The sequence below is a fragment of the Chiroxiphia lanceolata genome, unplaced genomic scaffold (genome assembly GCF_009829145.1).
Source record: "Chiroxiphia lanceolata isolate bChiLan1 unplaced genomic scaffold, bChiLan1.pri scaffold_52_arrow_ctg1, whole genome shotgun sequence".
NCBI lineage: Eukaryota > Metazoa > Chordata > Aves > Passeriformes > Pipridae > Chiroxiphia > Chiroxiphia lanceolata.
In genome coordinates, this window is record NW_022476525.1 from 1,326 (window position 1) to 53,087 (window position 51,762).

General features: G+C 52.0%; 4 protein-coding genes and 3 long non-coding RNA genes across 18 annotated transcripts; 4 read left to right on the plus strand and 3 right to left on the minus strand.

Moving 5' to 3' along the window:
- Nucleotides 1–356: 356 nt before the first annotated feature.
- Nucleotides 357–4,816, minus strand: LOC116781667 (class I histocompatibility antigen, F10 alpha chain-like). Of its 12 annotated transcripts, none has more exons than XM_032677351.1 (8): nt 4,694–4,816; nt 2,913–3,176; nt 2,408–2,683; nt 1,953–2,225; nt 1,724–1,837; nt 1,590–1,618; nt 1,423–1,476; nt 357–587 (listed from the first exon to the last, which is right to left on the minus strand). In XM_032677351.1, exons 1-8 carry the CDS (start codon nt 4,767–4,769, stop codon nt 393–395), a joined length of 1,281 nt encoding a protein of 426 aa, XP_032533242.1. In that variant the 5' UTR covers nt 4,770–4,816; the 3' UTR covers nt 357–392. The 12 variants fall into 12 exon arrangements, with proteins under 12 accessions (XP_032533242.1, XP_032533241.1, XP_032533244.1 ...); XM_032677350.1 differs by having other exon boundaries at nt 1,590–1,625; nt 1,724–1,872; XM_032677353.1 differs by having other exon boundaries at nt 487–587; nt 1,590–1,625.
- A 9,493-nt stretch (nt 4,817–14,309) lies between these two features.
- Nucleotides 14,310–15,397, minus strand: LOC116781678. The gene is made up of 2 exons (XR_004354934.1): nt 14,727–15,397; nt 14,310–14,624 (listed from the first exon to the last, which is right to left on the minus strand). It is a non-coding gene; the product is annotated as an uncharacterized LOC116781678 (long non-coding RNA).
- A 66-nt stretch (nt 15,398–15,463) lies between these two features.
- Nucleotides 15,464–16,569, minus strand: LOC116781674 (zinc finger protein 436-like; the record flags this gene model as incomplete). The annotated part of the gene is made up of 1 exon (XM_032677387.1): nt 15,464–16,569. A coding segment is annotated over one exon (816 nt), but the record flags the coding sequence as incomplete, so codon positions are not given.
- Nucleotides 16,570–17,956: 1,387 nt separating this feature from the next.
- Nucleotides 17,957–30,879, plus strand: LOC116781680. The gene is made up of 3 exons (XR_004354936.1): nt 17,957–18,072; nt 23,545–23,552; nt 30,869–30,879. It is a non-coding gene; the product is annotated as an uncharacterized LOC116781680 (long non-coding RNA).
- On the plus strand, nt 22,427–23,322 carry LOC116781673 (zinc finger protein 3-like). The gene has a single exon (XM_032677385.1). It carries the CDS (start codon nt 22,743–22,745, stop codon nt 23,079–23,081), a length of 339 nt encoding a protein of 112 aa, XP_032533276.1. The 5' UTR covers nt 22,427–22,742; the 3' UTR covers nt 23,082–23,322.
- LOC116781676 lies at nt 28,730–29,877 on the plus strand. Its single transcript, XR_004354932.1, has 2 exons — nt 28,730–28,962; nt 29,595–29,877. It is a non-coding gene; the product is annotated as an uncharacterized LOC116781676 (long non-coding RNA).
- Nucleotides 30,880–31,458: 579 nt separating the features above from the next.
- LOC116781672 (zinc finger protein 2-like) lies at nt 31,459–47,710 on the plus strand. Its single transcript, XM_032677384.1, has 2 exons — nt 31,459–32,823; nt 46,776–47,710. The coding sequence occupies exon 1, from the start codon at nt 31,581–31,583 to the stop codon at nt 32,367–32,369; it is 789 nt and encodes a 262-aa protein (XP_032533275.1). The 5' UTR covers nt 31,459–31,580; the 3' UTR covers nt 32,370–32,823; nt 46,776–47,710.
- Nucleotides 47,711–51,762: the final 4,052 nt, after the last annotated feature.

The window sequence follows — 51,762 nt, forward strand, 5'->3', positions numbered from 1 at the left end:
TACGAAGTTTACCATAGAGGTATAAGAGGCCAAGCAAGCGATGTGCTGGGTCATTGCAAGCTTTGGTAGTTTACAGTGTAAACAACTGATTGCACTGTTGTTTTTGCAGTTTTTGTGACCTTCTTATACAATTGAGAAGGGGGTGATGTAGGAGGCGTGTCCAAGGTACGGGGGATGTACTGGGCAGGAATGCCCAGGGGAGCGTGCGCCGAAATGGACAACCCAATTGGTTAAGGAGGTCACGTGGTTCTAGAGTATAAAGGAAAGTGCCGAATTCAAATAAGTCTCTTTGTTCTCCATCTCAGAAGAGCGTGCATCCTTCTTTGTCATATAAAGGTACCCCACGCCATACAGCCCAACACTAAAAGCAGCCCCTTGGCACCAGTGGGAGCTCAACACAGCCAGCTTGGGTTGTTTGGGTTCTCTGACCGGATTTTAGGCTCTATGCAGGCAGAGTGTCCTGCCAGACCCCCCAACCTCCGTGTCCCCCCCATTCTCCACTCCCGGCGCTTCCCGCTCGTGGCTCTGTCCGAGCCCGTGTCACGACACGTGGAGGCACCACAACAGGTTCTTTTCCTGAGGGATCCCTTGGGGGGGATTGTCGCTGGGTATCTGTCGAAGGCCTTGGTCCTGTGGGGGAAGAAAGACATGCGACGCACACGCACTAGGATGAAGAGACACACTAGGATGAAGAGCCAGAGAGATGTCTGCCCGCTACGCTGAGCAGGCAGCTTTTTAGTTGGTGCTAAGTTCCACTTTCCCGCACACATACACTACAAACATTTTCTTACAACAACATCCAGGAACGCGGCACCTGCACTCAGCCACACAGCTCAAGGCTGTGTCCATGGGAACTATCTAATTAGCTCTACTGCTCCATGGAAAACGGCCCAACACTTTATAATGTTCCAAACCCCTCAAACTTCAGTTGTGGGGCTGTGACTTCACCCCACAGGGGATGAAAGAGAAACACTGCTGGAGAACCGGAGTGACAACAGGAACAGCTCTTATTTTTGGCACCTCTGGAACCGTAACCATGGATCACTCAGGCGGTGATTCCTGCCGGGACAAGAGTAGGGGACAGAGTCACCATGTCCCTGTGCCCATCCCACAGGATGGGTCCAGCTGCGGAGCCCACAGAGAGGAGGAACTGCACCAGAATCCTACCCCATCCTGCTCCACCCATCCCATCTGACTCCACTCCATTCATCCCATCCCAATCCTGCTCTGAAATCCCACCCCAATCCCACTCCATCCATCCCACCCAATCCCACTCCATCCATCTCAGCTGATCCTGCTTCAGAATTCAGCCCTGATCCCACCCCAGAATTCCACCTGATCCCACTCTGGAATCCTGCCCTGATCTGGAATCCTGTCCCAATCCTGCTCCATCTATCCTGCCCCAATTTCCCTCTGGAATACCACATGGATCCTGCTCCATACCTGTGAGGGAGCAGTCAGTTCCCATGTCTGTTCCTGTGGAAAGAGAAGATTGATGAGATTCTGGCCTGGATCACACACCTGGACCCATTCCAGGATCCATCACGGGATCCACATGGAGAGGTTCTGGATATGCTGCTGGTACTCACCATTGGCCGCAACGCATCTCTTCCTCTCCCTCTTCCCTATGGAAATAAAGTGGGATCAGCACCTGTGGCACAAGATCCCCGGAATGCCACCAGATGGATCCGTGCCCCTTCCCAATCCCCATCCCATGAGTTACCAGATCGGAGCTTCCAGATGCCAAATCCCATGAGGATGAGACCGATGATGATGATGGCAGCGATGACGGACACTGTGACCACCAATGGGATGAGATTCCAGCCAGATTCCGGCTCTGGAAAGCGCGAGATGGTGAGAAGGGGGAGGGGAACCCCCACCCCACTGCTCCACATTCCCAAACTCCTCGTTCCCAAATTCCCAATTCCCACATTGCCCGTTCCCAGCCTCACCCCAGGCGAAGATCCCGGGCTCCGGCATTCCGGCGTGCTCCACCCGGCACCGGTACTGCTCCCGCTCCCCCGGCAGCGCCTCAATCCTGGCCCAGCTGTGGAAGGTGCCGTCGCTGTTGGGAACGATCCCGCCCCACCACGTCTCCTGATCCCAGATTTCATCCCCCTTCAGCCAGTTGATCTCGATGACCCCGGGGTAGAACCCGTACGCGCGGCAGGACAACGTCAGGATCCCGTGTTCCTCTTTCCCGGACACTTGGACGTCAGGAGGCTCTGCAATAGGATAATGGTGGGATCTATCCATGGAATTCCCAAGGAAATGGGACAGCAGTAAGATCCATCCACAGAATTCCCATGGGAACAGGATGAGGGCGAGATGTGTAAACAGAATTCCACGGGAATTCCTGTGTTCTCAAATCTCATATCCCCCGTTCCCATGAGAATTCTGCCCCCACCTTTTTTCTTCAGCACCTCCTGCCCATACTGGACATGTTTCTGGAGCACTTCCAGGCAGGTCTGCTCCAGGAAATTTGTCAACCTCTCCACTGTGATCCCATCAGAGTCCCAGTGCCTCTTGATGATCTGGGCAGCGCCGTCGGCCGCCACGAAGCTCCTGGATCCCAACTGGAAGGAGAGAAAATCCTGTCCGTCGTAGCCTTCCCGATAGGATCCACGGACGCTCCCGTCGGACAGGAGCTCACAGCCACAATCCCGCTGCAGCGTGTGGAGACCTGGAGGGGGAGGAATCGGATCCACAGAGACCCATGGAAGTGTGTCCCAGCCCCACAGGGCCCCATTCCAGCCCTATGGACTCCCATAGTCTGACGGAAGATCCACACATCCCGTCCCAGTCCCTTGGAGTCCCACAGATCCCCCCCAGCCCCACAGATCCACATCCCAGCCCCACAGATCCACATCCCAGCCCCACAGATCCCCCCTTCCCTGGCTCCCCCCACTCACCCCCGCTCTGGTTGTGCCGGATCTGCAGCATGTCCAGGTGGGCGGGGTCCTTTCGCTGGTACCTCCCGTTGATCCGGGACTCGGTGTCCCAATATCCCGGCTCGGCTCCGGCCGCCATCCACAGAGTCTGCGGCTCCAGCCGGCCCCGCTCGCTGTCGTAGCGCACGAAGGGGGTCCCGTCCACGGACGCCACGGCCACGTACCGGGGCAGCCCCGGGCCCGGCTCCGACACCGCCACGCGCAGGTAACGCAGGGAGTGCACAACTGGGGGGACACGGAGAGCTGGGGGGGCTGGGGGGGCTCACGGGTAAAGGAAATGGGCAACGGGGAGAGCCGGGAGAGCCAGAAAGGGGCTTGGGGGTCCCAGGGTCGAGGAAAGAGGGATGCAGGGATGGGGAGAGGTGGGACAGGGGGTTCCAGGGGGTCCCTGTGCCCACAAAAGGGGGGTCCAAGGGATGGGGAAAGGGGGGTCATGGGGTGGGGAAACCTGGGATGGCCAAGAATGGGGGGTCACAGGGATCCTCAGTGTTGAGGAAAAGGGGGCCTGGGGGCTGGGAAAGGCAGGAATGGAGCTCCAGGGGTTCCCAGAGTCAAGGAAAGGAGCTGTTTGGAGTCTGGGAGAGGTTGGATGGTCAGGAAGGGGATGGAGGGGGGTACTGGTAAAGGATAAGGGGGAGTAGGTGGTCCCAGTGCACAGGAATAGAGATTCAGGGGGGTCTTGCTGCCACACAAGGGGGTGTAGGGGGGTCCCTGCACCCGGGGAAGGGGGTGTAGGGGGGTCCCAGTACCCAATAAGGGCAGGGAGAGGGTCCCAGTCCAAGATAAGGGGTTCGGGGAGATCTGGGTGCTGAATAATGAGGTGTAGGAGAGTCCCCTGCCCAGGAATGGAGGTTTGGAGGGTCCCAGTGTCAAGGAAAGGGGGTGAGGGGACCGGGAGAGGCAGGATGCAGGTTCAGGGGGTCCTGTGCCCAGGAAAGGGGGGTACAGTGGTCCCCAGTGTTGAGGAAAGTGGGGTCTGAGAGCTGGGAAAGGCAGGAATGGGGGTCCAGGGGGTCCCAGTATCGAGGAAAGGGGGGTCATGGGATGGGGAGACCCAGGAGGGCCAGAATGGGGGTCCCAGGGTTTCTCAGTGTAGAAGAAATGGGGGGTTGGGGGCTGGGGAAGGCAGGAATGGGGTCAGGGGGTCTTAGGGTCAAGGAAAAGGGAGGTCTGGGAGAGGTGGGATGGTTGGGAAAAGGGGTGCAGGGGGATATTGGTGCAGGATAAGGGGGTCCAGGGGGCCACTGGTGCTGGGCAAGGAGGATTTCAAGAGGTCTCAGAGTTAAGGAAAGAGGGGGCAGGGGCTCGGAGAGGTGGGATGGGTGGTCCAGGGGGTCCCTCTGCCAAGGAAAGGGGGGTCACGGGGTGGGAAGACCCAGAATGGCCAGGAATGGGGGGCCCGCAGGTCCTCGGTGTTGCAGAAAAGAAGGGTTGGGGAAAGGAGGGAATGAAGATCCAGGGGGTCTCAAGGTCAGCGAAAAGGGGTATCTGGCACAGGTGGGATGGCCGGGAAAAGGGGTGCAGGGGGGTCCCGGTGCCGGATGAGGGGGTGCAGGGGGGTCCCTGTGCACAGGAACGGGGGTTTCAGGTGGTCCCGATGCTGGATAAGGGGATTCAAGGGGGACCCAATGCCCAGGAATGGGGGTTCAGGGGCGTCCCGATGCCAGGAATGGGGGTTCAGGGGGGCTCTCGTGCCCGGAAGGGGCGGTCCAGGAGTTCCCGGTTCCGAGGGCCCCACTTACCCTCCGCCGCCCCCGCCGGGGTCCTCAGGAGCCCCAGGACTCCCAGGAGCGCCCCCAGCCCCAGCGCCGGAGCCATGGCGCTGCTCCGCTGGCCCCGCCCACAGCCTGGCCCCGCCCACAGAGCCGCCTCCGGCCCCGCGATTGGCGCCGTTATTTCCTGACCGCCAATGGCAGCTCGATCTGCTCTGAACGTCACCGGTCGCCGAGCAGATCCCGGTGGCGGAGGTTGTGAGGCGGAAGTGACCGAGGGAGCGCGGGGGGCGGGAACGGGGGAATTCTTGGGAATTCACCTGGATCCCCTTTGGGACCCCTCCGGGCACCCCCTGGGCCTCCCTGTGACCCTCCTCGGCCACGTATTGCGGGACCCCCGGGCCAGGCTGAGCTGAACTCCCGGGCCCTGCGGTTAAACTCGGCCTTAAAGGCGCCGCTTTGGGGCCAAAGCGGGGGAAGCGCCGGGATCTGCGGACCCCGCGGGGGGGATCTCCCTGTGCCAGTGCCCTCCCCGGGCAGCCCCCACCGCCCCCCGCAGACCCTCCTCATCCCTCCTGGATACTGCCTTCCAGAGCTTCCCAGGGAAGCTTTTATCTCCCTTTCCTCGGGGTGATCCTAAATGCCAGAGGGGCTGGAGAACCCCTTTCCCAGTCACGGGTTTCCCAGGGAAGTGGGTGCAGGGGTATCCCAGTGTCCAGGAATGGGGGTTCAGAGGGGTGCCAGGGTCAAGGAACGGGGAGGCTGGGAGAGGTGGGATGGCCGGGAAAGGTGTTATAAATTTAGACCACAACGGATCAAATTATCAATTGGAATTTATTAATACAGCAAGCAGAATATGAGCAAATGCAGCGCTGGGCGACAGGGGAGTCTCCGCTCCACCAACTGCCGCACTAACATGTTAAGCAAGTAGTTATTTATATCCTTCCAGTTCCGTCTTCTGTGATGTGGTTATAGTACTCTGCGCATGCCTGGGCTGTTGCTAGGGGGTCGTTTCTGCCTCCAGGTGGTCGTTCAGGATGAAGTAAGACGTCTTCCTCAGGTGTCCTCTTTTTGCCCTCTAGCTCTGGCAGCAGCTGTCTTCCTTATATGGGTTGCCCTTTAAATTCTTGGAACATGGTAAACTTAAGATATACCTTGCATAGGCGTTTGTACAACTTTTTGTGGTTTAGCCTTTGCCTTAGCTTAGCGGTTTTAAGCAGAACATCCTGTTTGATAAACAATGCCACTTACCATAGTCTATTACAATCCCCCCTTTTTATTTTTCACAATCAAAATTTGTTTATCAAACTTTACTTTCTCGCTTACAACAATTATCACGTACATAATCAAAATCATTATCAGCTTCATCGGTGGTTACAACACTGTATCTCGAAGTAATCATTAACAATTTTGCAATCTCAAAGCGTTCTTTAATAAAGCGCAAGATATACTTTAAAATGCATGGTCCAAACACTAGTTCTAATATGATCATGAATATTGGGCCTGCTAAGGTTGAAAGCAGGGTGGTTAGCCATGGTGAAACATTAAACCAGTTTTCATACCATGATTGATTACTTTCTCTATCTTTCTTCCTTTATTCTAACCGCTTCCTTAATTCTGCCATAGCATCTTGTACTACCCCTGTATGGTCAGCATAGGAGCAGCATTCCTCTCTAAGGGCTACACATAACCCTCCTTCTTTTAGAAATAATAAATCTAGCCCTCTTCTATTTCGTAAAACGACTTCCGATAGTGACTTAACAGATGTAGCTAAGTTTTGTATAGATTGCTCTATTCTTGCTAAATCTTCATCAACAGCTAATTGTAAATTTTGTATCTCTTTTCCCTTTACCAAAGAAGTTCTATAGTTACCGCAGTAAAAGGCTCTCTGACTTGTCTGGATAGTCCTCTTTCAAAGTGCCGAAATACATCTTCTGAGGTGTGATACATGATCCTGGGTATGATAATTACTTGGATACAAAATACACTTTCATTAAAGACATTGAGAGATAGGCATGGAGTTACTCTTATGTCTGAGCATCCTTGTACCCCTCCTGAATAGCTATGTTTTGGTTTAATACAACCGGGAGGTCCCCAGGTCACATCTATATATCTGTCTCCTCCGGTAGACCAATCGGAGGCAATGGTTTCACAACCCCAATACCCACAAAAATAATGCCCTGGATAATTACAATAGCTCTTTCCTGGATTAGAGGCTGGACAAATATAAAATGCTTTACACTGCACTTGCTTCTTGCTCAATGTCGGGCATGTTTGTCCAACACATCCTCCAGCTTCAATAGGTATTAGGGAATATAAGTCCAAGTCATTAGTTCATGGGGGTTACCCGCATGTATTGGTGTTGATAACAGTGCAATGGGGACTACAATTATGTAAATAGTGCCTAGAGAAAAACTTTGACTTTTATTAATTCCAATTCTTTTATTAATTTGGGTATTACCAGCCCTCTTACCTTCACCAGTCGTGGGGGAATTCGGCCATTGCAGCTTGTGTGTCCCATGGCTTAGGCTTTTTCCTCCTTCTCCGGGATTTTCTCCTCTGCCTCGCCTGTCGGCTCGGTTGCCTCGAGTCACAGGGTGTTCCATCTTCTCGGCAGCAGGAGTCCCAGGTAGGAATATGCCTTTTATTTTTAGTGAGTCGTAATGTATACGCGGACCACGAGGCGGCTTTTACCATGTACCCGACACACGGCAAGGCACTAATTTCCCGTCGGCACTGGATTTTCACTATATCTACCACAAAAAGGCGCTGGTTCATTTAGGTGGAAACAGAAATATTGAGGATTAATTCTAAATGCAAAATAACTCCACCATCTGGGGGATTTCTACGGGATCCCCGTTGTTTTCAATGCCCAAATAGTAAAATTTTGTTCTGTTCGGTAGCACTGCTCGCAGATTCTTCTAGGAGGAAATCCTCCTCTACAGTGCGTCCACCACTTCTCTTGGCACTTTTTACACTTGACACAAATGAATGGATAGCATTCACAACCCGGTATGTTGCACCGAACTCTTATATTGTGGCAATAAAGGTATTCCAGGTCTGCTCGTCCCCCGAATCTTATAGTAAGCCCTGGCCCCACTTCGCAATTTTCCATAGATAATATACAAACATCAATAAAAAAAATCCCACTATACCATAAATACTAGTAAATACTTAGTTCTAAATTAAAATTAGCAGCAAAAATTTAAATTAGTAGCAAAGAAATTACTCAATGTCTCTATCATAGCCTATCTTCTCAGGACCAGTTTGGTGTCTCTAGAAATGCTGATTATTTTCCAGTGTGAGGGATTCACTGATCCGTTGACGTGACTGGCATGTGTCCATTCACATTCTGCAGCTCTAATTGCTGTTTCTATAGTAAACAAAACAAAATGAAGTCCTTTCCATCTAGGTTTTAATGTCTCTTTGTTTTTCCAGGTTTTTTACTATTACCCAGTCTCTTGGCTTGATGTTATGGATTTTTAGATCTAAAGGTGGTTGAAAGTTGAAAAACATATTCGTTAATACTATTATCACTTATTACCACATGATTTTAGGGTTCTTCGATTCAGTAGGGCATTCCATACATCATTTCAAAGGTTGATACGCTTAAGTCTGCCCAGACCTTGTCCGAATGATTAGCAAGGCCATAAGTAAAAGAATTGTTTTTAGTTCCCCATTCATTCTTTACTTTTGTAACTTGGTTGGCTGTAACCCTTGAGGTAGGGAATGCCTCTACATAATGTGTTAAGTAGTACCAATATCGAATTTATCATTTTTGTCTTTGGAAACTGCAGGTTTATAATACCTTTAATTCGTTTAGGATTTATTCATTTAATCTCGTCCCAACAGATTATATTCCGCTTTCGAGACGAGCAAGAGTTCACCTATATTAAATTTATTTTTAAATACCACAATTTTAATTTTACTTATTTTAAATAGTTTTCTTTGCTCCAATTACTTGCACTCTTTCAGATGATGCTCTACAGGAATTAGGGATTTGTTTAACTGTTGGCTTTTCAGTTTCTGTATCGACTAAAAAGGTGAACTCCTGTTTACAGGGACTTAATTTTAATTTCATCAAGGGCTCAGGATGACTACAGTCCCTTAAAATATAGAGCTCTTGACTGTCTTATTTCTCCTTCAAGCCTTTTTCATCTCGAATCTGTTGTTTACAATTCTTCACATAGCCCTTTTTTCCCACAATGGAAACAACTTCTTTGTTCTCGCCTTGTCACTTCTTTCTCCCTGCTCATTCCCAGAAATTTATGGTCTTTGAGCATCCTTCTATGGTCTTCTCTTACTGCTGCCTCCATCATCTTTACTTGTCGTTTATTACCCTCTCCCTTTCTTCTTACATATACCTTTTGGGCTTCTCTCAACAACTCATCCAGACCTCTATCTTGCCAATTTTCTAACTTTTCAATTTTCTTTCTAATGTCTTCCCATGACTTTGCCACAAACTGTAGCTTAAGCCATATTTGTCCTGATGGGTTGTCAGGGTTGACACCTGAATACAGCTGGAGAGCTTTTCTTAATCTCTCTAGCCATTCAGTAGGACTCTCATCTTTCTTTTGCATCTCATTAAATACTTTATTAATATTTTGACCATGAGACACAGCTTCCCTAATACCCTGAATCACTATTGTTCTTAAATCTTGCATATTGGTTCGGTGGGCCGGGTCTTGATCATCCCAATTAGGTCTCCAGAGTGGCCACTTGGTTTCTGCCTGTGGTCCCTGGGCGTGCTGCGAGTCCCAGATTCTCATCTCAGCCCACCTAATCATGTCTCGTTCTTCAGTAGTAAATAATTGGCTTAGAATTGATTGCATTTCATCCCAGGTGTAAAGATTGGGCCCTAGGAACTGATCAAATCTTTTGGAGACTCCAATAGGATCTGCTAATAGATTTCCCATTTCTCTTTTAAATGCCCGGACATCTCCGGAATTTAACAGTTCGGACACAAACTCTATTTCATCTTGTCTGCCTGGTAATGTTGTCTCCCAGAGGGGGGGGGGGTATAATTGGGAGACCCCCACTCTAACTCCGCCGGGGCACCTGGCATGGTCACACTCTCTCCATTGCAAGGGGGTATATAAGGTGGAGGAGAGTTCCAAGACACTAAATTCTTAAATGAGTCCCCCTGCTTATTTTCCCTTAAGGGGAATAAATAATTCTTTTCACTGGCCTCCAACCAGATGACAGCATAAAAACTTTCTTCTGGACAAAAGGGTCTTTTATCACTGACATACCAATTTAAAAGTTCACAGACCCAGTCCTCAAAAGTGCCGTATGTTGGCCAGTAAGTGGTATTTCCAATTTTTCTACCTCCCCATTCTTCAATGCAATAATAGACCATCTTTTCTTTCGATCTTCTAAAAGTGCAGGAGTAGTAGCTCCAATTTTTAAGGAACTTACCAAGGGGGCTTTCAGGTGGAATCCCCTGCAACTTAACTTCAAAACCTCTTTTTATTAATCTCTTTTCCTCCAGAGAACTATTTCCAATCTCTCTCTGGGGTTCCTCTTTCTCATTATTTTTAACCTCACCCAGAGGTTCCTCTTTTTCTGCGATAGACAAGTCCCTAACAAGATTCCTTCTGCTCTGAGAGCCGCAGCTGCCTAGTGCAGACTGTCTATCTCCCAGAGGGTTCCGCTTCAAGTTAAGTGGTTTTTTATTATTAAACCAAAGTTTTAACTGTTGCCTTACCCAGTCTTCTCCAGACCCATAAACTGGCCAGAAGACATTTTTTACAATTTTCTTCCCTCCCCATATCTTAGTACAATATATAACCATTTTCTGCTTGTTCTTCCCTATTGTTCCCGGGAAGTATTTCCAATTAGCTAAGATATAAGCAAGAGGGGTATTCCTAGGTACAGAGGTACCCTTCCCATGGGTGACAGAAGGCTTGCTGTCTTCTGCCCCCATCTTCTGGAATATCTACAACCACACACACACTCGTTCCCCTTATTCCTGGCCCAGTCCCTCGCGGGAGATGGGAACCGCAGTACTAAAGGGTCCGCTCTCACTTGGCTCAGTGTGTCGAGCCTCTCATTCGTTATATTCCAGGAATCCCAATCCCGCCCGAACGGTAATCCCCGCGAACCAAAATCGCGATACACTTACGCCTCCTGCGTCTTCGTCCGGACTTTTGTGCACAAAATATTACGGGATTTGACCGGTTCTTCCTTTGCTCAATATTCCAAATTTAGGTTCGTCGGTCAGGGTGCAGTGAGCCGTCGGTCTCCTACGGGGCCGCGGACAAGCGCGGGGCGCCTCCCCGAAGAGCCGTAGCCCACCGTTCCTGATCCGAGTCACGGCACCAAATTGTTATAAATTTAGACCACAACGGATCAAATTATCAATTGGAATTTATTAATACAGCAAGCAGAATATGAGCAAATGCAGCGCTGGGCGACAGGGGAGTCTCCGCTCCACCAACTGCCGCACTAACATGTTAAGCAAGTAGTTATTTATATCCTTCCAGTTCCGTCTTCTGTGATGTGGTTATAGTACTCTGCGCATGCCTGGGCTGTTGCTAGGGGGTCGTTTCTGCCTCCAGGTGGTCGTTCAGGATGAAGTAAGACGTCTTCCTCAGGTGTCCTCTTTTTGCCCTCTAGCTCTGGCAGCAGCTGTCTTCCTTATATGGGTTGCCCTTTAAATTCTTGGAACATGGTAAACTTAAGATATACCTTGCATAGGCGTTTGTACAACTTTTTGTGGTTTAGCCTTTGCCTTAGCTTAGCGGTTTTAAGCAGAACATCCTGTTTGATAAACAATGCCACTTACCATAGTCTATTACAAAGGGATTGCAGGAGGTCCCAGAGCCAGATAAGGGGATGCAGGGGGGTCCTGGATCTGAGGAAGGAGATGCAGGGGCCTCTCAGTGCCCAGGAATGGGGATTCAAGGGGGTCCCAGGGGCCAGGAAATGGGGTGCTCCCAAAAGCCCTCCCTGGGAGGAGCAGGAGCTGGGTCAGGAGCTCTGTGGGGAGAGCAAAGAGGGTGACACCGGGATGGGGGGGCGGTATCCGGCAGCAGCTCTGGGTCGGGGGGGGGGGCAGGATCTGACAAACAACGGCGGCTGCCGGGAAGGAACCGGGATGGATTGGGACAGGATGGGATGGACTGGGGTGGACTGGGACACCGGGATGCACTGGGACCAGGACTAGGACCCAGCAGGACCAGAACTGAGGCAACAGAGATCATACTGGGAGCAACTGGGACTAGACTGAAGGTGACTGGGCTCATACTGGCAGTGCCTAGGAGCATGCTGCAGGTAACTGGGATCATGTTGGGGCAACTAAGACATACTGGGAGCAAGTGGGATCATGCCAGAGGTGACTGGGAGCAACTAGGACCACTCTGGAGGTGATGGGGGGTGGCTGTGAGCAACTGGGATCATGCTGAAAGCTTCTGGGAATGACTGGGAGAGACTGGGATCGTACTGGGAGTCACTGGGAGCATTCTGGGGATGCCTGGGATATACTGGGAGAATGCTGGGGATGCCTGGGATATACTGGGAGAGACTGGGAGTGACACGGTTCATATTGGAAGTGACTGGGACCATATATGGAGTGTTTGGCATCATACTGGAATCATTCTGGGAGGGACTGGAAGTGACTGAAGCCATACTGGGGGTGACTGGGGATGACTGGGAGTAACTGGGACCATGCTGGCAGTCACTGGGTTCTTACTGGGATTATACTGGAGGTGACTAAAACCATACTACGAGTGGGAGGAACCATACTGGGGGTGAATGGAAGCAACTGGCACCATGCTGGGATCCTACTGGTATCTTCCTGGGAGTGCCTGAAAGTGACTGATATCAGACTGGGCCCATACTGGGGGTGACTGGGAGCCCCGGGCCCAGCTGGCAGTGACTGGGCCCATACTGGGGGTGACTGGGAGCCCCCGGGCCCAGCTGGCAGTGACTGGGCCCATACTGGGGGTGACTGGGAGCCCCCGGGCCCAGCTGGCAGTGACACGGGCCCATACTGGGGGTGACTGGGAGCCCCCGGGCCCAGCTGGCAGTGACTGGGCCCATATTGGGGGTGACTGGGAGCCCCCGGGCCCAGCTGGCAGTGACACGGGCCCGCACTGGGCGGAACTGGGCAGCTCTGGCCCAGCTGGCCAGACATCGCCATGACGTCATTGGGGGCAGTGTGCCGGGTGCAAAAACCCAGCGCCTCCCTCCGATTGGCTGTTTCCTACGTCACTCCTCGTCCTCGCGCACTGATTGGTCAGCGCGGGGGTGGAGGGGGGACCTGGTGCCGATCCACCTCAGACGGGGCCGAGCGGGACCCGCGGCGGGGCCTGGAGCGCGCTGGGCTCGGACCCGGGACCGGGCGGGGGGAGGCGGAGGGGGCGGGAGGCGCCGCGGGGAACGGGGTCTGGCGGGCTCGGCCTGCCCCGGGCGGGGCGGTGTCGGCGGCCCTGGGGAGCGGGGTCTGGCGGGCTCGGCCCGCCGTGTCCCCCCTGTCCCCTCCCCAGGGGCCGCTGAGGGAGCGGCTGCCCGCGCGCTCCTCCTTCCCGCTGAGCCCCGGCGGGTTCGGAACGGGTTTGTGCCTCCGCCTTGGCCGCAAACATCACATTCGGTCCCCGGCCTGCGACAAGCCGATAACGACACAGTCGAGACACACATTGAGTCGTTATTGTTTCAGAGTTGGCTGCCCGGGGCTGTTTCACAAGTCAAGCACAACTCACAAAGCTTTTTACTATTTCTGCATGTTAGCAAACAAAGCAAAATAAGCTTGCAAGCAGCCACGAGACATTAAAGCTCGACAGAACACTTGCTGGTTTAGACTCAGCTGCTTTCCCTCCTGCAGGTTCTTGGAGAGACAGGGGGTGGCCTCAGGTGGGTCTGAAGGGCCGTCCAGCACCTTGTGGGGTGACCGGGGGGTCTGGAACTGAAAACACCTCCCGGCTGTGCAAGTCCTTGGGACGACACCTTTCCAGGTGTGGTGGTGCATCCCCACCCCCCCAGGCCTCCCTGTGATCTGAGAAATGCTCCTTAGGCCTCAGCCTTGATGAACAGCCCTGGGCTGAGCTGCTCTTGAGCTGCTCAGAAACACTCTCTGCTGCCAGGAACTGGTGCTGTCTAACCAGCTCCTGCAGTTTAACCAACAGCCTGGGAAACTTCTTATTTTTCTTGCCTGAAGAACAACCAAGTGGAATCCTCTTTTTGTTCTCCAACTTTCAGAGAAAGTCACGGACCTGACTTGGGGCCAGGATGGACAATTCCTGTGCCTCAAGCCCCTTCTGAGGGTGCTGAGTGAGACCCTTTGAGGTCTCTGGGGCCGCAGCAGCTGCAGGGACTCTGCTCCAGCACAGGCCTCCCACGGGCTCACATCCTTCTTTTTGGGCATCCCCCTGCTCTGTGGGCTCCTCCTTGGGCTGCAGGGGAATCTCAGCCCCAGAGCCTGGAGCACCTCCTGCCCCTCTTCTGCACTGCCCTGGGGGTCTGCAGAGCTGTTCCTCTCCCCTGTTCCCACTCTGCTCTTCTCTGCACCCGATTTCATCTGCACAAAGACTTTTTCCTCCTTCAATACTGTGGGGGTTCGACCTCCACATAAATCCAATCTTCAAGCTCCCCTCACAATTTGCCTCAACACCGAAGAGAAAGTTTCAGACAGGCACACCTCAGTATGTGGGAAGGGAATTACATACAATTTATTATTACCCAATAAATACTATACAAACTAAAAATATATAATATTAACACAGCTCCCCTTGAACACTCCTACATCAGTTCTGAAGTTGTCTTCAGGGCGATAGTGAAAAAGTCTCTCTCTCATTGGGGTATCAGGGAAATGGGTTCTCTTGCACCCCCACCAGCCCTCAGCTCCTGCTGAGGTCTCATCCTGGGCTGCCAGGGAAACACTCACTTCACCAGGTCTTCATCACAAAAAGGTCCAGGGAGTCAGCTCTGAGTCCTTCCTCCTTGGTTTCATGAAGCTTTCCTCCTAAGCAGTAAGATGTTCCATTTCTCACTCTCCAGGTTGCAGGCTCTGGGTCTCTGCTCAGTCCTGTTTTACCCCAAATAGTTTTCATCAAAAAGTCCTTACTCAGAAAAACCTGCTGGTTTGGCTCTCTTGCTCTTCCTTAGCTGCTGCAGTTTTCAGTTTCAGTAGCCCAGGTCCAAACCCAACATATGGCACCTCCCAGCCCCTCTGGCCCGTCTCCAATTCCTTCAGCCTGGAGTTCTTCCAGCTTTTCCATATATCCCAGCCACTTCTCCAGGCTCCAGACCCCTCTGGCCCATCTCTTGGCTTGGCTCCAATGCCAAGCATGCCCTGAATCCACACGACCGCCTTCCCAGGCGGGGGGGCGAAGAAAAAGAAAGCTCCCTCGCCTTGGTCACAGGGTTCTCAGTTCAGTTCAAACTGTCCCAAGCCCTGCAGTCTAGCTGGGGGGGGAAAGAGGGAGTCTCCCTCACAACTCACACATACTCCTACACGCTGCCTCCAGCCCTGGCCGAGCCAGGGCCGTGGGGGCACAGGGGCCCCCCCTGGGTTATGGGGGGCCCCCATAACCCCTCCAGCTTCTCTCTCACACACACACGCTCTCACACACAACTAAAACTGCCAATGACTGCCGGCTGTTGTGAATATCTAATTTCAAAGGAGTGAAAAAGAACAGCTGCGATTGGTCTCTCAGCGGGAAACTCTCCTGGGACCAACCACCCCAGCTCCCAGCCCTGGGGAGCAGCTCAAACTAAGACAAATACATTCTCCCCGAGGTGAGAATGGGCTCTGATGGGCTCCAACATGGTCCCAGTTGCCCCCAGCAATAGGCTCTGATGGGCTCGGCCTTGGCCAGCGGCGGGTCCCTCCTGGAGCCAGCTGGAATTGGCTCTGCTGGACATGGGGGAAGTTTCTGGCAGCTGCTCTCAGAACCCAGCCCTGGAGTCCCCCTGCTACCAAAACCTGGCAAACCCAATGCACTGCCCAGTATGGATCATCTGGAACATGAGTCAACAGATCTGTGCCCAATGTGGGTCACTGTGGAACCAATGTGGGTCCTCCGATGACTGATGGAGTTGGAGCAGCAGATGAAGCTCTTCCCGCAGTTGAGGTGCTCACAGGGCTCTCCTTACCGGTGGGTCCGTTGGTGTGTGGTCAAGCCAGAGCTGTGGGTGAAGCTCTTCCCACACTCATCACACTTGTAGGGCCTCTCTCCAGTGTGGATGCGCCTGTGCAGGACAAGGTGGGAGTTGCGGTTGAAGCTCTTCCCGCAGTCGGTGCAGAGGAAGGGCCTCTCATCTGTGTGCGTCCGCTGGTGCAGGAGGAGATGTGAGCTGGTCTTAAACCTCTTCCCACACTCAGGACACTTGTAGGGCCGTTCCCCACTGTGGATCTTCTGGTGGCGGACCAGGTCAGATCTCAGGCTGAAGCTCTTCCCACATTCCAAGCACTTGTAGGGCCGTTTCCTGGAGTGCAGGCGCTGGTGGGTGATGAGGTTGGAGCGGTCATTGAAGCTCTTCCCACATTCCCCACACTGGTAGGGTTGTTCTCCGGTGTGGATGATCTGGTGGCGGATCAGGCAGAAGCGCCGGCTGAAGCTGCTCCCACACTCCAAGCACTTGTAGGGCCTTTCCCCAGTGTGGGTGCGCTGGTGGCGGATCAGGTGGTATCTCTTGCTAAACCTCTTCCCACATTCCAAGCACTTGAACGGCCTTTTCCCAGCATGGAGCTGCTCATGGACCTCCAGGTCGGAGCTCTCGCTCAAGCTCTCGTCGCCTTCCTGGCACAGGGTGGGTCTTTCCTCCTCAGAGCACCCTGGGCTGGCTTTGGAGCCCCGTCTCCTGGGGGACCTTCGTGGCTTTCCCTCCCCACTGCCTTCCTGCACCGTGGAGCCCTTCAAAACGGCCTCTCCCACCAGGCTCTGCCGGGGGGATTTGTCCTCCGGGCTCTCCGTCCTCAGCTCGGGGCCTGGGGCAGGAAGGAAGAAGGACAGGGAGGGGATTTGCCTCCGGCCCAGAGCGAAGGCCGAGGACATCCCCCCAACTCCGGCCCCGGCAGGACAGCGGCGGCAGCGGGGTTGTCCTGCAGCCGGGGGCCATGCTCAGCTGGGAGATACAGGACAAGACAGGGCAAAGGGGCATTGACTTCCTCCTCACCTGCCTGGGGGTCCCGGGGCATCTTCCTCTTCCTCGCAGCCTCCTCCTCCATTCAGCCAAGGTTTGGGAAGGAGAAATCCTGGTGTGGGGGGAAAAACAAAGTGTGAGTGCATTGGCTTGGGGGTTCCTCCTGCCCAAGTCCATCTCTACATGTTACTGGGCGGCTTCTGGCCAAGAAAACCTCCAAAACACTATGATTCAGCCCAAAAAGCCCTCCCAGTAGTCCCCCCTCTCTGGTCTCTGTACTTTGGGGTTCTGGGGGTTCCCTGGTCAAGGCTGCCAGAAGTCCCACATGTATTGGGAGTACCCCCTCTCAGGACTCCCCCTTCTCCAGGCTCCCCTTTCTCCAGGGTCCCCCCTGTCTGCACTGCTGGGGGTCCAAGGGCTCCCCCCTCTCTGGGCTCCCACTTCAGTGTCCCAAGGGTACCCCCTCTCAAGGCCCCTGTTTCAGGGTTTGGGGGTCCCCCAGTTCTAGCATCACTCCTCTTTGCTCTCCCCACTCTGAAGGTCCTCTTCCTTCCCCTCCTCCTCCTCCATCCCTTCTCCTCTCCCCAGGACCAGTACCCACCCTTGGCCCCCGTTCCCCCCAAACCCATCACATCCCCCGGGAGAAGCAGGGATGGAGCTGGGGCAGGTCGGGATGGGGCAGCGCTGGGCTCTTGGCTGCTCCCACCCCCTGGGGGGATCCCAGGAAGGGCAAAAGAACAGCAAAAGAGGGAAAAGGGGTGGCTGGAGATAAAAATTCAGGGCTTGTGGCACTTCCAGCCCTTTGGGTTCATCTCAGGAGCCTGCAGATCTTGGAGGGGGGAATGCAGAGACGGATGATGGGGAATCCTGAGGGATTCTGGGGGCAGCGTGAGGGGTTGTGGGAGCCCCTTGCTGGGGGTCGGGCTGGAGACCCCCCGGTGCTCCCGGGACCCCGGGCTGGAGAGTTGTCACCACCTTCTCCTGCCTGGGGGGCTCTGGGGGGACCTCGGCTCCTGGGGGCTCTTCTGCAGCCACAGAACCTGGAGGGACCCTTCCTCTGGGTGGGTCCTCCAGGTGTTCCAGGAGCTTTGGGCTCACCCAGGGAGAGACTGGGCTACACTGGGATCATCCTGAGATCATACTGGGAGAGACTGGGTTACACTGGGATCATCCTGAGATCATCCTGAGATCGTACTGGGAGAGATCGTACTGGGAGAGACTGGGCTACACTGGGATCATCCTGAGATCGTACTGGGAGAGACTGGGCTACACTGGGATCATCCTGAGATCATACTGGGAGCAACTGGGCTACACTGGGATCATCAGTATCTGAGAGTGACTGGCATCATGCTGGGGGTGAGTGGGAGCAACTGGGACCATGTAAATGGCATCATACTGGAAGTGACTGGTGTCACAAGGGGAGCAAGTGGAACCACACTGGAGGGAACTGGGATCATACTGGGAATGACAGGAAGGAACTGGCATGATACTGGGTTCATATTGGCAGTGACAGGAAGCTACTGGGATCATACTGGAGGTGACTGGGACCATATTAGGAGCAACTGGGATTACAGTGGGTGTGAATGGAACCTTACTGGGGGTTACTGGGAGCTCCTTGGCCCATGCTGGCAGCAAGTGGGATCAACTAGAAGATACTGGAACCATGCTGGGGGGACTGGAACCACAGCTGGGGCAGCTGGAATCATACTGGGAGAAATTGGGCCCACACTGGGATCGTACTGGGAGTGACTGGCACTATGCTGGGGCCAATTGGGACCATGTTGTGGGCAAGTGGGATATAGTGGGAGCAACTGGGCTCATACTGGGAGTGACTGAGCTCTGGAAAGGGCAGGAGGGAGAGGGTAAACCCTTTCCTGCTGCTCTGCATTCCCAAAATCCTTGTTCCCAGTTCCCACTCTGGCCCTGACCAGCAGATCCACTCCGGGATCCCTTTCCCTGGGGGCACTTCCCTGCCCTCTCCCTGCCTTCCTGCCCCTGGAAATCGGCACTTGGGAGCCTCATCCCATTGTTTCCTCCTTCTCTTCCCTATTATTATTGGGATCCCCCAGCACCCCCTTTTCCTGGGCACTGGGACCCCCTGCCCAGCCATTCCCAGTTTTCCAGCCCCCAGACCCCCCTTTCTTTGATTCCAGGACCCCTCTGCCCCCCTTTTTTTGGTCATCCCACCTCTCCCAGCCCTTGGATCCCCCTTTTCCTTAGCCCCAATTCCCAGCCACCCCAGGTCACCTCACTCCCAGCCCCCCTTTCCTTCACCCCAGCACCCCCTGCAGCCCCTTCCTGGCTCTCTCAGTTCCCCCCTTTCCTTGACCTTGGGATAACCGCAACACCCAAATCTCCGTGTCTCCCCAGTTCCCCACTCCCAGTGCTTCCTGCAGGGGGGTCCTGGGGTGTCCCAGGGGGTCCCTGAACCCCCCATTTCTGTGCACTGAGACCCCCCGTGCAGCCCCTTATCTAGGACCGGGACCCCCTGCACCCACTTCCTGGCTACCTCACCTCTCCCAGACTCCACACTCCCTTTTCCTGGACCCCCACTGCTGTGAATCAGGGCCCCCTGCACCCTCCTTCCTGACCATCCCACCTCACCAAGACCTCAGACTTTCCCTTTTCCTTGACCATGGCACCCCCTGGACCCCCATTCCCGCCTCTTCCAGACCATAACCCTCCCTTTCCTCAACACCCAGGACCCTCTGAACCCCCTTCCAGAACATCCCAGGTCTCCCCACCCAATGAACAACCTTTCCCTCACACTGGAGGCCCCTGGAGCCCCCTTTCCTGGGCACAGGGACCCTCTAGACCCAGTCTGGTGCCGATCCCTACATCACCCCTTTCTCCTTGATTCTGGGACCCCCCCTTGAGCCCCCATTTCTGGGCACAAGAACCCCCCTGCACCCCCTTATCCTGCACCAATACCCCCCTGCACCCTCTTTCTCTGCCATCCAGCCTCTCCCAGCCCCCAGGTCTCCCTTTTCCTTGACACTGGGACCTCCTGGACTCCCGTTCCTGCTTTTCTGAAACCCCAGACCCCCGCATTTTGAACACTGAGGAACCCCCTGAACCCACTTTCCTGTCATTGTGTGTCCCCCTACCCTGTAACCTGGACCCCCACTTGACACCCCATCCCACCTCTCCAAGTCCCTGCACCCCCTTTTCCTTAGACCTGGGACCCCCGGGAACCCCCTTCCCCAGCACTGTGTCCCCCCTGCACCCCCAAGACTCAGCCCAAAATGACCCTCCCAGCACTACCCCCTCTCTGCTCTCTCCACTTTGGAGGCCCGAGGGTCCCCCCTCTCCTGGATCCCCCTCTCGGGCTCCCAGGGCTCCCCCCTCTCCGTGCTCCGGGCTGGCAACCAAGGGCCTGACCCAGCAACACCGACCCCACCGCGGGGGGGACCCGCATCCCCCCGCCCACCGCCGGGAACCCACCCCGGGACCCCCAAAAACACCTCCCGGGGACCCCCGATAGCCCCCCGAGGCGCATTTGCGGCTCAGCTTTGGGGTCCTGCAACACCCAAACATCCTCTCCCTCAAAACCCCACAAACCCAGAGCCCCCCCAGACATTCGGGGCTCGGCTCTCGAGTCCCGCAGCACTTTCTCTCTCCTCTCTTGCCCGGCCCTGTTTCCCAGCTCCGGCCCAGCCCCGCGGCAGCACCGACGCGGCATCCAAGCCCCGGGGCCATTCCCGCTTCCCTTCCCGGCCCTTCCCCGGGCCCAGCCCGGCTCTCCTGTTCTATCCCACCCCCGCACCGAGCTCTGGGGGGCACGGCAGGGATTGGGGGGCTCTGCTGGGCCTGGCGAGCCAGCGCCCGGCAGGACTTTGGGAATGCGGGGGGAGCTCCTGCAAGTGTTGGGGACAAGAAAACACAAGAGCTCCCGACACGGGAGCGGGTCTTTGTTCAGCCTGACGGGAATTCAGAACGAGCAGCGCGGCCCCGACCGCTCGCTCGGGACAGGGGGCTCGGGGGTCCCCTCTCTCCAGGGCCCAAGGGATGGGGACACGAAGGGACCCCAAGGGAAGCCCTTTCCCGCCGTCCCACCTCCCCTCATCCCCCCTCTCCCACCCCTTTCCCCCCGTCCCCCCAAACCCCGGCTCCTTCCCAGCTCCCTTTGGGGGTGACCCACCGCCCCTCGCGCTCAGTTTGCGGGTCCCATCCCCTCTTTTCCCCCTCTCCTTCCCCCTTTCCCACCGTGTCCCCCCGCTCACCCGAGAGCTCCGCGGCCGCAGGGACGGAACAGGAAAAGGCGGAGCGGGAGGAACGGGAGGGGATAAAGCAGGAAAAGGAAACGAGAGAGGATCGCCCCGCCCCGTCCCGCAGGTTCCTGGGAACAAGGAGCTCGTCCCAAAAATCTTGGTTGGTTGGTTCGTTGTTTTTTGTTCATGGCGGGTAGGGGGGTGAATGTTTGGATCTTGCAGGACCCCAAAGCTGAGCCCCAAATGCCCCTCGGGGGGCTATCGGGGGTCCCCGGGAGGTGTTTTTGGGGGTCCCGGGGTGGGTTCCCGGCGGTGGGCGGGGGGATGCGGGTCCCCCCCGCAGTGGGGGTCGGTGATCCCGGGTCAGGCCCCGCCGCCTCCGCTGTCCCGCGGTACCGGCGGGGGGGCTGGGCCGGGGGGGACGGACGGACACGACCCAGCGGGTTTGGGGACCCCTCGGGAGAGCCGGGGGTGCGGGAGGAACCCCGGAGTGGGGAGAGCGGAGCGGGGCGAGAGCGGAGCTGGGGGACCCCCGGCAGCCTGGAGGGGGAGCACGTGGGGGGGACCCCGGGAGCCTGAAAGTGGAGCCCGAGGAAGGTGGGACCCAGGAGAGGGGGGACCTTGGGAACCCGGTACCTCCGAGCAGAGAGAGAGGGGAGAAGGGACCCCTGGGACCTCCAAATTTCCCCGTATCCCTGAGCAGCACCGTGGAGAGCGGGGAAAGTTCAGGAACCCAAAGTGGGGAGACTGGAGAGGGGGCGATTCTGGGATTCCTGGGACCCCCAGAAGCCCGGAGAGGGTGACGACTCTGGACAGGAGGAACCCTCAATGTGCGCGGGACCATCAGGAGCCTGGACGGGGGGAACCCCAGAATGCCAAAGTTGAGACACTGGAGAAGGGAAACTCCTGGGAGGGTTTTTTAAGGCAGAGTCTTCATGGGTTTGTGTTTTTCTGGGATGAATCTTGGTGTTTTGGAGGTTTTTACAGACACAAGATGCTCGGTGCTTCTAGAGATGGACTTTAGTAGGAGAAACCCCCAACCCAACACACTCACACCTTGGTTTACCCCCCACACCAGCATTTCTCCTTCCCAAACCTTGGCTGAATGGAGGAGAAGGCTACAAGGAAGAGGAAGATGCCCCGGGACCCCCAGGCAGGTGAGGAGGAAGTCAATGCTCCTTTGCCTTGTCTTGTCCTGTATCTCCCAGCTGAGCATGGCCCCCGGCTGCAGGACAACCCCGCTGCCGCCGCTGTCCTGCCGGGGCCGGAGTTGGGGGGATGTCGTTGGCCTTCCCTCTGGGCTGGAGGCAAATCCCCTCCCTGTCCTTCTTCCCTCCTACCCCAGGCCCCGAGCTGAGGACGGAGAGCCCGGAGGACAAATCCCCCCGGCAGAGCCTGGTGGGAGAGGCCGTTTTGAAGGGCTCCACGGTGCAGGAAGGCAGCGGGGAGGGAAAGCCACGAAGATCTCCCAGGAGGAGGGGCTCCAAAGCCAGCCCAGGGTGCTCTGAGGAGGAAAGACCCACCCTGCGCCAGGAAGGTGGCCAGACCTTCATCCAGGGCCCTGACCTGATGGTCCACATTCAGTTTCAACCCAGGGAAAAGCCCTACAGGTGCTTGGAGTGTCGGAAGAGCTTCGCCCAGATCTCCCACCTCTTCTACCACCAACAGGTACACACTGAGGAGGGGCCCGTGTGATTGAAATTGTGAAAGAGCTTCATCCAGAGCTCCAGGCTTAGCACTCAGCAATCCCTGCACACTGGGGAACACCCCTACAAGTGCTTGGAATGTGGAAGAGCTTCAGTTGGAACTCCTGCCTCATCACCCACCAGCGTCTGCACAGTGGGGAGAAGCCCTACAAGTGTCAGAAATGTGGGAAGAGCTTCAGCTTGGGCTCCTACCTGATCCACCACCAGATGATCCACATGGGGGAACGGCCCTACACGTGTGGGGAATGTGGGAAGAGCTTCAGTGACTGCTCCTACCTCATCACCCACCAGTGCCGACCCTATAAGTGCCTGGAGTGTGAGAAGAGCTTCAGCATCAGGTCCAACCTGATCCACCACCAGAAGATCCACACCGGGGAACGGCCCTACGAGTGTCCCAAGTGTGGGAAGAGGTTCTAGACCAGCTCCCATCTCCTCATCCATCAGCAGACGCACACAGGGGAACGGCCCTGCAAGTGTCCTGAGTGTGGAAGAGGTTTTGGAGCAGTTCATGACTTTTCCTGCATAAGCAAGGGCACGAGGGGAACAGTGCTGATCCTGTTGGGATCTGGTCACCAGTGGTGTCCCACAGAGATCAGTGCTGGGCCCAGTTCTATTTAATATCTTTATCGATGATTTAGATGAGGGGATTGAGTCCACCATCAGCAAATTTGCAGATGACACCAAGTTGGGGGGGAGTGTTGATCTGTGGGAAGGCAGGAGGGCTCTGCAGAGGGACCTGGACAAGCTGGAGACATGGGCTGATTCCAACGGGATGAGGTTCAACCAGGCCAAGTGCCGGGTCCTGCCCTTTGGCCACAACAAGCCCCGGCAGCTCCAGGTTGGGACAGAGTGGTTGGAGAGCAGCCAGGCAGGAAGGGAGCTGGGAGTGTGGATTGACAGGAAGCTGAACAGGAGCCAGAGTGTGCCCAGGTGGCCAAGAGGGTCAATGGATCCTGGCCTGGCTCAGGAACAGTGTGGCCAACAGGTCCAAGGAAGCGATTCTTCCCCTGGACTCAGCGCTGGTGAGGTCACCCCTGGAGTGCTGTGTCCAGTTCTGGGCCCTCAGCTCAGGAAGGACATTGAGGGGCTGGAGCAGGTCCAGAGAAGAGCAGTGTGGCTGAGGAAGGGACTGGAGCACAAGTGGTATGAAGAGAGGCTGAGGGAGCTGGAGAAGAGGATGCTCAGGGGAGATCTCCTCAGTCTCTACAACTCCCTGACAGCAGGGGGGAGCCAGGTGGGCGTCCGTGACATCTCGGGCACAGACCCCATGAGGTGTAATGGAATCCTTTATTACAGTTCTTTCACTGTCTGTATACCCCGTTACATCAGCAGTAAATTCCTGTTAGTAACTCTTCTCTAGATCTACTTTTTAGTTAAGCATTCACTGCCCATGAGAAAAATACTCCCAAGCACTTTCCCTCACACAAAGACACATCTCACCACATCCACTTTTATCTTGCCAAGTTCCCCTTAAGTTTCTCCCAGGGTCCTGTAATCTCAGTTCCCTACATCTCCCTCTTCTTTATTTTCTAAGGCACTTAAAGGTAAAGCTGTATGGACTTGTACAACCACCAAGGCTTGAAATCTTTTTCACCCATGGCCCTAATCCCAAAGTCCAATCCCATCCTTCAAAGGGGTTCCATCTGTTGTTCACCATCAGCTTCTTTGTTAGGTCCTGTAACTGTTGTAAAGCTTTTGTGAATGGAGGTTGATTAGTCACTCAAGTTCATGCAACACATCCCATCAAATCCTTCCCATCCATGTCCCTGTGCTAAAAGCAAAAAGTCAATAGCAGCTCTATTTTGCAAAGTAGCATGTCTCACTAACTATCTGTCAATAAATCTGCAATAGCCTGACTAGTAGCATTTGTCTGTTTTGCTAACCAACATGTAATTTATCCAAAACTAAGGGCCATGTTTATATAAACAAAGTGCTCTTGGCAGTTTTCCCGGTAATGTTCCCAAACATTCCCAGACACTGTACCAAAACAAACCGAGATAACCCAAAGTTTCCCAGCCAATGTCCCCGAACTAACAGCAAACGTTTTCCCTCCCCCCCATTGGGTAAAGGAGAGAGAAGGGAAAAGGGAAAAAAACCCCAAAGGACCTGAAATAAACTGAACTAAAGCAATATTTATATATTTACACTGAATTGCAGTTACAGAAAACTATATACATATAAGAAAAGAGAACCTCAATCCCGAAAAAACTGAAAAACAGATATACCCAAATATACACGGCTAATAGAGAGCCAGCAAACAAAAAGAATCTTAATACTTCCCTTGAGAAAGCAGAACTGTGCCAACAGACTTCTCCTACGAGTCGGGACGAAGCAACCACCTCCCGAGGCCTGTGAGGCCCCACAGCCCCTCACAGGAGCTCAGCGAGGCCGCCCCTTCTCTCCAACCCGGCCAGAAGAGGCCTGAGCAGCCAATTTCCTCCCCCTTGTATTAATACCTCTGCTTACGTAAGGAATAGAATGGAATTCTGGGAACATAGAGCACTTCCCTGGTTTCGAGCTTGTTGCCAGGAAGGGATCAGACCCAGCCAGCATGGGTTTAGGAGGGGTAGGTCCTGTCTGATCAACCTGATCTCCTTTTATGACGAAGTGACCCGCTTGGTGGATGAGGGGAAGGCTGTGGATGTGTCTGCGTGGACTGCAGCACAGCCTTGGACACCGTTTCCCATGGCACATTCCTGGAAAAGCTGCAGCCACGGCTTGGACAGGGGCACTTTGTGCTGGGTTAAGGGCCCAGGGAGTGGTGGGGATGGTGCTGCATCCAGTTGGGATCCGGTCACGGTGGTGTCCCCAGGGATCAGTGCTGGGCCCAGTTCTATTTAATATCTTTATCGATGATTTAGATGAGGGGATTGAGTCCACCATCAGCAAATTTGGAGATGACACCAAGTTGGGGGGGAGTGTTGGTCTGCGGGAAGGCAGGAGGGCTCTGCAGAGGGACCTGGACAGACTGGAGACATGGGCTGATTCCGATGGGATGAGGTTCAACAAGGCCAAGGGCCGGGTCCTGCCCTTGGGCCACAACAAGCCCCGGCAGCTCCAGGCTGGGACAGAGTGGCTGGAGAGCAGCCAGGCAGGAAGGGAGCTGGGAGTGTGGATTGACAGAAGCTGAACAGGAGCCAGAGTGTGCCCAGATGGCCAAGAGGGTCAATGGATCCTGGCCTGGCTCAGGAAGAGTGTGGCAGCAGGAGCAGGGAAGTGATTGTTGGCCTGAACTCAGCGCTGCTGAGGCCACCCCTGGAGTGCTGTGTCCAGTTCTGGGCCCTCAGCTCAGGAAGGACATTGAGGGGCTGGAGCAGGTGCAGAGAAGAGCAACGAGGCTGAGGAAGGGACTGGAGCACAAGTCCTATGAGGAGAGGCTGAGGGAGCTGGGGATGTTCAGCCTGGAGAAGAGGAGGCTCAGGGAAGACCTCATCACTCTCTACAACTCCCTGACAGGAGGTTGTAGCCAGCTGGGGGTTGGTCTCTTCTCCCAGGTAGCTATCAGTAAGATAAGAGGGCATGGTCTTAAGCTGTGCCAGGGGAGGTTTAGGTTGGATATTAGGAAGAAATTCTTTCCAGAGAGGGCACTCAGCCATTGGAATGGGCTGCCCAGGGAAGTGGTGGATTCTCTGTCCCTGGAGGTTTTTAAGAAGAGACTGGATGTGGCATCAGTGCCATGGTCTGGGAACCACGGAGGGGTTGGATCAAGGGTTGGACTTGATGATCTCGGAGGCCCCTTCCAACCCAGCTGATTCTGTGATTCCATGATTCTATACTAAAACTGCTACACCCACACACAGGGACACATCTCACCACGTCCACATTTATCCTGCCAAGTTCCCCTTCTAAGTTTCTCCCAGGATCATAATCTCAGTTCCCTACACCCACCATGTGGGCATAGGTTCACCTCAGCCCCTGAAAATGAGGAGGGGGAACCCCAAAAGATGTTTATAGCCCCCAAAATTGGCGGGAAGCAGCAGGATCATCTCCAAAACAGGCTCCTTGTGTCCCTCCTTATGGTGCCCAACTCCAAGTTCTGGAGCCACGTGTTCCCACTCAAATCTCCCAGTACCCCTCTCAGGAGTGGGGGCACTCCAAAAACTCCCTCAGTACTAGAGGGTACCCCAAAACTTCCTCAGGAAGGAGTGATACCCCAAAATCCCTTCAGGAAAGAGGTCCCTCCTGGCCTCATCATCCCCAACATTCAGCTTGTTTTGCCACTGGGGACGAGGATCAGCACAAGAAACACAGACACCAACTTTAAAGAATAAGTTTGTAAATGTACTATAGTGCAAACCAGCAAGGAAATACAAAAGAAGCCAAGAATTATAAAAGGATAAGCTTAGCAATGCACCTAATCATTGCTACAAAGAGTGTCTATAGTGATTAAGAAAGATACATCAGCAGTTAACCCATTTAATGCATTACCGTCAGCTGGGGAGCCCCGGTCGCAGTGAAGGGCCAGAGAACCAGCCTGGGAACTGGGGAATCCTACCCAGTGCATCCACTCCCAGGTGAGGCCTTTGTCCTCGCTGTGAGAGGGTCCAGCTTTTATATTGTCAAACAAACAAGCTTACATCATGGCTTAGTATGGAAAATGTCTGGCTTTCTTCTCTCCTTAGTTTTCACCCAAAGCCTGGCCAGGACTCAGAGGAAAATCAAGGGAGTCAGTTTGGACCAACTACTGTCCAATAAGGCCAGTTATCTACTTCCATGGCCTTGACCAGTCTCTAAATACAGAAAGATAGATACATTAATAAAAAATACAAATATTCACTAATTAAGTAGATACCAATATATCTTACTATCACGTTTAGTATTACGTATTTTACTAAGGATTACATAGGATTTTGGCTAATAAGCAGATACATGACTATATATAACAGTAGGTTGGAAGGTTCATCTAGAGATCAGCTCTGGCTCAAGGCCCGTTGTTCAGGCCTCAGAACTTCAGAGGGATACCTTGAAACCCCCTCAGGAACGGGGTCCCCCCCGGCCTCTTCATCCCCAACCTTTAGCTGTCTCCTACCAGACCGCATCCCAGCTTTCCCAATCCCCATCTCACACCTCCCAGTTGCCTCCCACCCTCCCAGGGGTTTAGAGGCAGCTGTGGGACCAAGTACTTTTAGGGTGGGATTCAGTCATTTTGAGGTGGGGGTCAAGATATTCTGAGGTGGGATTGAGGCAATTTCAATGGCATTGAGTCATTTTGTGGCAACAGATCGATCCCTCTCAACTTCTGGGAGCAAAGGGATGGAGAAAACTCCCCCAAACCCTCTCAGAACCACAAAATCCTCCTGAATATTCCCCCAAACCCCAAATCCCAGTAAAGTGGTGGGGGTTTACATGTCTTTATTCAATTTCTTTATGTTTATCCCAATTCCAGGTGTTTCCAACTCACCTTTTTTCCTCTCTCCTCACCCTTTTCCATCATCCCCTTAATCCCCAGCTTCCCCCCAGCTTGGTTTAGGGGTATTTCCCCTCCTCCTGCTTTGCTCAGTTGCAGGGTTTCAGCCCCCTTCCCACTCAGTTTAGGAATCCCATCACCCCTTCCCCCCCCCCATCCCTTTTCCATCATTCCCCCAGCCCAGCCTACGCCTGATTTGCAGGTCCCAGATTCTCCCACAAACTCTCCTGTTTTGTTTGGGGGTCCCAGCTGCCCCTATTTCCCCCCCTCCCACTGTTTTTCTCATTGTCCCCCAACCCTCAGCTCCCCCCACATTAAGCTTGGGGGTCCCGCTCCCCTTTTACCCCCCCCCCCCCGACTCCTTCTCCTTTCTCATCGCCCCCCAATCTTCAGCACCCTCCATGCTTGGTTTCGGGGGTCCCAGTCCCCATTCCCACTCACTTTAGGGGTCCCACCCCTGTTTTTTTCCCCTCTCTCCTCCTTTCCAACTGCCCCCCCCCCCTGCTTCCAGCACACGCTCTCCCCCACACTCCCCTCTCCACTTCACGGGGAATGGAGAGCTCGTAGTTGTGCCCAAAAGGACCAGGGCTGGAGATTGGAATGGATGTGCCTCACGTTGCTGTGAGCCATGATTTGAGGTGTGACGGGAATCGCTGTCACAGGAACCACCCGAACCAGCGCAGGAGGAGCCTCACAAGCAGCAGTTTCAGGGCAGCGGGGGCCCGACCTGAGCTGCCTTTGCTGCCCAAAACTGCCCACACAGCCCCTCTCCTGCCCCGAGGGACTGTGTCCCGTGCCAAGTACCCCACGCTGGACGGAGCAGACACGGACTCCACTCTACCCCACAGGACGGAGCAGACACGGACTCCTCTCCCTGAGCGGGAAGCAGCGGTGGGACCCCCATCCCCCTGTGCCGCGGAGCGGAGGGAGGGAATAGGGGATAAAGTGAAGTCTGTGAAGGAGGGAGGGGTGGGGGAAGGTATTTTATTAGGATTCTTTTGACTTCTCATCCTCCTGCTCGGATCTGAGCCGTTCCCAATCCCATCAATGTCCCCCAGTCGGGTCTTTGTGCCCGCCGCGGCGATCGGACACTACCCCGTTCCTGCCCCCCGGCCCGGGCCGCGCCACAAAATGGCGGCGGCAGAGGTCAAGTCCCGCCATGATTGGCTGCTTCCCCCGTCACTCCTCGCCCTCGCGCGCTGATTGGTCGGATCGGGCGGGCACTGCCCGCCCCCTCCCTCTGCCGGGCTGGGGCAGCGGCGGCAGCGCCCGGACGGCGCTGAGGCGGCGGCGGAGCTCGGGGGGCGGCCCCGGCGCAGGTGGGACCCGCACTCGGTCCTGCCGGGGCTCGGGGCTCGCTGCGGGCGGAGGGGGCGGAGGGGGCGGGAGGCGCCGCGGGGAACGGGGTCTGGCGGGCTCGACCTTCCCCTGGCGGGGCGGTGTCGGCGGCCCTGGGGAGCGGGGTCTGGCGGGCTCGGCCCGCCGTGTCCCCCCTGTCCCCTCCCCAGGGGCCGCTGAGGGAGCGGCTGCCCGCGGGCTCCTCCTTCCCGCTGAGCCCCGGCGGGTTCGGAACGGGTTTGTGCCTCCGCCTTGGCCGCAAACATCACATTCGGTCCCCGGCCTGCGACAAGCCGATAATGACACACTCGAGAGACGCATTGAGTCGTTATTGTTTCAGAGTTGGCTGCCCGGGGCTGTTTCACAAGTCAAGCACAGCTCACAAAGCTTTTTACTATTTCTGCATGTTAGCAAACAAAGCAAAACAAGCTTGCAAGCAGCCACGAGACATTAAAGCTCGACAGAACACTTGCTGGTTTAGACTCAGCTGCTTTCCCTCCTGCAGGTTCTTGGAGAGACAGGGGGTGGCCTCAGGTGGGTCTGAAGGGCCGTCCAGCACCTTGTGGGGTGACCGGGGGGGGGTCTGGAACTGAAAACACCTCCCGGCTGTGCAAGTCCTTGGGACGACACCTTTCCAGGTGTGGTGGTGCATCCCCACCCCCCCAGGCCTCCCTGTGATCTGAGAAATGCTCCTTAGGCCTCAGCCTTGATGAACAGCCCTGGGCTGAGCTGCTCTTGAGCTGCTCAGAAACACTCTCTGCTGCCAGGAACTGGTGCTGTCTAACCAGCTCCTGCAGTTTAACCAACAGCCTGGGAAACTTCTTATTTTTCTTGCCTGAAGAACAACCCAAGTGGAATCCTCTTTTTGTTCTCCAACTTTCAGAGAAAGTCATGGACCTGACTTGGGGCCAGGATGGACAATTCCTGTGCCTCAAGCCCCTTCTGTGGGGGCCCCATAACCAGCAGTGCTGAGTGAGACCCTTTGAGGTCTCTGGGGCTGCAGCAGCTGCAGGGACTCTGCTCCAGCACAGGCTTCCCACGGGCTCACATCCTTCTTTTTGGGCATCCCCCTGCTCTGTGGGCTCCTCCTTGGGCTGCAGGGGAATCTCAGCCCCAGAGCCTGGAGCACCTCCTGTCCCTCCTTCTGCACTGCCCTGGGGGTCTGCAGAGCTGTTCCTCTCACCTGTTCTCACTGAGCTCTTCTCTGCACCTGATTCCATCTGCACAAGGAATTTTCCTCCTTCGATACATTTTCCCTGAGGTGTCACTGCCATCTCTGATGGGCTCGGCCTTGGCCAGCGGCGGGTCCATCCTGGAACCAGCTGGAATTGGCTCTGCTGGACGTGGGGGAAGTTTCTGGCAGCTGCTCACAGAACCCAGCCCTGGAGCCCCCCTGCTACCAAAACCTGGCAAACCCAAGGCACTGCCAGCATGGATCACTTGGAATGTAGGTCAGCAGGTCTGTACCCAACATGGTTTGCAGTTAGGTCACTTGTAGGGGTTATTATGGACACAGGACACCTAGTGACTTCTAGAGATGGACTTGGGCAGGAGGAACCCCCAACTCAATGCACTCACACTTTGTTTTTCCCCCCACACCAGCATTTCTCCTTCCCAAACCTTGGCCAGATGGAGGAGGAGGCTGTGAGGAAGAGGAAGATGCCCCAGGACCCCCAGGCAGGTGAGGAGGAAGTCAATGCCCCTTTGCCCTGTCTTGTCCTGTATCTCCCAGCTGAGCATGGCCCCCGGCTGCAGGACAGCCCCGCTGCCGCCGCTGTCCTGCCGGGGCCGGAGTTGGGGGGATGTCCTCGGCCTTCCCTCTGGGCCGGAGGCAAATCCCCTCCCTGTCCTTCTTCCTTCCTGCCCCAGGCCCCGAGCTGAGGACGGAGAGCACAGAGGACAAATCCCCCCGGCAGAGCCTGGTGGGAGAGGCCGTTTTGAAGGGCTCCACGGTGCAGGAAGGCAGTGGGGAGGGAAAGCCACGAAGATCTCCCAGGAGGAGGGTCTCTAAAGCCAGCCCAGGGTGCTCTGAGGAGGAAAGACCCACCTTGTGCCGGGAAGGCGGCCAGAACTTGAGCCAGAGCTGCGACCAGGAGGTCCATGATCAACCTCCCACCAGGAAGAAGCTCTACAAATGCTTGGAATGTGGGAAGACCTACAGCCGGAGCTCCATGCTCCTCACCCACTGGCACACCCACACGGGGGAACAGCCCTACATGTGTGGGGAATGTGGGAAGAGCTTCAGTCACAGGTCCAGCCTGATGCGCCACCGGAACATCCACACCCGAGAGCATCTCTACACATGCTTGGAATGTGGGCAGATCTTCAGCCGGAGATCCCACCTGATTGGGCACCAGATCATCCACACCGGTGAACGGCCCCACAAGTGCTTGGAATGTGGGAAGAGCTTCAGGCGGAGCTCTCACCTGATTGGCCACCAGCGCAGCCACACGGGGGAACGGCCCCACAAGTGCTTGGAATGTGGGAAGAGCTTCAGCGACAGCTCCACCCTCCACAACCACCAGCGCATCCACACCGGGGAACGGCCCCACAAGTGCTTGGAATGTGGGAAGAGCTTCAGCTGCAACTCCCACTTAAACTTGCACCAGAAGACTCACACTGGGGAACGGCCCTACAAGTGCTTGGAATGTGGGAAGAGGTTTCTGACCAGCTCACATCTCCTCAGGCATCAGCAAATGCACAGGGAGGAGAGGCCCTTCCACTGCACTGACTGTGGGAAGAGCTTCAAGGACAACTCCATGCTCGTCACCCACCAACGCATCCACACTGGGGAGAGACCCTACCAGTGTGAGGAGTGTGGGAAGAGTTTCACCCGCAGCTCCCACCTTGTCAGGCACCGGCGCATCCACAGCGGGGAGAGACCCTACAAGTGTGATGAGTGTGGGAAGAGCTTCACTCAGAGCTCTAACTTGACCACACATCAACGGACCCACCAGTAAGAGAAGCCCTGTGAGCACCTCGACTGCGGGAAGAGCTTCATCTGCTGCTCCAACTCCATCACCCATCGGAGGACCCACGTTGGATGATCCACAGTGACCACATTGGGCAAAGACCTGGTGACTCACATTCCAGATGATACACATTGGGAAGACATCTGGCAGGTGGTCTCCATCGTCCTGGTTCCCTGTAGGCATCTGGATGAAGGCAGGGGAGGAACATTCATCAGGACACAGACTAAGATTGGAAATTCATTGGGAAGAGCAAGTTTTTTGACTTTAGACCTGTGGCAGAACATCTCCCCTGGAATGCCCAAGCAAACTATGCCACAGCCTGGTGGGGTAAGGAATACGGATGCAACACTGTACAGAAGGGTCCGACAAGATAGAAGGTCAGGGTGCAATGACCACTTTATTAAGGGAGGACTGGGACTTATCTAGGGTTTGGCTGAGGGAAGTTTGGTAACCGAGGCAGAGCATGAGATGGACAGGGTATAACAGGATAGGAGAACAAAGGGAAAGGAGGGAGGAACTTGGGAGGAGTTGGGAGTCAAGGACCAATGGGAACTCACTCCACATTGCGGCACTTCTCAGCCAGTCAGTGTGGGATGAGTGGGAAAGCAGGGGAGAGCAAGGGAGTAAACAACTTCTGGGGGGAAAAACTGTGGGCAAGTCCAGGCAAGTTCTGGGTAATACATTTCAAGGGGATTAATACAGAGATATATGGGGAAATACATTAAATGGGGTTCAGAACGGGGATATAAACGTGGAAATCCATAGGCTGTCATCTCTTCAAGCACCATACAGGTTCCTCCATGCCTGGAAGCGTTACCATTCCGATTCTTGTTCCTACACATCTCCCCCTTTTTTGTTTTCTTGAGGGATTGACAGGAACACGGTGTTTCGTATAAGTCTTTTACATGTAGCTATAACACAGCAGATGGTTAATAATAACACAAAGAGAGTAAACAAAACTCCAAAACATATTAATAGAATCTGTTTAGCCCAGTTGGGTAAATTGGGTGAGCCTAGTTTGCTGAATAAATCGTCGGTAAATACTTTGGGGGAAAATTTAATGTCATTAATCAGAGCATGCAATGTGTTAATACTTTGGAATACCGATTCAGAATGATCAGAAAAATTCAAACAACACATTCCCTCAAAGTCTTGACATCCGTGGCCATGCATTAATAATAGGAAATCTATTGTGGCCCTGTTTTGAAGGGACACCTCTTTTAATTTTTGGGTGTCTCTAACTAAGGCTTCTAGGGCAATGCTGGTCATTTTGGCCTTTTTTGAGAGCCAACATCCCATGTGTTTCAAGGTATTGAGGGCGTGTGAAGCACCTATTCCTGTGATTATAAAGGAACTAAAATAATTACCAGTAGTAGACCAAAGGTCGATATTGGGGTCGCAATCTTCAGGAATTTTTGGGATAGGGAGGACTCCTGCTGGAGGGTATGAGGCTCCGGGGGGAATTAGAGCGATTTTTGATGAGGTTGAAGAACCTTCTTTTGCCCATTTAAGGGGAGATTGGGGGGTAGGATAATTGAGAGAGTCTTTCCCGTAGGACTCAATGGCCTGGCCACAGGCTAGTTTCCAATCACTTTTCAGAGGGGGCCGAGTTGTGGTAAGTTTTTTAGTGGTAACAACTGGTTTCTTAGGAGTGGTGTATAGACTTGGTGGTCGGGGGGTAAGAGGCTTCACCTCCAGCCCTACTGCAGGGTATTTCGCTTTCAGAATATCTTTGAGAATAGGGTTCTGCATTTTTATCAATTCAAAGTCCCGTTTCTGCCGAATCAGGGTAGCGGGTTTTTCATTAATTAATTTAAATTTGAGAGGATGGAACAAGGTAATTTGACCTGTGGTGCAGGGCATTCCAATGGGGTATGAAGAGACTCCAATCCACGCTCTTTCTCCACATATTAAGAACTGTCCCTAGGCTTAGAGCCCACTGATTCCGTAGTGATTATCTCTGGTATAGTGTTGTTGCACCACAGGGAAGTATCTTTGTATAATTCTTTAAAAGGGGTAACATCATTTTTCTCGATTCGGGAAGTGGACCGGGACACAAATTTGAAGCATTGATTTGTAATTACTGATCCTAGGGTCTCAAATTCGACAGGCTCTTCTTCAGTATATGAGGAAGACTCAAAATAATTTTTAAAATTATCGTTGAGGGGAAGACCAACCAAACACGTTTGGAACAAGTTATTGACATTGTTAACAGAGAGACATATAGCATCATTATTGGTTTCCCGCACCAGTTTCACCCAGATGTTCTCGGGTTGCTGGTATGCCCAAACTGGAATGGCTGGCGTGGGTTCGGGTGCTGTGAGGATTATTCTGATACTGAGGGAGATGACATATGTGGTCCACATATTGTTCCTTGAAAGATTTTCACTTGTCTTGCTGGGACCCACTTGGGTCCAGTATCTGCGGAAATGCAGGCGTACCCTTTCCCCCAGGTAATCAGGGGAAAGGGGCCTGTCCACTTGTCAGTCAAAGGATCTTTATAAAGTATTTTTGCTTTTTTCGGACCTTGTACATTCTCTGTATTAAAATGTCTTTCTATGGGATTTCTGCTTGTGGGCATGTCAGATTCCTCCAAAACGTTTAAAAAATTTAGGACATACATAATTTTCTCTAATCTTTCCTGAGGAGCCATACCCATGCTCCCCCTTTTTTGTTTTCTTAATAAATTTTTTTTATTTTGGTGGGCACGCTGTACAATACCTTGCCCTGTGGGGTTGTGAGGAATCCCTGTGGTATGGTGAATACCCCAATCACTAAAAAAACTTTTTGGTTTCTGTAGATGTATAGGAAGGGCCATTATCTGTTTTTATTTGCTTTGGGACCCCCATTCTCGCAAATGCGGATAGGAAATGTTTCTTAACGTCTTTACTCTTTTCACCGGAATGTGTGGTGGCCACGATCATTTTTGAAAATGTGTCAATGGACACATGTACATATTTTAGTTTCTCGAATTCTAGCACATGCGTAACAACCGATTGTCAAATTTCCCGCGGCTCCAACCCTCTGGGATTGGTTCCTTCTGAGGTGAGTGGAGCAACCACTTGACAGTCAGAGCATGCCTTTAAGATTTCTTTCGCTTGATTTAACTTTAAACCAAATTGTTTCTGTAGCGATCGCGCATTCTGGTGAAAAAATTCATGAGAGATTTTTGCCTGTTGATACAAATTTGGTATTGCAGGCATACCTGCCACTTGATCCGCAATTTGATTCCCCTCCACCACAGGGCCTGGTAGTGCAGTGTGAGACCGGGTATGTACAATGTAGTATTCGAATCTTCTACTGTGGATCAAGGATAATAATTCATTTAGTAATTCAGACAAACGTCTGTTTGAAACTTCTTTCAGGCAAGAGTTTTCAATTCTTTTCACAATGCCCACAACATAGGCCAAATCAGACACAGTGGTGATTGCTTCATTTTGGAAGATTTTAAAAGCGCGCACAACTGCTGAAAGCTCCATGATTTGTGGTGAACCTGGTACCTTGTGGATGTCTTGCTGCCAGTGGTCATTCTCCAGCCAAACAATGACCGCATTTCCGGACCCATCGGTGAAAAGTGTTTTAGCCCCCCTTATGGGAATCTCTGATTGAACAATCTTTAATTTCAATGGGATTTGTATTAATCTTTGGATAAATTGACACACCAGGAGGTGAAATTTTATCTCTCCTGGGTATCCACCGATGGCAATTTGGAAATCTGTGGAGGTTTGCAGCAGTTGTTCGAGCTACACAGAGGTTAATGGGAGGTAGACACGATCGGGTTCACTTCCATTGAGCTCTAAGCTTCTCATGCACCCTTTGAAAATCAGCTTGCCAATCAACTCCGCTACAGTCACAATAGTCTTTTGAAACTGGTGTGGGAGGAATATCCATTCCCATAAGTAGAAGTCCTTGTCATTAGCTGAGAACTGGCCTAAGATGGCCAGCGGCTGCTGGGTCTCTCTGATGATTACTAAAGAAGATGGCAGTTCTTCCATCTTCCTGTTTGCTTGGTGTCTAGATATTTTTTCCTCAGCTATGGAAAGGGCTTCTTCTGCTTCCATAGTCAAGGATCTAGGGGAGGACAGATCTGCATCTCCTTTTAATAACTCAAACAGGGGGTGTAAATCACGGGTTGTGATTCCCAGCACATGACGCATCCAGTGAATTGGTCCCAACAGTTTCTGGAGATCATTTAGGTTTTGAATTTTTTTGTCAATTGCAACTGATTGTGGCCTGATAGATTTCACGTTAATTTGGAGTCCAAGATATCTCCAAGGTGCTTCTCTTTGCACCTTCTCAGGGGATATTTCTAATCCGTGTAAATTTAGAGCCGAAACCATGGAATTTAAGGTTTTTTCGACTGCCAGTTCTGTTTTTGCACAGATCAAAACGTCATCCATATAATGGAAGATGATTGATTGCGTAAAGTTTTGCCTGATTGGAGCTAGAATTTTTGCAACAAACATCTGACAGAGTGTCGGTGAATTTCTCATCCCCTGAAGGAGCACCTTCCACTGGAACCTGCAGTGGGGTTCACAAGCATTGATTACTGGGACCGAAAATGCAAATTTGGACGAATCAACCAGATTAAGAAAAATATGAAAGAAGCAGTCCTTAATATCTGTCACCACCAGGGGCTATTCAGCAGGGAGCATGGATGGAGATGGCATGCCCTGCTGAAGGGTTCCCATAGGTTCTAGGACTTCGTTAACTTTGCACAGGTCCTGGAGAAATCTCCGGAAACTTGAGGATTTTTGAATGATAAACATTGGAGTGTTCCAGGGACTGGTGGAAGGCTCCAGGTGTCCTTTAGCCAATTCCTGATCTACTAACTGATTTAACATTTGCAGCTTTTGTTTGGGCAAGGACCACTGATCTACCCAAGCTCCATCCCCGCACAGAAGGAAAAACCCTTTAGGGAGCTTCATGTTTCTTGGCACGTGTTCTGTAGCCACAGTAGTGGCAATTGATTTGTTGCACCACAGCAAGGAAGTTCCCTGGTAAATGGGCTTGCTGGCGGATACATTATGGGGTGTAAATAATTTTGGTTCCATGTATCTGTGGAAAACAACACAGTAGCTGGTGGGGAGGGAGCTGAGGAGATCAATCTCCTGAGGTGAAATGGGAGTGAACACCTGGCTCGAGATGGCTTGAGACAACGTAGCTGAGTTCAGTGGGAGGTAGCCTGAGAGCTGGCTTTGAAGTACAAACATGTTCCAGACCTCGCCTGGGGTGACAGGGATACCTACTAGGTACATTTGGAAGGGATTTCCAGCACTGGACAAGGCCAGTCACAAGGTGTCTGTGCCCGTGGCTTTGGCCAACGTTACCCACAGGTTTTTAGCAGGCTGTTTCATCCAGTCTCTGATCGGTGATGAAGTAGCAGTGGTAGTAATCATTCCTATGACGATGGCGGTGACTGCGCAGGTGCAGACGGTCCACATGCTGTATCTGTGTTCCTGAAGATCCACCCTCTTCTTGCCGGGACCCACTTAGGTCCTGTGTTTCCTGAAATACAAGCGTACCCTTTCCCCCATGTGATAAGGGGAAAGGGGCCTGTCCAATTCTCTGTTAATGGATCTTTATACATCACCTTCGCTTTTTTTACATCCTGTGTTGTACCTGAGTTAAAGTACTTATCAGTTGGACTTCTGTTTGTATGAGTTTCCGATTCCTCCAACAAATTTAAAAAGTTTAAAACCTACATTACTTTTTCCAGTCTTTCTTGGGGGGTCATACCTGTACTCCCCTTTTTCTGTTTCTTTAGTAAATTTTTTATATTTTGGTGGGCTCTTTCTACTATACCTTGTCCTGTGGGGTTATGTGGGACTCCAGTGGTATGTGTACACCCCATTCCTCAAAAAACTTTTTTGTATCTGCAGGGACATAGGAAGGCCCGTTGTCCGTTTTAATTTGTTTTGGGACTCCCATTCTTGCAAATGCTGATAAAAAATGTCTCTTCACATCTCTGCTTTTTTCACCAGAATGTGCGGTGGCCACAATCATCTTCGAAAATGTGTCAATGGACACATGTACGTATTTCAGTTTTCCGAATTCAGGTATGTGCTTGACATCCGACTGCCAAATCTCTAACGGTGTCAATCCTCTAGGATTGGTTCCCTCTGGAACTAATGGGGCAACCATTTGACAGTCAGGGCACGCCTTTAGAATCTCTTTTGCCTGTGCTAATTTCAGGCCAAATTGTTTTTGCAGTGACTACACATTTTGGTGAAAAAATTCATGGGAAATTTTAGCCCGTTGGTACAAATTAGGGGTAACAACCATACCTGCCAGATGATCAGCAATCTGGTTTCCCTCCTCCACAGGGCCTAGTAGAGTAGTGTGAGATCTTGTGTGGACAATGTAATTTTCAAAATTTCTGTCACAAATTAGAAACAACAAGTTTTTTAGCAGACCAAATAGCTTTTCATTTGAAACTTCTTTCAAATACGAGTTTTCAATTCTTTTCACAACGCCCACAACATAGGCCAAATCTGATATAATATTGATCGCTTCATCTTTGAAGATTTCAAAGGCACGAACAACTGCTGACAACTCCATGATCTGGGGAGAACCTTGGGCTTTATGAATATCTTGTTGCCAATTACCGTTTTATTGCCAGACGATTACAGCGTTCCCGGTTCTCCCAGACCCATCGGTAAACAACGTGTTGGCACCTTTTACTGGCATTTCTGATTGCATAATTTTCAGTTTCACCAGGATCAGAATTAACCTCTGTAAAAATTGGCACGCCGGAAGGTGAAATTTAATTTCTTCCGGGTAGCCTCCAATGGCAATCTGGAAATTGATGGAATTCCGCAGCAGTTGTTCCAGTTGCTCGGAAGTCAGTGGGAGGTCCATGCAACTTGGCTCCTCTCCACTGAGTTCCAAACACCTGGTGCATCCCTTGAAAACCAATTTTCCAATCATTTCCGCTAGGGTAACGATTGTTTTTGGGAATTGGTGTGGGAGGAATATCCACTCCCACAAACAGAAGTCTTTAGTGTCCGTTGAGAATTGGTCTAATATGGCCAGTGGCTGTTTGTGCTCTCTGATAATAATTAAAGAGAATGGCAGTCCCTCCATCTTTCTGCCTATTTGTCTCTCCGATATTTTCTTCTCGACCGTGGAAAGGGCTTTTTCTGCGTCAGGAGTTAAAGTTCTGGGGGAGGACAAGCCTGCATCTCCTTTTAGCAATTCGAATAGGGGGTACAAATCACCAGTTGTGATCCCCAGTTCTGGTCGAATCCAATTGATCGCTCCCAATAGTTTTTGGAGGTCATTTAAATTTCGGACTTTCTTATCAATCATAACCGATTGAGGTTTGATAGATTTAGAGGTGATTTGGAGTCCGCGGTAACTCCTGGGTGCTTCCCTCTGCACTTTTTCAGGGGATACTTCCAATCCTTGGGAATTTAGGGCCAAAATCGCCAACTTTAGAGTCTTTTTGACTGCCGATTCTGTTTTGGCACAGATCAGTACATCATCCATATAATGGAAGATGATTGACTGTGGAAATTTTTGTCTAATGGGTTCTAACACTTTTGCCACAAACATCTGGCATAGTGTCGGGGAATTTTTCATCCCCTGAGGAAGCACTCTCCATTGGAACCTGTGATGGGGCTCACAAGTGTTGATGGCTGGGACTGACAACGCAAATTTGATCGAATCAGCCAGATTGAGGTAGATATGAAAGAAACAGTCCTTTATATCAAATACCACTAGGGCCATTCAGCAGGGAGCATGGGTGGAGATGGCATTCCCTGCTGGAGGGCTCCCATTGGTTCTAGGACTTCGTTCACTTTGCACAGGTCCTGGAGAAATCTCCAGGAACCTGAGGATTTTTGTATCACGAACACTGGAGTGTTCCAGGGACTGGTGGAAGACTCCAAGTGTCCTTAAGCCAATTCTTGATTAACTAGTTCATTTAAAACTTGCGGCTTCATTTTGGGTAGGGGCCACTGATCCACCCAAACAGGAGTTTCAGTTTTCCAGTTAAGTCTGGGCAGCTGCACCTGCTCAGTGACCCCCCCTAAAAATTTTCCTTTGTCCTCAAGCTCAGCTGCCATTGTTCCATGGCGTCCCGTCCCCACAATGTTATTGGAATATTAAGGACATATGGTTGAAGGGATGCAGGTCTGCCCTCTGGCCCATATACTGTCAATATTTCTCGGCTTCTGACTGGATGCCGCGAACCTCCTACACTGCTCACACAAGTGTCAGTGGACTGGGCTGGCCAGCCGGACGGCCAGTCCCACGCTGCCAGAATAGTCACGTGTGCCCCTGTGTCCAATAGCCCTTCCACCTTAATTTTCTGCGGATGTCTCGGTGCTGAAAAATAAATAAGACATGTCAAGAGAGGTCGAGAGGACTTCATGGAGGTTGCCCAGTTGGCCTCCTTCAGCACCTCACTCCTCTCTTCCTCATCCTTAGACATCACACAAGTCAGGGCATCTGTAGAGATCATCTTAGTGACAGGGAACCGATCTTCTAGCTGCATGAGTGGGAGCACAACAATATTGTCATTGGCAAGACCTGTTAGGAGGGTTGGAACTACCATCATGCCCCTTTCCACTGCTGAGAAGTGAGAGACTAATAAGTACGTTTGTTCTGGGTATACATTTGCAGATGGCCTAACTCTGGCCAACTGTTCGTATGAACTGAGATGGGTTGAGGGGTGAATGACAGGTAGAGTAATCCACTCCAACGGGGTGCATTGCTGCCTAACTGGGACTGGAGCCGGTGCGGGCTCCCACACTACGGGGTATCTGGGTGCGGTGTCGGGCGCAGGATGGAGTGCAGCTGAGGGGATGCTTGTGTCTTTGCACCCCCCTGAGCGCTCTGCCTCCCGTTTCCCAAGTGCTCACAAGAGCACGGACGAAGGTCTGGTAGCGAACTAAAAGTCATTTTCCTTTTAAGTCCTGGGGATTTCCTTGGGGGAAGAGGCTTACCATTAATATTGGTTAGGGACCTACAACTGGCGGACCAATGGCGGCCTTTCCCACACCTCCTGCAAAGTGTCTTTGGGGCATTAGGTTCTGTCATCAACTCCGGGCAATGTTTTTTGAAATGACCTTTTTGCCCACAGTTAAAACAGGACTGGGATCTGGTGAGAGCGGCATCTAATAGGCGTGCTTTATGGAACCCAGAGCCAATGTTCTTACAGGCCTCTATCATCTCAAGTAGTGAGGGGTTTTTCAACATTTTGAGAGCTTTTTGACAATCCTCATTTGCTTTTTCAATTACCAATTTGTTAAAGAGGATGTCTTGACTTTCCTTTTGTTGGACTTGTCAGCTAATAGCCTCTTTTAATCTAGTAATGAAGTCCACAGAAGGTTCTTTTGGACCTTCATTAATTGGCATAAATGAGGGAGTCTGAACATATGCACCTGCTACCCTTTTAACTGCTTCCATAGCCAATTCTTTTGATACATCCAAATATTTCAAATCAATTCTGGATTAATCGTCCCTACTTGAGTAATGCCCTTCACCATAAAGCATGTCTATAGCCTGTCTCACCGGTATTCCCCTCCGCTCCATCTTTTCATTGACGTAAGTAGTGATTAATTTCTTCCACTCCATCTCAAAGATGGATGATTGTACAGTGGAAAATAGTCCATTTACAACTGCACGAATATCGTATGGGATTAATCTATATGCTAAAAAAAAATGATTCCGAAAGGCCAACCGTGAAGGGCGCTCATAACCCCTACTGAATGATAGCTTTTTTAATGTCCTTCAGCATTGGGTAAGAGATAGGCCTCCACTCTGGGGCCTTGCCCTCCTCTAAATAAATTGGAAAGGCCTTAAGGAAGTCCACGTCGTTGGCTTGAGCAGCCTCTTCCCTGAAAGATTTCCAGATGTTTGGATGATTTGCCTGCCTCTCAGGGGAGTGCTGCGAATAGTCTGAGTCAGTGTCTTGTGACTGGTAGGTGGGGTAGGGCTCAGTGGAATGGGCCCTATGGGCGCAGCCATGTTTTCGGAAACTTGACCTGACCTTTGGCCTGGCCCCGCCCCTAACTTCCCGTCTGTCCCTGGAGGGGGTTCTTTCCAGGGAGGAGGCGGAGTTGGAGGGAGAGGACGTACGTGTGGGCGTGTTGGGGGAGGAGTCCCTGACGTGCACAGGCGGAGGCGGAGGTGGTCTAGGAGGTGGTGCTGAGGGAACCCACCCCCTTCTTTCCCGTGCTGGCATTTCCCGTGGCAGCTTTTCCCGCCTTCGCTCCTCGCGCGTCTCGCCTCTCTCCTTCTTGGCGCCATTTTGTTTGTGCCATGACGCAGTTTCTCTCTCCCCCCCGCCATCTTGTGACTGGTGAAGTTTGTGTGCCGAGGTAGTTGTCGTTTTGACAGATAGCAGTTTCGTATGTGATTTCTTGGGTTTTGTGGATTTTTCGTGGAGACCACTGTCCAGGTTCATCATCTGGTGCTGTAGCACCATCAGAACTAGTCTCCAGGTAATCAGTGCTTCTTTTGCAGTCCGGTCCCCTCTATCATTATCTCGCCACAGATCATAGCCTATCGACTGCCACTGGTCCACAGAGGTGTTTTCTGCAAGTATGTGACCCTTGTGGTCCAGCCACTTGGCAAGCACTTTAGCGTATTTTTTATCCAGGGGGTGACCGTGTTCAATGATAAAGTCTTTGAGTCATCGGTAGACGAATTTTTGAGAGGTGGACAACGAGAGTCCCATGGTGACTACAATGACTTCAACAATTGTCCATGATGTTATTAATCCTCCCTTTTATGGGTTTGGGTGTCAGGGTGAGAAGTGGAATGTTCCCAGCTGCTCACCTTCTCCGGTGCGTCGACTGGTGTGACCCAATGGTCCACAGTCATCCGTCCAGCTGAGGAGGACCGGCGGGGTGGACACTGCTCCTGGTGTCACCTGAGCCCCAGCAAGCACACAGGAGTTCTCTCAATGTGAGAGACCTTCTACTGTGCCCTGCTGTTGGGTGCCATCTGCCACAGCCCGAGGGTAGAAGGAATAGGGACATGACACTGCACAAAAGGGTTCTGACACAGTAGAAGGTCAGGGTGCAATGGCCAATTTATTAAGGAGAACAGGGACTTATAGAAGGTTTGGGTAAGGGGAGGTCTGATAACGGGAGTGGAGCATGGGATTGACACCTCAGGGTAGAACAGGATTGGGGAACATGGAAAAGATGGGTGGAACTTAGGAGTATCTAGGGAAGGGGACCAATGAGAGCTCACTCTGCACTGTGGCACCCGCCAGCCAATCAGTGAGAGATGAGCGGGAAACCAGGGGAGAGTAAGGGAGTAAACAACTTTTGGCAAGTCCAGACAAGCCCTGAACAATATAAACCAAGGGGATTAACATAGGAATAGCTGTAGGGGTACATTGAACATAGTAATAAGCTGGGGAATAATGTGAAAGTCCGTGAATTATTAAGTCGTTCAGGCTCCGTACAAGTCCCTCCAGGCCTTGAATATCTCCCAGTCGCTTTGCTGTTCCTCCTCAATCATCCTCTTTAGATGGGGTGATTTTCTTGGGAGAAGGAGTTCGCTGTTAACGTTTGTAAGGGATCTACAATGAGAGGACCAGTGGTGGCCCTTCCCACATGTCCTACAAAGTGTCTTGGGGCATCAGATGCTGTCGTTAGCTTAGGGCAATGTTTTTTCATGTGTCCCTTTTGTCTGCAGTTGAAACAAGATTGGGACCCAGTCAAGGCGGCAGCAAGCAAGCGGGCCTTGTGTGACCCTGACCCTACATTCTTGCATGCTTCTATCATTTCAAGTAGGGTAGGGTTTTTTAACATTTTTAGAGCCTTCTGGCAGTCTTCATTAGCTTTCTTGTACACTAATTTATTAAACAGGATATCCTGGCTCTCTTTTTGTTGAACTTGACGAGTTATCACCTCTTTTAGCCTCGTTATAAAATCAACAGAAGGTTCTTTCGGGCCCTGATTGATGAGGGTGAGTGATGGCATTTGGACATAAGAGTCCAACACCCTCTTTAGGGCCTCAACTGCCAGCTCTTTGGTAACATCTAGATACTTTAAGTCTATTCTCGATTGTTTGTCCCTGCTCGCATAGTTTCCTTCTCCATATAACATATCTACTGCCTGTCTAACCGGAATCCCTCTTCTCTTCATCTTTTCATTTAAGTATGTAGTAATTAGTTTTTTCCACTCAGTTTCAAAAACTGAGGACTGCACCGTGGATAGCAAGCCATTGATTACTGCCCTGATGTCATGGGGGATTAATCAGTATGCCAGGAAAAAAGACTCCAGGAGTCCCACGGTGAATGGGGCTCCAAGGTCGTACTGTATGATGGCCTTTTTTATATCCTTTAACACTGGATAGGATATGGGCCTCCATTCAGGAGCACAGCCTTCCTCTAAGTAAATGGGGAAAGCCTTCAGGAATTCCACATCATTGGCTGGGGCCACTTCATCCCTGAAGGCTTTCCAAATGTTTGGATGTTTAGTGTGGCTTTCCGGTGAATGATGTGAGTAGTGTGTGTCTATGCCCTGAGTGTAATGAGTGTCATAAGCTTGGGTGGAATAGGCCTCATGGGCGCGGCCATGTTGCCGGAAGTTTGTCCCAGAACTAGACCTAACCCCGTCCCTTTCTCCCCTCTACCCCGGAAGGGGATGGGTCTGGTGAGGAGGCAGAGCTGGAGGGAGAGGGTGTGAGTGAAGGCGTGTCAGAGGCGTGTCTGTGACACACGCAGGTGGAGGTGGAGGCGGCCTAGGAGGTGGTGCTGAAGGGACCTGCCTACTCTTTTCCTGCGCTGCTCTTTCCCGCCTTCACCCTTCGCGTGCTTTTCCTCCCTCATCCCTGATACCATTTTGTGAAGGTTGACGAGACGTCGCGCCCTCTCTGTCCCTCCCGCCATTTTGGGACTTTCAGGGTCCATCTTTCGCAGAGGTTCGGGACTTAGCAGATAGTTGTTTGGCATTGGTCTTTCTAGATTTAGTGGTATTTTCATGGAGGCAGTCATTCGTGTTCATCATCTAGTGTTGTAGCACCATCAGAACAAGCCTTCAGGCAATTAAGGCTTCCTTTGCATTTCGGTCCCCCCTTTCATTTGCTCGCCAAATTTCATAACCAGTCATTTACCAGTCATCTACAGATGTGTCTTCCAAGAGCACACGACCTTTATGATCTAACCAATGGCAAGTGCTTTAGCCGATTTTTTGTCCAGGGGGTGACCGCGCTCAATGATAAAATCCTTGAGCCTTCTGTATACAAATTTCTGGGAAGTTGACAGCCAGAGTCCCATGATGATGTTAACTCGACTTCTGGAAAATTGTCCTCGCCGTAGCGATTCTTCCCTTATGTGCTGGTTTAAAAGTTAACCAGCAGAGGAAACCAAGCCAACTCAGAGAGAGATTACAAGTCAGAATAACAATTTAATAAAATAATACAATAAGTACGACCACACAGACAAGCAACAGGCACTAACCCACTAACCCACAAAGCCCCACCCAGCACCCCGGGGCACAAACAAAGCGGTGCTACCTGGGCCCCCCCCCTTGAGTCCAAAGCAAAGGGAGAGGGGAAAAACCTGCTGGTGGGAGAGCTGCTGCAGTCCAGCCAAAAGTGGTAATTGTAGTCCGGCCGAGGGTGGTGGTGAGCTGCAGTCTGGTTGAGAGCGATGAGCTGCAGTCTGGTTGAGAGCGATGAGCCGCAGTCTGGTTGAGAGCGATGAGCCGCAGTCTGGTTGAGAGCGATGAGCTGCAGTCCTCCTCTGGATCCCACGAGTGGTAAAAAGGTTCTGAAACTCCAGGTTTATATACTCTCCAGTTCAGGCAGGAATGTTCAGTCCTCCCCTCAGAGCGGGGAATTCCATAAAAGGGTGTTTAGTCCTTCCCTCAGAGCGGGGAATTCCATAAAAGGGTATGAGGATGCTCATTCCATAAAAGGGTATGAGGGTGCTCAGGAACATTCCCCCCACCACCACCTCGCAGGCCTCTACTGACAACAGTTTCTGGGAAATGGCATGGAGGGCTATAGAATACACAGTTTGGGCTATACCCATTCAGTGATGAATCGGTCCCAGCTGTTCTAACCAGGACACCTTATGGGGGTTGGAGTTGGGGGTAGGAGTGGGGGTGTCCCCGGCTGCTCACCTGTCCGGTGTGAAGACCCGCGCGATCCAACGGTCCACAGTCTGCTGTCCAGCCGAGGAGGACCGGTGGGGTGGTCACCTCTCCTGGTGTCACCTGAGCCCCGGTGAGCACAAGGGAGTTCCTTTAATGTAAAGGACCTTCTACCTTGCCTCATATCCTGGGCGCCATCTGCCACGGCCCGGTGGGGATGGAGATAGGAACACGACACTGCACAGAAGGGTCCGACAAGATAGAAAGTCGGGGTGCAATGGTCACTTTATTAAGGGAGGACTGGGACTTATCTAGGGTTTGGCTGAGGGAGGCTCGGTAACCGAGGCAGAGCATGAGATGGACAGCTCAGGGTATAACAGGATAGGAGAACAAAGGGAAAGGAGGGAGGAACTTGGGAGGAGTTGGGAGTCAAGGACCAATGGGAACTCACTCCACATTGCGGCACTTCTCAGCCAGTCAGTGTGGGATGAGTGGGAAAGCAGGGGAGAGCAAGGGAGTAAACAACTTCTGGGGGGAAAAACTGTGGGCAAGTCCAGGCAAGTTCTGGGTAATACATTTCAAGGGGATTAATACAGAGATATATGGGGAAATACATTAAATGGGGTTCAGAACGGGGATATAAACGTGGAAATCCATAGGCTGTCATCTCTTCAAGCACCATACAGGTTCCTCCATGCCTGGAAGCGTTACCATTCTGATTCTTGTTCCTCCACAGCAAAAAATGCCCTCTTTGCAAATGTATCAGTGCTGGGCTAAGAGGGGCTCCTGCTAGAAACCAGTCTGGGTTCAACCCTGAATTAACATCCTACTGGTGAGGCAACCCCTGGAGTCCAAGGACTGTCAGTCCATCACTTTATTCTATAAAGTTCCAGTCCCCTTTCCCAGGGGCAGGTTCTTCCAACATAACCCTTCTCGGGGTGTATGAGTGGAGATTCCTCCTTTGGCTGGGGACCCCCCCCAAGGTCACTCCTTGAGGGTGAGAGCATAGATCTCCCCACGAGCGTTGGTCTGGGTGAGTCACATCCATCTCTAATTAATAACTATTGCTTTTTTCCAGCTTTAGTATAATTGCTTCAACAATTACTTTAGTGTAGTGCACTGTCCTATCTTATGCTATACTACTGGTAGTTTTAGTATTTGTATTGTGTAGTAAATAATTCTGATTAAAATCCTTTGTCTGATCATCTGTGATAATGAATAGTTCATTTTATATCAATATATCTGATTTGCCATCACTAAAACCTGCAGGACAAAAGTGGTTCAATCACAGTTCTGTAATTCCTTCAATTCCAACCCTTGGCATAATCCTGGTCTGAGATTGGATCCAACCGCCCCCAGGCTCCTCTCTGAGCAGGAGTTTAGAAAGCCAGGGAGTCCTTTCTGCACCTGGGGACTCAAGGGCAGGACTTCTTTAATGAACTTTAAACCTTCCACTCCCCTCCACCACAGGTGCCCTCCCAACCCCAGCAGCCCCCAACACCCCAGAGGAGGTTGGGAGCTCAAAGAGCCACCCCAGACTCCCCTTTCCCAACCCCCCTGTGCCCAAAGACCCCCATGGGACTGTCCATCCTGTCAGCCAACCCTTGCTTTTCCCCTCTTCTGCCTGTTCCCCCCCTTTCCCATCATCTCCTGAGTCCGCAGCCCCCCCTGGATCAGTTTGGGGGTCACAGTCCTCACTGTGCCTCCTCTCCCACCCTTTACACATCAGCCTCCCAGTCCCCAGCCACCTCCTGATCACTTTTGGGGGTCCCACCCTCCCCTTTTCCCCACTCTTCTGACCTCTCCCACTCATTTCCCATTGTCCCTCAATCCTTGTGGTCCCCTCTCTCACTCCATTTTTGGGGGGTTCCACTCCCCTCCCACTCAGTGTGGGGGTCCCACTACCCCTTTTATCCCCTTTCCTACCATCCCCCCTCTTCTTGCCCCCCCCTCAGCTGAGAGCTCCTCACCCACAGCCAGGGGTCCCAGCACCACCAGTGCCCCTAAAGGTCCCCCCAAATACAGGTTTGAGGGGATCCTGTGTGGGCTCTGAATGGGTTTAGGGGGTCTTTGTGGAGTTGTGGGGTGGTTTAGGGGGGTCCCGACACCTTTCAGGGTGTGCTGGGTGCTGTGTTGGGGTGCAGGTGCCACCCAGAACCACCCTAGAGCAGGTTGACATGGGGGGGACACAGGGGGCTCCCCATTCCTGATCCATCCTGGGGCCAGTTCTGCCCCCCAAGACTCCCCCACTGCCCCCCACTAACTGGGACTGTTATTGGAGGAAGATGGAGAACTGGGAAACTTTATTGGGATCACTGGGAGCAGACGGGTGATGTTGGAATAAAAGCAGGGACGGGGAGGACACATGACACCCCCAAATTCAACACGGGGACTGCTGGGGGGGGTCCTGGCTGGGCCCAAGTCCATGGGGAGGGGCTGTGGCTGCCGGGGGCTCAGGAGCTCTGTGGGGAGAAAAGGGGGTGCAGGGGGGGCACAGGCGCTCTGGGGGGGCACACGACCCCTGGGGACCTCCCTCACCTTGGTAGAAGCCAAGCCCCAGCACCAGGACAACAAAACCCAACATGAAGCCCCCTCCTCAACCCCTACTTAGAAGCATTTTCTTAGGCTAATTAACCACTGATTCGTTAGTCCCTGTGCTGCTTTGTTCCTCTGCCAGGCACAGGCCAGCACAGGCTCTGCAGGCTGCAGGCTGCTGTGTCCCGCCAGGACTCAACACATTAGTTTTATTTGCCCCAAAAAGGGAAAAAGGCCCCAAATCCCTTTGGCTGAGCACAGGAGAGGGCGGATTTCTGGCAGAAAACTCCAGCAAACAGTTTTGCCCATCTTGGGAAGCACAAACCAAACCCAACTGAGGTGAGACCCCTGCAGCAGCACTTGTGTGCCATCCCCATCTGAAGCGCTCCCTGGGGCGCTCGAGGGTGGCTGGGCAGACTGGGAGCACTGGGAAGGGGCTCCGGCTCGGGGCTCAGCTCCCAGGGCAGACCCACATCACCCCCAGGAGCTCCAGGGCTCCGACAGCCGGGATGGAGCACGGGGGGAGCAGGGGAAGGAGACGGAGCTGCCGGTGCTGTCTGGAACAGGGCTGGCAGCGGGGGGACTTCATCAGGATTTGCATTAAGAAATAGTAAAAACAGGAAAGAGAAGCAGAGCAGCAGCACTGGCACCGTAACACTGATGGGTGTCCCATAAGGACATTGCACATTCATAAGGCAGCACATGCTTGAGGCTTTATACACGGTGATATATATATATATATATATATATATATATATATATATATATATATATACACACACACATACAAGGTTGGTGTATAAACATGTGGTGTTAGTTCTGAGATGGTTCTAGAAGGACAAAGAAACCCACAGCCCTATCGGTGGAGAGGCACGGACAGGCTGCTCACAGACCAATTTGATCAACAAAATGTCCGCTTTATTAGAAGAAAAACACTTTACATACTGCTTATTACACCCAGATGTGTGATTCTTCTTCACACAGCATTGGATACATAAGGAAAACATACTTTGTTGTCCACTGCTAATTGGACCACAACAGGTGTCCATATGAGCTGAGGGCACATGTTCACCCTCTTGAAACTCCACCTTAACCTTGGCAGGGAGCCTTCTTTGTCCTAACTTCAGAGCCTGTAGCCATGTCAGCTACACAGTTCTTTTACTGTCTGCACCCAGCCATGCCAAGGCAAGGCTCACAGAAATGCAAAGGAAATTGTCCATGCACAATCTCTATTCTCTCAACAAATCCCCCATTCAAGTTTGAACAATTTAAATTGCATTTCTGTAACATTCTTTATTGTACCCATAACATATCAATAAACACAATTACATACAATAATACCACTACCATTAACAAACTTAACGACCTATTAACTTCAGGGTTTGTGGTCTTAAGTTTTGCTTAAAGGTGATTCTAAATGTAGGGTTTATTCTTGAAAGTTTTTATTCAATCTAAAACACTTCTGTAAATGGAACTCCATTCAATTTAGGGTTATGTATCTTCTGTTTTTATTTAAAGGTGTTTGTGTATTTGTGATCATATATTCACACACATACATACATACACTTTCATTTGTACACATTCACACGGTGGCCACCATCATCCATACTTCACACAGACATACTTCTGAGTTCCATGTCACTGTGTTTTATAAACTAAGAACTATAATCATTCTTTAGTACTAAATGCTAAAGCTTCTTAACCAAACAGATAAACTTTCTTTTACTAATACATAGTGAATAATCTAAAGTTCACTCTCTTAAATTCTTAACTTCTATAATTTATGTACCTTAAAAGATATACTAAAAAGGTGTGTATAATACTGAAAAAAACTGTGCTCAAAAACCTGTGTTCTAATAATACTGAGAAAACTGTTAGCTACAACAGCTTTTGGTGGTGCTATTGTTACCTGCAGGAACAACATCAACCTTGTTCTAAAGTACCAGCTTCTTTCCAAGGCTTCATTCATCGTGCAGATAGCCAGTGAACACTTGTGCGCAAAAAACAACACATGAAACACTTTTGCAGGTTAATCGAGGGGGCTGACGCCCTTTTCTCCCCCTTTCTGCTTTGCAAAAGTGTGTTAAGAATTCTTGAATTATTAATCTCTTTACCTAATTCCCTTGTGCTAATAATAAAAAATCTATAGAAGTTCTATTTTGTAATAGAGTATGTTGTATACCACTTACATATTCTAACAGTTTTGATAAAATTATAGGTTAACATGTTCAAAAAGTTTGCTTTTATGTTCTCATCTAGCTCAGGACGGGTATTAATTACATGATGTAACCGATCAATAGACTTCCCAAATGGCTCTGTTGGTCTCTGTCGTACCGTAGTAAAACATGGAGCTGTCTTATCATCATGTACTGCTGGTATTGCTTTTCTGATTACAACTCACAGCTGTGCTACAAAAGCTGTTTCAGCTGAAAAGTACAGATTCTTTTAATAAGTATAAAGTAAAATATATGGCTGAAAAGAAGAAAGCTGGGAAAAAAAGACATGATGTAGAGAAGTCAGGAGTTTCTCAAAACATGAATAACAATGAGGAAGGAAGTCTTTTGGGTCAGGGCATCTGTCAGGATTAAAATAGTACTAAACGGACTCTGTTAGAGGATAAGGAATAGAGCTCTGATTGTCAATTCACTGGTTTTCTCTTGCTGTAGTGTCAGGCTATGAGCTCCAAAAGGTGAAGTAGTTATAAAACTGTAACTGCTGGTGGGGAAAGAATAACGTGTTAGTTATCATTTTAATGTTATAGGATGTTATCAACGTAGAAGAAA

Excerpts from the sequence above, each read along its gene's own strand:
- LOC116781673 (XM_032677385.1), top strand. The coding sequence starts at position 22,743 with ATGTGGAAGAGCTTCAGTTGGAACTCCTGCCTCATCACCCACCAGCGT.
- LOC116781667 (XM_032677350.1), bottom strand. The coding sequence starts at position 4,769 with ATGGCTCCGGCGCTGGGGCTGGGGGCGCTCCTGGGAGTCCTGGGGCTC. Across the intron at positions 1,873-1,952 it reads GCCCGGGATCTTCGCCTGGG|TCCCCTCCCCCTTCTCACCA; the intron begins GTGAGGCTGGGA and ends TGGGGTGGGGGT. Across the intron at positions 1,626-1,723 it reads CATCTGGAAGCTCCGATCTG|GGAAGAGGGAGAGGAAGAGA; the intron begins GTAACTCATGGG and ends TTATTTCCATAG.
- LOC116781672 (XM_032677384.1), top strand. The coding sequence starts at position 31,581 with ATGCTCCTCACCCACTGGCACACCCACACGGGGGAACAGCCCTACATG.